The sequence below is a fragment of the Coptis chinensis genome, chromosome 8 (assembly GCF_015680905.1).
Source record: "Coptis chinensis isolate HL-2020 chromosome 8, ASM1568090v1, whole genome shotgun sequence".
In the NCBI taxonomy this organism is placed as follows: Eukaryota; Viridiplantae; Streptophyta; class Magnoliopsida; order Ranunculales; family Ranunculaceae; genus Coptis; species Coptis chinensis.
The window spans coordinates 3928390-3995193 of NC_141463.1; the positions used below are offsets into that span (position 1 = coordinate 3928390).

At 38.5% G+C, this 66804-nt stretch overlaps 8 protein-coding genes across 11 annotated transcripts in view; 2 read left to right on the forward strand and 6 right to left on the reverse strand.

Moving 5' to 3' along the window:
* LOC147479398 (LEAF RUST 10 DISEASE-RESISTANCE LOCUS RECEPTOR-LIKE PROTEIN KINASE-like 2.1) overlaps positions 1 to 8940 on the reverse strand; it is a 9403-nt gene extending 463 nt beyond the window's left edge. Inside the window, exons 1-3 of the mRNA XM_086576789.1 lie at positions 8172 to 8940; positions 7878 to 7907; positions 6459 to 7683 (exon numbers count right to left, since the gene is read on the reverse strand). Of these exons, the coding sequence (XP_086432915.1) occupies positions 6551 to 7683; positions 7878 to 7907; positions 8172 to 8898 (1890 nt within the window). The 5' untranslated portion in view covers positions 8899 to 8940 and the 3' untranslated portion in view covers positions 6459 to 6550. The remainder of the gene's footprint in view (positions 1 to 6458; positions 7684 to 7877; positions 7908 to 8171) is intronic.
* Positions 8941 to 23032: 14092 nt separating this feature from the next.
* EDA7 (embryo sac development arrest 7) lies at positions 23033 to 33183 on the forward strand. The gene is made up of 16 exons (XM_086576776.1): positions 23033 to 23367; positions 23449 to 23547; positions 23654 to 23747; positions 24329 to 24427; positions 25815 to 25905; positions 26856 to 26914; positions 27016 to 27136; positions 27361 to 27429; positions 27966 to 28018; positions 28118 to 28226; positions 29129 to 29299; positions 29427 to 29585; positions 30137 to 30229; positions 30941 to 31129; positions 31914 to 32128; positions 32622 to 33183. The coding sequence occupies exons 1-16, from the start codon at positions 23238 to 23240 to the stop codon at positions 32995 to 32997; spliced, it is 2127 nt and encodes a 708-aa protein (XP_086432902.1). The 5' UTR covers positions 23033 to 23237; the 3' UTR covers positions 32998 to 33183.
* A 284-nt stretch (positions 33184 to 33467) lies between these two features.
* Positions 33468 to 36343, reverse strand: LOC147479400 (LEAF RUST 10 DISEASE-RESISTANCE LOCUS RECEPTOR-LIKE PROTEIN KINASE-like 2.4). Its single transcript, XM_086576785.1, has 3 exons — positions 35416 to 36343; positions 34810 to 34836; positions 33468 to 34715 (listed from the first exon to the last, which is right to left on the reverse strand). The coding sequence occupies exons 1-3, from the start codon at positions 36230 to 36232 to the stop codon at positions 33625 to 33627; spliced, it is 1935 nt and encodes a 644-aa protein (XP_086432911.1). The 5' UTR covers positions 36233 to 36343; the 3' UTR covers positions 33468 to 33624.
* A 4731-nt stretch (positions 36344 to 41074) lies between these two features.
* LOC147479401 (LEAF RUST 10 DISEASE-RESISTANCE LOCUS RECEPTOR-LIKE PROTEIN KINASE-like 2.4) lies at positions 41075 to 44147 on the reverse strand. Its single transcript, XM_086576784.1, has 3 exons — positions 43002 to 44147; positions 42868 to 42894; positions 41075 to 42348 (listed from the first exon to the last, which is right to left on the reverse strand). Exons 1-3 carry the CDS (start codon positions 43783 to 43785, stop codon positions 41207 to 41209), a joined length of 1953 nt encoding a protein of 650 aa, XP_086432910.1. The 5' UTR covers positions 43786 to 44147; the 3' UTR covers positions 41075 to 41206.
* Positions 44148 to 46985: 2838 nt separating this feature from the next.
* LOC147479402 (LEAF RUST 10 DISEASE-RESISTANCE LOCUS RECEPTOR-LIKE PROTEIN KINASE-like 2.4) lies at positions 46986 to 50478 on the reverse strand. 2 transcript variants are annotated; one of them, XM_086576778.1, is made up of 3 exons: positions 49197 to 50478; positions 48830 to 48853; positions 46986 to 48188 (listed from the first exon to the last, which is right to left on the reverse strand). In XM_086576778.1, the coding sequence occupies exons 1-3, from the start codon at positions 50017 to 50019 to the stop codon at positions 47077 to 47079; spliced, it is 1959 nt and encodes a 652-aa protein (XP_086432904.1). In that variant the 5' UTR covers positions 50020 to 50478; the 3' UTR covers positions 46986 to 47076. The 2 variants fall into 2 exon arrangements, with proteins under 2 accessions (XP_086432904.1, XP_086432903.1); XM_086576777.1 differs by having other exon boundaries at positions 46986 to 48200; positions 49197 to 50476.
* Positions 50479 to 51280: 802 nt separating this feature from the next.
* On the reverse strand, positions 51281 to 56600 carry CRS1 (maize chloroplast splicing factor-like protein). Of its 2 annotated transcripts, none has more exons than XM_086576772.1 (8): positions 55749 to 56600; positions 54894 to 55398; positions 54582 to 54712; positions 53433 to 53783; positions 53157 to 53313; positions 52598 to 52890; positions 52428 to 52487; positions 51281 to 52091 (listed from the first exon to the last, which is right to left on the reverse strand). In XM_086576772.1, exons 1-8 carry the CDS (start codon positions 56583 to 56585, stop codon positions 52035 to 52037), a joined length of 2391 nt encoding a protein of 796 aa, XP_086432898.1. In that variant the 5' UTR covers positions 56586 to 56600; the 3' UTR covers positions 51281 to 52034. The 2 variants fall into 2 exon arrangements, with proteins under 2 accessions (XP_086432898.1, XP_086432899.1); XM_086576773.1 differs by having other exon boundaries at positions 51281 to 52325.
* A 1291-nt stretch (positions 56601 to 57891) lies between these two features.
* LOC147479404 (uncharacterized) lies at positions 57892 to 60242 on the forward strand. Of its 2 annotated transcripts, XM_086580444.1 has the most exons (3): positions 57892 to 58130; positions 59237 to 59699; positions 59779 to 60242. In XM_086580444.1, the coding sequence occupies exons 2-3, from the start codon at positions 59250 to 59252 to the stop codon at positions 60118 to 60120; spliced, it is 792 nt and encodes a 263-aa protein (XP_086436570.1). In that variant the 5' UTR covers positions 57892 to 58130; positions 59237 to 59249; the 3' UTR covers positions 60121 to 60242. The 2 variants fall into 2 exon arrangements, with proteins under 2 accessions (XP_086436570.1, XP_086436569.1); XM_086580443.1 differs by lacking the exon at positions 57892 to 58130 and having other exon boundaries at positions 58859 to 59699.
* A 6344-nt stretch (positions 60243 to 66586) lies between these two features.
* The window catches only part of LOC147479405 (protein SAR DEFICIENT 1-like), a 3970-nt gene continuing 3752 nt past the window's right edge, over positions 66587 to 66804 (reverse strand). Inside the window, 1 exon segment of the mRNA XM_086580033.1 lies at positions 66587 to 66804. This exon segment is cut by the window's right edge and continues 182 nt beyond it. The gene's annotated coding sequence lies outside the window, so the exon portion shown is untranslated.

Genomic DNA, 66804 nt, shown 5'->3' on the forward strand with positions numbered 1-66804 from the left:
AGACATGAGGAATTTGTTTTGCCAAAAGGAAAAAAAGATGGTTGCGATAGGGTGTAAAAACATGGTGGTGGATCCAAAAGAGAACACGACGCTGGTAGGGAAATTGTTTGGGGGCAAGCATATACCTTTGTCAATCTTTGCGGAAGAGGTCCACAGGAACTGGCAAACGAAAGGAGAGACAAGCATAGAAATGATCGCAAAAGGGTTATACAAGCTGGTTTTTGACAATGTGAATGAATATAATCATGTCAGACAGAATGGGCCTTGGTTGATACAAGGGTTCATTCTGTCCATCAAACAAGGAAAATATGTAGATCTTTTGGAAGATGATCGGAAGTTTGATAAAGTGGATTTCTGGATCCAAATTTATGGCCTTCCAAGAGATCGGATAAATGAGGAGAACATAACTATTATAGGGACGAATCTAGGCAAGGTAAAGGGAGTAGATCTTTGCTGCTCATCAGAGTTCAAACACCCAGTGGCCAGAGTCAGAGTGAGGATGGATATCAAAGAACGATTACTGAAAGGAATAGAGTTATGCACAGAGTTGGGGGAAGTTCTTCCAGTGACCTTCAAATATGAAAAACTGGATATCTTCTGCTACTTTTGTGGGTGCATTGGACATGATCTGCATTATTGTGCCTTAAGAGAAAAACTCTGTGTAGAAATGAGGGGTCTGGGAGGATCCCCTAGAGACATAAAAAATAACTTTTCCTTCTTGTTAAGGGCCAATGTGTTCTTCAATGGATTGGCTTCAACCTCTCCGGCTATTATTACCATCTCAGGGACCCCTAAAAAGCCTAGATTAGATCAGATACCTGCTAAGGACAAAAGCTCGCTGGGAAGAAGATTCTGGCATGGGGCGGGGACCCTTACTACACCATCAAGAACATCTAAGGTGGAGGAAGGGGAAGTGAATAAGACAAAGGAGGCGGAGGAGCAACGGTCTGATCTGACAAAAACCAGAAAAGATGGGTCAGTGGAAAGAAACACAGTGTCAGTAGCCGTTGGGACTGCGAACATGGAAAACCAGCAAGGGGTCGAAAGGACCCAAATGGTGGTGAGCCAGATCCAAGCCCAAGAGAGAGGACTGATGGAAGCCCAAGGAAACAGGTTTGACTCGGACCAGGAAATGGGCCATAAGGAACAGGCTTTAATAATTTGGGGGCTGGCTACTATGGAAATGGATCTGGATACCCTGAAGGGACATAAGGGGGATGAATCGGGTCAAGCCCAAGAGGCCAAAAGTAAATCTCTGGAAAGCACCAACAGAGAGCTAGAGCATCTAGCTGTGAAAGAGGTTTCGGGAATAGGAAGCAGATCTGGGGAGAAGCAGGCCACGCCGTATTTTCCCTCATCTGTCTCCACAGCTATCATAACTTGTCTAGAGAAGCCCAACCACGAGGAGATCTCCCAAAAAAATATTACAGATGGACATGAAGCACCTTTTTTCAGATTTGCTGGGTTATCAACACGTGGGAGGGGGTTCAAGACAGTGGTGTCTCGTGGAAGGCGTCAAGGGTCAGTAAAGAGAAGAGCTGCCCTAGTAAATAGGATAGGAGAAGGAAAAAAACGAAAAACTATCTCAAGATCTGAAAGAAAGGAAGGAAAAATGGATGAAGCTGAATGGGAAGAATATTGTCTAAGGAAGGCAGAAAGAGAATCAAAAAGAGCAAAAAGAGAGGCTGATGAGCTAAGGGCTAGAGGGCTTGGACACTTGCTGATCCCAGAAGAAGCACCTATAATCAGCATATCCAGTGATTCTATGGTTTCAACTGAACCATCGAATTCGAATAGATCTTTGGATTCTACCATCCCTTCTAACTTCTCGGGACACTCGTTTCCAGAAGACCAGATCCCCTCAGATGCGTTCACAGAATGGAGGGAAGGGGAGCAATCCTTAGAAGGTGGGAGGCCAGAGGAAGTGTCTATAGGAAATGTGCCTGGGGATCTAGTTCAAGGTAGTTTGGAAGGTGATGGATATGAATCAGAGGGGAGCATATCTCAGGTGCTGGTCTCACAACCAAAACCCATTGCGGTTGATGATTCCTCAGTGGTGAACAAGGGAGCTTTAAAAATCAAGCAACAGTACAAAGGGGAATGTTCAAGAAAGATAAGAGAGAATGAGGGGAGTGGTAGAACTGGAAAGGGAAACAGTGGAGGCGAATGAGTCCGAAACATTGGAAGCAAAGAATGAGTCCGAAGCGGTGGGGGGTCTGGTGTCTCCCCGGGGTTCGCGGGCTGTCCCCTGGCAGCCCTAGACAACTATGATACAAGCCTGGAATTGCTGGGGAATAAGTTCCTCCACGGCAATTCAGAACCTAAAGGACTTAATAGGGAAGTTTGATCCGGATATTATATGTCTGTCTGAAACAAAGGTTGGTGAAGATAGGATGCAAGGTATTAGTAGAAGGCTTAAATATAGGAGCTGCTTTTGTGTTCCAGCTGTGGGTCGGAGTGGAGGACTTGCTGTTCTCTGGAAAGAAGAGGTGGACCTGGAAATCTTGGGGGCTACTAGGAATCAAATCACAGGTAAACTGAATAATTATTTCTGTACTGAATCGTGGTTTTTTTCTTTTGTGTATGGCGAACCTGTTGCTTGTAATAGACACCGTGTTTGGGCTGAGCTCAGGGACATGGCCCCCCTGATTCCTGGCCCTTGGTGTCTGTTTGGGGATTTCAATGCCATTACTTCGCTTAATGAAAAAATAGGGGGTAGGAGTATTTTTGATAGAAGTATGGTAGAATTCAATGGGTTGATTAATGACCTTGGGCTTATTGACCTGGGGTTTAAAGGCCCTATGTATACTTGGAGTAATAACAGAGCACCCCATGACCATATCTTAGAGAGACTAGATAGAGCTCTGGCTAATGATGCCTGGGTGGTCCTGTTTCCTGACATGCATGTGGAAAATGTAGTTAATGCTAGTTCAGATCACTTGTCTATTATGATAAATCTAAAAGCTAAGGATGAGAACAGGACTAAGCATGAGAAACCTTTTCGATTTTACAATATGTGGTTGTCAAACAATACCTGTATGCCTGTGATAGAGACAGCTTGGAAGGCTATATCTCATGAGTTGCCTGATATTAATGTGGTGCTCAAACATAAAATGACCCAGCACCATCTATCTATATGGAATAAGAAGGTGTTTGGCAACATATTCATGAATCTGAATAAGGTTAATAAAGAGCTGGAAGAGGTCCTTAAGAAACCTTTTTCTCTGGCCAACTATGAGAAAGCAAAGGGCTTAAAGGCTGAGTTGCTTGAGTGGTTGGTGAAGGAGGAAAGCTTCTGGAAACAGAAGTCCACTGTTCACTGGCTGAAGGATGGGGGAAAAAACACTAGATTTTTCCATTTATCCACCATCTTCAGAAGACGGAAGAACAGTATTGAGAAGCTGCAAAAGGAAGGGGGTGATTGGTGTAAGGGGAGGGTTGAACTGGGAGTGCACATTAACTCTTATTTCAATGCTCTCTTCAAATCTGATCAACCTCTGGAAAATGATAGCATCCTCAACCTGTTTACTCCCTGTATTACAGCTAGAGAAAATGAGATTCTTACTGCTACCCCTTCTTCTGAGGATATTTGGAGAGTGGTTCAAAAGATGGGAAGCCTGAAGGCTCCTGGGCCTGATGGCTTCCAAGGGTGTTTCTACCAAAACACTTGGGAGATAGTGGGTAGTAGTATTGTGGCTTTTGTGAAGGATTTTTTTAATAAAGGGGTGCTAAACCCTTCTTTTAATGAAACCTATATTGCTCTTATTCCAAAGACTAATAATCCTGAGATTGTAGCACAGTTTAGGCCTATCAGTCTTTGCAACTTTAGTTATAAAGTCATCTCTAAGATCCTAGCAAATAGGCTTAAGCAGCACTTGAATAAGATTGTTTCACCCTTCCAAGGGGCTTTTGTCAAAGGCAGAAACATAGGAGATAATACGGGGCTCGCATGTGAGCTTTTCCACCATATGAAAAACATGAAAGATAAACATCATGGCTGGGTAGCCTTGAAGATGGATATGGCTAAAGCTTATGATAGAGTAGAATGGACCATGGTTGATAATATCTTTGACAGATTAGGGTTTAGTCAGAGATGGAGAGATCTGATTAAGCAGTGCATTTCCACTGTTTCCTTTCAAATTTTGCTGAATGGGAGCCCTCTCAATAAGATCATCCCTGAAAGAGGCCTCAAACAGGGTGATCCTCTTTCACCATATCTTTTCATCATCATGTCTGAGGCCCTGTCTAGGATGATCGCAAAAGCTGAGGCAGAGGAAAAAGTCCATGGGATTAAGATCCGGAGGGCCTCTCCTCCCATCTCTCACCTCCTATATGTGGATGACCTGATTTTGTTCACCAGAGGAAATCTTGAGGATGGGGGGCATCTTAAAGAGATCCTCCAAGACTACTATCATGCTTCTGGCCAGATGATTAACTTTGACAAATCGAGCATCTTTTTTAGTCGAAACATCAAGTTTCGTAACAAAATAAAGTTAAAAAGATTCTGGAAAATGAGGGTTTTTTATCCAAAGGACAAATATTTGGGAATTCCAATCATGTTATCAAAAAAGAAGGCTGAGGATTTTGAATTCTTAGTCGACAAAATCCATAAAAAAATAAAAGGTTGGAAGGCAAAGGTGCTTTCACAGGCTGGAAAGGCTACCATGATCCAATATGTGGTCCAAGCCACTCCGCTTTATGCCATGTCTACCTACATGCTCCCCATGTCTACTTGTAACAAAATAGACAAAGCATGTCGAGATTTCTTTTGGCATGGGGCTGAGAACTCAAGAAGTGTCCACACCATTGGGTGGGACAAGTTATGCAAAATTAAATCAGAAGGGGGATTGGGGTTTAGAAAGATGAGAGATATCAATGTAGCCATGCTAGCTAAGCTCTCTTGGAAAGCTGCTAAAGAAACTGAATCTGTTTGGACAAGAACTCTTGCTAGCATATATAGCAAAACATGGATAGGGAATGTTTGGAAGCCACCTGGACATGCCTCCTTCTTTTGGAAAGGTATACACAGCACTTTCAATCTTATCAGTGGAGGGCTTGCCTGGGGGATACATAGTGGTAACACCACTTCAGTCCTAGATGACCCCTGGGTGCTATGTAATGGGAAACCTCAGACTCTGAGAGAGTTAGGGGTGGAGGATCCCAGACTTGAAGGCCTCCATGTGGCTGACCTATTTCTAGAGAATAGGACTGGATGGGATGAAGCCAAGCTACAAGGCTTCTTCCCCCCATTCCTAGAAACTAGAATTAAAGAGATTATGATAAGACCTATGGGCCTTGGAAAGGATAGGCTGATCTGGAGTGGAGAGAAAACTGGGAGATTTACTGTAAAATCTGCCTACAGGTTTCTAACAAGGAAAGAAGAAGAAGGACAGAGCTCCAACTTCAATGCAAAAACAGTCAAGAGCATTTGGAAGGCTAAAATACCAGCCAATATCCAAATGTTCATATGGAAAGCATATATGAATGCCTTACCTATGGGAGAAAGGCTAAATTCCTGGAAAGTGGGGGATTATTCATTCCTTGGTGTTATCGAGAATCCGGAAACAGAGATAGTCAATTGCTTTTTTGAATGTGGCGGACCGTAACTTTGTGGTTCACCTCAAGCTTGGGGCTAAGAATGGAGACCCAGGGAAGGAACAATACTAAAGAATGGATTTCCAAATTCATAAGTTGGAGCAGGAACAAGAGCCAACAGATAGCTCAGGCAGGAGTTCAGGCGTGTTATATCCTTTACAACATTTGGAAAGCAAGGAATGAGGCCAAGTTTGAACAAAGGCTACCTAACAGAGAAAGAATTCTCAGAAGAAGTGAGATGGAGGCAAACAATTGTTACAAGGGCCTTGCTACAGACAACAAACAGAATGAGCACTCTATCCCTTCTGAAATTAATACTGAACATAATAGCTATGATTTTGATTCTCTGTTCCCTGTGATCCCAAATGAGTGTATTAATATGAGGTATGATGCTGCATTTCAGGTTATAACAGGAGAGGCAGCTGTTGGAACAATAGCTTGGGACTCGGAAGGAAAAGTGGTAGAGGGCAGGCACGGAAGGTTTGAGCCAGTGTCAGAGAGGAAGCCGAGATGGTTCTTTGCAGAGGTAGCATTAATTTTTGGCAAAGCATCATGGATGGAAAGCAGTGAATGTTGAAGGGGATTGTTCAGAGGTGGTAAAGGCACTTAATGGCCTAACTTGTTCTTGGCAGTCTGAGAGTCTGCGAGACTATGTAATTAAGTTAAGCTCCGAATTTGATTTCTGTAAGTTTAAATGGGTGAACAGAAGAGCTAATGGAGAGGCACATGGACTAGCACAATGGGCCATCCATCAGCTGCAAATGGAGCAGCTACCCTTTTGTGTTCAGGAGGACAAGATTATCCCTGTTTTGATTTAATGGTTATTAATAATATAGATGGTATTAAAAAAAAAAAAAAAAGACTAAACAGAACAAAGAAGGCCCTATTTTCTATACATTAATTAATTAATTAGTTTGATATTGTTATAAAAATCAAGATATAAATGAAGATATTGTTAGACTTTGTTATCCATAATGCTGGAAGGAAGTGTTATGGAAGAACTAAATGAAACTCTTTCTGGAGACGAGAAGCATGGCTTTGGTGGAATCGGCAAAACTTCAAGGCTTCCTTCCAGCATTTCCAACGCTCGACTCATAGAAGGACGGTCTGATGGGTGTGTTTGTATGCACCACAAACCTACTAAAACCATTTTCTTCCTTATTTTCTTTTCCACTTCAGAAACACCTCCATGAATTGGTAAATCCTTATCAAATTCAACACACTTATATAGCCAATTTGGAAAGTATATATCACTAGAATGACCGACTTCGACATCCACATTCTTTGTTCCCCCAGTAATTTCCAGAATCATCATCCCATAGCTGTAGACATCAGACTTATGCGAGACACCTCCAAAGTTTCTACTGAACACTTCTGGAGCAATATATCCAGCGGTCCCTCTTGTACCTAACATTGATACAATGCTCTCTTTTCTTGGACATAATTTAGCCATTCCAAAATCAGAGATTTTTGGAGTAAAGTCTTGATCTAGAAGTATGTTATGTGGTTTTATGTCGAAGTGCAAAATGCGTGTGTGACAACCACGGTGCAAGTACTCCAGTCCCCTGGCAATGCCAACTGCAATTTGATATAGTGTTTCCCATCCAAGGTGAGAGTTCACTTCTGGTTTTTTCTCATCAAAGATGAACTTTTCTAAAGATCCATTGGGCATGAATTCGTAAAGAAGAGCTCTTTTCGACCCTTCAAAACAGTAACCAAGAAGACTTACAATGTTAACGTGAGATGTCCTACTAATGCTTTCAACCTCATTAATGAATTCTTCTCCATTGCCCTTAGTTTCACATAAAACTTTGACTGCCACCAATCTTCCATCTTTTAGCATTCCTTTGAACACACTGCCATAACCTCCTTGTCCTAATTTTTTTTTGAAAGAACGAGTCATTATCCTTACTTCTTTGTACTGGTATTGTTTTGGGGACAGCGAACCACGATTCTTGAAAAATGCTTCAATATGTTTGGTTGTTGCGGTTTTCTTCTTCCAAGGGAGTATTGAATTCTTTGCTTTCGTTCTCAAGTAGACCAAAATTAATGTCACCACTATGATCCCAGCTGCTGGCAGGACGACACCTAACAAAGAAATGATGTAGCCATATGAATACGGCTATGAGGAAATTGAGCTGAACTCTAAATTTTGATTAGAAAAAAGCCTGGGAAACTCTTAAAAAATTAAGAAATTCAAAGTATTTAGATTGGAAAAAATTAAAGAAGTTTATCGGGAAAAAAAGAAATTGGAAAAAAGAATATGTTGATAGATATAATACCTAGTACAATTTTCGCCCTCACTCTCCTTTCTGCAACATACAAGTTTGTGTTAGAACTAGAAATCGGAAAGAAATCAACACTTCGTTGCAAAAAATAAAAAATTGGTATGGTCTGGTTAGGGATCGAGCGACAAAACTTAGAACTAGAAGATGTAAATAAAACTACGCTTCTTTGTGAAATATGAAAAACAATCGCTAGCCAAGGTCAGGAACTAGACCCTATCAAATTCAATATAACAGGATATAAACTGAGAACAAAGATGATAAGTAAACATATTTAAATACTTTATATACCATGTTTTGGCAAATTGCCACATAAGAAAGTTCCATTGGAGCTGCTCAGACACAGACCTCCGTTAACATGGCAGTCAATACAAACAGGGGAAGTATCCCAGCTTATACTGAAGTTGGCATTCCATAGTAATGTTAGATTGTCAATACGCAAACCCGAAGCACTAACTGGAATTCTTGTACGGGGCAGATGAACAACTGAACAAATATTATATAGAGTTTCAGGAAGGGGTGGTAGAACTTTTTCAGTGTCAGGATAGAAGTAGAGATCGTAATCTCTGCAACCAGTATAATTAGAGAACTTGTCGAAGAAATTAAATGGAGAAATAGGAGAGTTTTCACGCTTGCATTTGAACAATGGAGAAGTGTCTGTAACATTGATAGAAAGGAGAGGAGAGGTTTGTACAGTAAAATTTCTAAGTGAATCACAGCGGCCAGACTCCAACTGAGTTTGAACATCCTGATCATAGATAGTAATGGACCGACCGTTGTAATTGATGGAATTGACAGGGTACCATTTTCCTTGCTCATGGAACTGAACTTTCGGTTGAGGTCCAGTGCAGTTCATGACAGACAACCCGCATTCCGGGTTTGTAGTATTGGACAATGGAAAACCAATATCCCCAAGGTTTCCACACGAAAAACCTAGACAAGGTGGATGAGCTGAATGAGGGACAAGGTGAGAGAGAAGGAAGAAGAAGTGGAGAAGAACATAACGTGCAAGACTCATCGTGATTTTGCATAAGGACACATCACAACGTATACGAAATGAGAACTCTTGGATTATTTTATGTACTACTTCAAAGTTCAATCACCAAAAAGTCTTTAGCACTGTTGGAGATGTTGTTTCCACGAATTGAGCAAAAAGACCGGTCTCGTCACTGATTATCAAAGACTAGTATTTTATTGGGTCGCATTTATCACGGTGATTTTGGACATACCCATAAAAATACTCCCCGACCCATAACTACTCCCAATATTTCCAATAGGGGTAAAGAAAGAGAAAAAACAAAAAAACCGAAAGACTCATTCTAAAAGAGAACAACAAATAAAAAAAATTGAAAATAATACTCTGGACCTTGAAGAATCTTTGTATTACTACAGCACGCTACACAATAAGAGAACTTCTAATAAAGGTAAAAGAATGCCCAAAAAACAAATTGTTTTTTTCCTCTTCTATAAGTTGCTTCAAATTTGATTTTTTTTTTCTTATTGCAATTACTTCTTCTTCATCATTGTAGAAGGGTTAAAGGAGTTTAGTAGAAATATATCAAATTGAAAATTTCTCAAGCGGAAAATGAGAAAGACAGACAAGGAGTCATGAATGAGGAAAAAATACATTAATGGCTGATAAGTGAGAGGAGGAGGAAGACTAAATTCTACAATTTTATCTCTTTCTAATTCCTTTCGTAAAGGAGAAAAAAAATAACAGAAAAAAAGGAAAATAAGTGAGAAGGGTTTGTGTTTGGTGGAAGGATAAACACTTGTTTTATTTTGTCTTTGATATACTTAATAAAAGAAAGGGTAATTTAGGAACCTAAATGTGTCTTAAATAATTTTATTTATTTATTTCAAAATTGGGGGTACGGGAGTATTTTTATGGGTATGTCCAAGATCACCCTTTATCATTGGGTGCAATTTCCTACCTTTTCATTTCTCTCGTTTAGGTTGATCCATCATCCCTATTGTATGTACCACTGTACTTGTACCCCTACGAACGACCATCATGGGGTACCACTATAAGAGCCGCCCACTAATGAGACGGGCTTGCTTTACCCGCCATCTTGTGGCGATCCGCTTGTCTACTAATGTGGTATTCGGGCATGCCCTCTATTGGAGCAATGACACTGCCCACTAATATGACACCCAAGTTATATATAGCAGGTCTGGAGATATGTCAAGGGATTTTGTCCATATGAAGCTTTTGGAAAGATTTTATACAAAGAGGGAAATATCTCGTCAAATAAGAAAGGGGTATTTTTAGCAATGAGATTCCTATAAATACCCAACAATCATTTCAAACAAAGAACTACGTGCATTTTTGAGACTTGATTCCAGAGAACAATTTGGATACGTAGGCAGCCATTGGTGGTACAGTCTCTTTCACTCTCTATCAACCTCTCCAACGAGATCATTGGTGTGTTTGTGTGAGTCATTACCCAAACATAATTGGCGCCGTCCGTGGTCCTTATTGACGGGCCCTCTTCCACGTTCCTTCTTCCAAGCACCATTAATGGCAAAAACTACAAGGTCTCAGGCGAACAAGAATGCAAGAACACAACAACAACAACAAGACAAAAATCCGGAAATACTAATCAATCAGGAGGTGATAGAACAACCGGCTGCAACAGATCTGCAAGATCAGCCTTTTCAACTCCCAAAGGTACCGACAACCCAGATCTAGGCGTCCGACATCTCGGGCTCCAAAGAACTCACCTTCAAGATCTAGACGCGTTACAAATGCAAACGAAGTAGATCCGGATAACATGAAGATAGGAGATGAAGACATGCGTTAGAATCTTTGCGTCGAGGTTCGAAGAAGAGAGAAGGAGCATAGCAACTACTTGCGTAAGCAACTAGACAAAGGGAAGCAAGTACAAAGGGATGACGCCGATCTTTGCGATCTTCCACACCGCAAAGAGCTCCCGGATCCGGTGAAAATCGGAGTGTATCCAACCGACTACAATTTAATTACGGTGACATCCCCGCCCATTGAAACCGCCCCCGAGCATCGTCACCCAAGGTCAAGCAGACATTCATCCCATTCAAGAAGACGATCCAGATCTCGAAATACCAACAACACTAGGCGTATAAGTGGTCATAACATGACAAGATCATTGAATGTTGATCATAGCGTATCAGAAAGGTGGACAACATCCACCATAAGACGAAATGCTGGACGCCAAGATCAGGACCTCAGAGACGAATTGCAGCATGACCTTAGACATGGCTTGAATGCAGCAAACCGATACAGACAGGTTAACGACGGTCAGCCCAGAATATGGCCACACCAAAGAAATGGGTCCCGGTTAGACCGACATTTAGCCCGCTTTATCTAAGACAGTCTCGCGAGCCCAAGGAACCGCCAAATATAGAAGCAAGCAACAACTGGGGGCGACAACACCGTGAGATGCAACGTAGTGAAGTTACTCCTCAAGTCGTAAGTCTAGAAGCCACAGGTGCACCATTCACGGAACAACAAATCAAAGACATCATCAAGAAAACAATGACTAATATGGGTGTCACTGAAGCACGATGGAAAGACCTTGCAAGAAATGAAGATGTCGCCGGAGATTTTCTCTAAAAATACAAAAATGCAGAGCATCGAAAGGATTCAAACAACCAGACCTTCCTACGTTCAACGGAAGGCGAGGAGACCCAAACGATCATGTTATGGAGTTTAAAAGGTGGTAATTCTATGGCGCAAAGATGACCCCTCATTGTGCAAACTTTTTCCGCCTACGTAAAAGGAGAAGCTCTACGTTAGCTTTCCAGCTTGCCAGCTCAATCTATCGCGTCATTTCAGGAATTAGCAAACCAGTTCACAGATCGGTTTAAGCATAATTGGACACGTCCTAAGGATGTCAACATCTTGCTCAACACCAAGCAGCAAAAGGATGAAGCATTGGCAAAGTTCGTAATTTGTTTCCGCCAAGTGCAAGCAGAGGTCACCGATGTCCCTGACGTAATGATTATTCATGCATTCAAGGAAGGAGTCCATTTCGATAAAAACGGAATTTACAACTCCCTTGTACGGGACCCCCCACAATCAAAATCCGATTTGTTTGCACGAACAAGGCAGTTCATTAACGTGGAGGAAGATGTTAGATCAAAAGCCTCAAGAGACAAAGACTTCCGGAGTAAAGACTCAAACGAAGGTAAAGGCAAACAGAAGCAAAACATATCGGATGGACCACAACAGAAGTCAGAATACAACAAGGTTAACACAGTTCGTGAGGAAATGAAGCTCACGCCATTAAATGCCAAGTACAATGTGATATATGAAAAGATCAAGGGACGAACTTACTTTTTCCACCACTACCCTTGCCCGAAAAAACACTAAGTCTACACGTGACAAAAATCTTTGGTGTCACTTCCACAATGATTTCGCCATGAAACAGAGAGTGCAGATCCCTCAAGGGAAAAATACGAGACTAGTCGACAAAGGGACAATTAGATGAGTTTGTGCTTTCAAAACGGTGAAACAAAATGTAGCAATGACTAGCCACAATGTCATACTAGCCGGTCATGCCAAAATCAATGATGTTTCACTTAACAAGGCAAAAGTGTGAACAACGAGCAAAGTTTGGTTTCTTACGGGAATTTTATCACGTCAATAACATTGATTTTGTTGAAGGAATTTGTTCAGAAACAACAGAGCTTGGTCCCCTATGTTTTAGTGATAGAGATCTAATTGGCGTCCATCATCCTCATTATGATCTTCGTCGTCATCTCGACTTTTCGTTGGATTATGGCGAGTTCAGCGCATCATGATAGATACTGGAAGCTCTGTCAGCGTCATTTTTGCAGGTTGCTACAAGAACATGCAGCTGTCAGAAAATTTAATTACTACAGAAAGTACTCCAATCATTGGGTTTGACGGAACCGCAACAACTCCAGTAGGAAGAGTCTCTCTACCAGTCACGCTCATGGACAAGTCTATTGACATTGAATTCCTCCTGATGAATTGCAAGTCCCCGTACAATGCAATCCTAGGAAGAGATTGGCTCCACAGCATGGGCGCAGTAGTCTCTACCTTTCACCAGGTAGTAAAATTCCCATCTCTCGACAAAATTTGTAAGGTCTTGGCGGTGACAAGATGGCTTCCCACGTGTCGCGCGAGAAAGTCTTGGATGAATATCGTCAGTCGGATATGCGGGGAAATACAATTCTCAGTAATTCGCAAGCAGTGTCTAAATCAGAGTCAGCCACGCATAGTATTTATACTGCTAGTTCACAAAATGAAGGACCACCGACTATCGACCGCCTCTTAGAAGTTCAAATTGGGAATTTAGGCGGACAAACAACTTTCATTTCGGCGGAACTAACGGAAAATGAACAAAAAGAAATGGTAGCACTCCTCAGAAAAAACAAAAAGATCTTTGCTTGGTCAGTCGAGCAGATGCTAGGGATCAGCCCAGAAGTTGCATGCCACACACTTGACATGGATCCTACCATCAAGCCAGTTCGGCAGAAGCCTAGGCGCATGGCCCCGGATAGAAAACTCAAAGTCAGAGAGGAAATTGATCGGTTACTCTCAACTCAGTTCATACGACCAGTTTCATATCCGCGGTGGTTGTCTAACGTGGTTGCAGTGCCTAAGAAAGATGGTAAAATGAGAGTGTGCATTGATTTCACGAACCTTAACAAAGCTTGCCCGATTCATCCCTACCCTCTTCCACAAATATCGGAATTGGTAGATGCCACGTCTGGCTACCCACGCTTATCATTTATGGATGCGTATTCGGGATACCACCAGATCCCGCTAGCTGTTAAAGACCAAGAAGCAACTGCATTCATCACTGACCAAGGGATTTTTTGTTACCAAGTTATGCCTTTTGGTTTAAAAAACGCAGGGGCTACGTACCAAAGGATGATCAACACCATATTCGGAGATATGTTGGGCAAGACAATGGAGGCTTACATTGATGACATGGTTGTAAAATCCAAGCACAGTGGCGATCACATCTCTGACTTACAATCAGTTTTTGACAGAATTGACAAATTCAACATGCTGCTAAATCCTTTGAAATGTGCTTTCGGACTGATATCAGGAAAATTTCTAGGGTATTTGATGACTCGTCGAGGCATCGAAGCTAACCCATAACAGATCTGATCCATTCAATCCATGCCCTCTCCAAAAACAAAAAAGGAGATTCAACAGCTCACGCTTAGCAGCACTAAATCGTTTCATCTCTAAATACTTGGACCGGTGTCATCCTTTCTTTCAGACGTTAAAAGACTCAGCAAAGTGGAATGATGATTGTGAAAATGCCTTTCAATCAATTAAGAACTACCTTGTCGCACCACCAATCTTGGCGACCCAATTCTGAGGGCAACCTGTTGGAGCTTACTTGGTCATTCTACGATATCTTCGCGATAAGTGCGATCCTGTTCATCGATGGAGAAGACGGTCGTCCAATCTTCTTCATTAGTAAAACACTAACGGGGGCGGAAAGCAGATATTCGAGAATTGAAAAAATTGCTTTAGCCTTGGTTCATGCTGCCAGACGCCTCAAGCCATATTTCCAAGGAAGACTGATCAAAGTATACACGGAATATCCTCTACGCAAAGTTTTCCGAAGTGCCCAGGAATCAAGTAGACTCGCGGAATGGGACATCTACTTAAGTGCTTATAGCATCCATTTTGAACCTCGCATTTCAGAAAAGGGTCATGCACTTGCATCCCTAATGGCAGATTTCCCTATCGACGATTTTGTCCCCGAAGTCGACCAAAGGCGGTGAAGATCTATAGCTTAAACGGCTATAGTTGGGGCGAGGAAGCCCCGCCAAAGCATACAGACCCTTCATCCGATTTATGGATTGTTTACACAGATGGCTCACACAACAAATCCGGCTCTGGATTAGGATGTGTTTTTATCAAGCCAGATAAATCAACCATGGAGCACTCAGTTCGTTTTGGGTTCAAGGCCTCCAATAATGTAGCAGAATATGAAGCTGTCATGTATGCGAATGCGCATGACTTTGGACTTAGGAGTTCGAAAATTACAAATTTTCACCGACTCACGGTTGGTGGCGGGGCAATTCTCCTCTTTTGAAGCCCGAGGCGATAAAATGGCAAAGATACCTAGACTTAATTCACAGACTTGCTCACCGGTTTGAAACCATCCAGATTATACAAAGGCCTAGGAATGATGTTCGACATGCGGCGCCTTAGCATATCTATCCGCGGGCGTAGACATTGATGGACCAAGACAAGTTAACGTTGATTTCCAAAGAAAAACCGAGCATTGACTTGTCCTTAGAACAACTCGCAGACATCTACATCAACGCGATGTTGCTTTTTCTATATGGATAGGGAACATCTACCATCGGACATTAATGTTGTCAATACGAGGAAAAGGAAGTATGATATTCCCCTACAAGACAAGCCCTAGTGAAGGCGTTTCGAGAAAAGATAGAAATAAGACTCTTCAAGAAAATGATGCGGACTCGATACTATACACGAAAGTAACGATCAAGGTGACAACGAAATTGCGGAAGAGCCGACAACTTCACTTTACCCAAATGTCGGGCGGACATCGACGACATGACACCGATCATTGCATTTCTACGAATGGCATAGTCCTTTCAGAACCCAAGATCGCAGATAACGTCAAAAGAGACTCATGGAAGTTTATACTCGTATCTTCATCCACAGGAACTCTGCAATTGTACAGGAAAGGTAATTCATTGTCTCCTATGCTGAGGTGTCTCACAACACAGGAAGGAACAGCCGTGCTACAAGAAATCCATGCAGGGATATGCGGAAATCATTCGGGTGGTCGAAGTTTGGCTCATAAGGCAATGACACAAGGATATTGGTGGCCTCATATGCAATTGGATGCGAAAAACATTTCCCAGACATGTATTCCTTGTCAGAAACACTATCATTTGGGTACTCTTCCAACCACTGAGCTACACCCGATTTTCTCACCATGGCCATTTGCAAAATGGGGTTTAGACATCATTGGGCCCCTACCTAGAGCTCCAGGGAATGTTCGCTTTCTCCTCATAGCTACAGATTACTTTACCAAGTGGGCAGAAGTACAACCTTTGGTGCACATACAAGCTTCGGACGTCAAACGGTTCCAATTATGTTTGGGTAATGACTCACACAAACACACCAATGATCTCGTTGGAGAGGTTGATAGAGAGTGAAAGAGACTGTACCACCAATGGCTGCCTACGTATCCAAATTGTTCTCTGGAATCAAGTCTAAAAAATGCACGTAGTTCTTTGTTTGAAATGATTGTTGGGTATTTATAGGAATCTCATTGCTAAAAATACCCCTTTCTTATTTGACGAGATATTTCCCTCTTTGTATAAAATCTTTCCAAAAGCTTCATATGGACAAAATCCCTTGACATATCTCCAAACCTGCTATATATAACTTGGGTGTCATATTAGTGGGCAGTGTCATTGTTCCAATAGAGGGCATGCCCGAATACCACATTAGTAGACAAGCGGGACTGCCACAGTAGCGGGTAAGCAAGCCCGTCTCATTAGTGGGCGGCTCTTATAGTGGTACCCCATGATGGTCGTTCGTAGGGGTACAAGTACAGTGGTACATACACCTATCACCTAGGCCTTTGTCCCCGAGTCAGATGGAATCTCTGTAACTGTTATAAACTTTGTGCCACCTGTCTACTTTAACAGCCCATAACTTCCGTTAGTTTCCCTTCTTATTTCATATCTATTTTTTTTCTTTTTAATATCTAACTAAAAAAACCCCATTTCATGTATTTCCTTTTTTTCTCCTTTTAATATCTAACTAAAAAAACCTCAGGTATCATAAGTTCATAATTTAAATAATAATAATAAAAAAAAAAAAAAAACCTGACCCATCTCAGTAGGGGCGGATCCAAAGGGCGGGGGTGGGCTGCATTCAGTGTTCACGATTCCGAACATAATATCGGAATTCCGCCCAATATTTTGGTTTTTCAAAAAATCAGAAAAAACAACATAAGGTCAAAATATTGATGATTCGGAAATTATTCGAAATTCTAAATATGACATGGGTCAAAATATTATGAATTTCGGTTTTTGGATTTGTCAGAATTCCGATAATTTCGAAATCCCGAACTATAACTGTAGCATACCCAACTTTTCAAACCAGATGATCAAATGGCTAGTATGGTTTGTCTTGACTTAAAAATGACATGAATCCTTAAAAAAATTATATGAATGGGGCTGTGGGGTGGATGTTAACTGGATTTAGAGGAAAAAGAAAAAAGGTTAAGTCACTAAGATGGAGGGGCGGATCTAGGATTGTCATTCAAGGGGGCTGCTACAACTAACATACGCCATAAATGTTGTTTTTTTTGTTTTTTTTGTTTTTTTGTGAATTATACACTATTATAACTAGTATTTTTCTTTTTTGACGGAAAAGTTAGGTGTGCTGCAACTCAACTAGGGGTATATCCAAAAATCTAAATCCGTTTTGTATTCGTATTCGTATTAAAAAAATAAGATATTATCCGAAAAATTCAGATATTGGATTCGGATTAGGATAAATTTTTCTATCCGAAGAAGTTTCAGATACAGATGCAGATTCAGGTGATATCCGTCGGATAATATCCAATCCGATTTCTTATAACATAAATGCAATATTTCATTCTTATATACCGGCACACTTACTTAACTACTTAAGTATTATTATAAAATCTGGTCCATTATCCCAATAACAATAACTATTAATGTCAGTGTTTTAGAAAGAGAAAGTGTGAAATTCTAGGTTCATTCAATACGCCAGTAGACCACTCCGTCCCCTTCTTCCTCAAGTTCTGAACTTCTGGAAGGCAACACCACTACCGCACGACACCACCACGGCTCACAAGAGCATCTCTTTTCTCCACCTCTTTTCTCTATCTCCCCGTGCGAATCAAATACACCCACTTTTTCTTCCTCTATCAAATTATCAACCTATTAGTAACAAGAACAAAAACAAGCAAGTCTAGATCTAGTTTAACGATGAATCCTTCCAAGTGTTTTTTAAAATAAAACTATGATATCACCACCACCAACATATTCAATAATAATTTAGTAATTGTTATTGAATATGATAATTGTTACTACTTGCTGAAAGTGGAGGTGGTAATTGCTTTTATGTTGTTAATAATTTAGTTTTCTTATTTGAATAAATAGACAGATCTAACTTTGGAGTTTTATTAATTTTAATCTTATTTTGAGTTTTTGTGATATTTTTATCGGATCGGATATTATCCGATTCGGACATCGGATTTGGATCGGATTCGGATTCGGATATGAGTGCATAAGTTCGGATTTGGATACAGCCATATTCGAATCCGAACCTATCCGTCTGCACCTCTAGCTGCAGCCATAGTTCGGGATTTCAGAATTATCGGAATTCCGCCTAATCTAAAAAATGAAATTCATAATATTCCGACACATGTCATATTCAGAATTTCGACTAATTTCGAAATCATCAATATTTGACCCGGTTGGTTTTTTACGTTTTTTGAAAAACCGAAATATTGGGCATTGAAATATTGGACAAGATTTCAATATTCTGTTTCGAATCATGAACACTGGTTACAGCCCACCTCCCCCTGATAATTTGGCCTCATGCCCTCAACCCGCCCCGATCCGCCCCTAAAAATTACATGTTCAAGCCCTCAAAAGTTGGCCCTCACAGATTTGAGGGGCGGGCCGGCCCAACCCTCATGCTTATAAGGGGCGGGCTAGGGCCTAGGTTCTGAAGCATAAGCCCGACCCTCATTAAGCCCGAACTTGGCCCTCATACGTTTTTTTGTTATTTTACATTATATTTATGTATTATAATCTAATTATCTAAGTTGTATATATAAAAAATTATTAAATTGGTTTTCAATAGAGAATAAATTAGAATATAACATAACATATGCGTTTTTTGTAATTGATTTAATGATATGTATATAGGTCATATATAAAAGCAAATCCAACCTAACTTAAGTATGAAAAATGTAGATGTTTTAAGAATATCATCTCTTCTACCATCTCTATCTATTATTATTATTTTCTAAAGGCATAACAATTAGTTTTGTATACTTAGTTAAAATTGATATATATAATCAAACTATGATAAAAATAAATAAAAAATCACAAAAAAAAAAATAGTCAAGTATAATTAGATCGGGCCCGACCCGGCCCTCATTTGGCCCTAAAAAATGAGGGTCGAGGGGCAAGTTAAGGGCTTGAGTTTTCATGCTTGACCCTACTCGACCCGGCCCCAGCCCGCCCCTCAATCACGAAGGCTTTTATGGTTTGAGGGGCGGGATAGCCCGGCCCAGCCCTTTTATCACCTCTACCTCTGTCCCCTTGGATCCGCCCCTGCTGAGATGGGCCGTTTATTTATTTATTTATTTAAGTTATGAACTAAGGGAAACTAACGGAAGGTATGGGGCTGTTAAAGTAGACAGATGGCACAAAATATATAACAGTTACAGAGATTCCATCTCTGTACTCGGTTATAAAGGAACCAGACTCTTTGTCCCCTCTCGATAGAATTCATGGGTCCTCCCCAGTGTAGTAAAGGCGTTAAAGTGCACCTAAGGCGCAACACCCTCTTGTGCCTTAGGGCTAAGGCGCTGAGAAAGGGGTAGCCTTTGATTGAAGTGAGGCGCGTAGTAATAAAAAAATAGATATATCAAATAAAAAATAAAATAAATATTAAATATGACATGAATTATCACTGATTTGCTTAGCCAAACTTTAAAATTAATTTTATGTGATTGTAAACATAAAACCATTGTAGTCATTTAAAAGAAAAATCTTAAGCAATAAGTAAATAGCAAAATAAAACTCGTATCTCTCAATACAATCTAGCTCAACTTCAATAAACTAAAATAATGAACCGATCGAATTGAGCCAAATGAGTTCTTCATAAAATAGAACACGTGATTCAATTTTAGAATCCCGTAAAACTTCATTTAAAATTTAATCCATCTTTGTGTCTTCTCTCAATCCATACAACTTAACAAAAACTAGTCAAAATTAAGTTTAAAGTGTACTCTACAATGAAACTTATTAAATTTGTACAATTTCTTATATCATACTACAACAATTGGATCGAGTGTAAATGTGTCACGTATAGCAAAAATTGTAAAAAAAAAACAAAAAAACTGTAAAAGTTGATAAAAAGGCCTCTTGCCTCATACCTCAACAAAAGCATAAAAAAAAAAACACAAAAGCGACGCCTTTTATATTACCTCTCGCGCCTTAGTCAAGGCGAGACACTAAAAGTGCGCCTTGCGCTTTAAGTGCGCCTAGGCAGCGCCTTGACTACACTGGTCCTCCCCTACCTTGGCTTACTACTTATTCACAGAAGTCGGCAGGACAAAAAGATATGGTAATTTTCAATGTTAGCTACCATTATTTTCTGGTCACTCAATTTATAAGAGCAAGTCCAATGGGGTGTTGTATGGGCTCTTAAATGCTATATAGCACCCAAACACAAAATGACTATTCCAATAGGACTGCTAGAAGGGTCCTAAATTTAACAGGTGTGAAAACCCCAGTTAAATTTATGGCATTGTCTAGCAGCTGTTAAAATAAGTTCAGGAGACGGACGACACAATTTATGTCGTCAGTGTATTAAGTTGTAACTAGCGGCAAAAATTGTCAAATTTTTTAAATTTGGCTTGAATGGTTTGAGATGGAATGGGTTGAGATGTTAAATTTGGCTTGCTAAAAATGTCAAAATTTTCATCTGACACCCTTTTAGTATGCCAAATTTGGTTGTCCCTATTGGACGACTTGCTCTAAAAGCCAGAGAAATACAAAGTACAACTAGTTTTACGAAAAAATTATTTAAGAAATTAAATTAAAATAAAATTGGAAATATTATTCACCCTGGCCTTTTATGTATAGTTCGCAGTGTGTGAACAAAGAAACCATTATGTGGACTACTAGAAAAAGTTGTGGGGAGAAAGGGAGATTTGATAGGTAGAGTATAAAAAGGGGTTAAAGAAAAACGCATTGTTAAGATGTTAACAAACGTCCAATGTGGTGGAGACTTGAGTGGTTTTTGTCCAAATATCTTAGTTTACTTATATCTTTGCCACATCAGCAATGGTTGTCTTACATGACTTACCACGTTGATAAACACGTAAATGCCACATATTTATTGTCAAATTTATATTATTAGTCAGTCCAATTAATTATATACTTTTAGTTAATATAAGTGCATTTTTGATGAATTTGCAGAAAATAGGCGTAATGCAATAAAAAAAGATATAAATGTTACAATATAAACATTTAGATTGGAACTCGAGTAAATGCAGTTGTGCAAGTGCAGCAATATCAGGGTTTTTGAATGCTCATAGGGATTAGCCCTCGTAGTATCTCTAATGGCTGCCGCTCTCGATCTCTCTCAATAGTGAGAGTAGAGAAACCCTCTCCTGCGGGAAAAAGCAGTATCTCTCCTTATCAAATCTCCTTCTCTTCTCACTTTCCCTGGTAGGTTCTCTCTCTTCCCACCCCAGCATCAATGAAGAAGAAAAAGAAAAAAAAAATCGCTCCTTTAAGTGTTCTTGCAACACATAGGATGATCGACATCACAGGTCGTGCACTTCATTGGATCTGGCTATGGGGGTTTTGGTTTTCTCCTTCGGAGAAGCCTTCTTTCCCAATTTTGTAGATTGTTTCTTCTTTGAAGACCTTAAATAAGTTAGATCTAGGTTTCTGGTTATATTTTTCAAGTGTTTATTGCTTCAAGCTGGTTCCTTTGGATCTAGTAGCTCACTATCGATGGCAAAAGCCATGGGTTCGACCCTCTCAATCTTTTTCTGGTTTGGCTCTATATCTTACTTGGTCGAGACCAAGGCTCTCTCCCATTATCTATTCCCTCTCCGGATTCTTTGGTTTGGGTAGTGATATGGTCGGGCCACGACCCTTTGTAGGGCTCTTGGTGGGGCATTCTTTTATGAGATTGCTAATCTGCTGCTTGTGTCGTGGAGTGTAATACTGCGCGATTTGAAGGCTCTTGAGTCTTTGCTTTGGGAGATCCAACATGGTTTTTGGTTGAGTACGGTTGTAGCTGATTTGGAGAAAGTGGTGGTGGGGTTTCCAATGTGGAGTTCTTTCTTAGGTGTTGGAAATTTCGGTTCAGGTGGAGTTCGGTTCAAGATTTTATGGATGTTCATTATTTGTTGTGGTTTTTTTGTATTGTTTTCATCTATTTTTTCTTGTGTTGTTGTATATAATCCATCTTTTGATTAATATAATCATTTTGATTAATATAATCAGTTTGTTCATCAAAAAAAAGAAGTGGCTGAGAAAGTTGAAGTTGGACCATTGGTGGTGTATGGCTATGGGGCATATCATACTTGCCTTGGAGTTTGTGTTGTTATTGGTAGGGGTTGCAATGGGTTGTGTCTGGTTCATGTTTTATGTCGGGTTGAAATCAGGTCACACATACCCAAACCCAATCCATTTGATAAACAGGTCAAGATTGTCCAACCCGAATTCAACTCGTAAAATTAACAGGTTGCCCGTTGCCCGACCTGTGACCCGGTAAGCTAACAGATCAAATTTGGGTCCGGTTTGCAGATAACCTGTAAGTAAATTTTTACTTTTGCTAACATAGAGGAGCATGTGATCCCAACAAGTATAATAAAATCAATCACCATAGGTAACAAATTGTGTATTAGTTTACAAATAACAACCATAGATATATAACTAATAAAATAAGACTTTGTTGATATGTCTCAAAAACCTGATAAGTCTGAATTTAGGGTCCAATGTACGTAATTGCGATCTAAAAAGTTAAAGAAAGATAACTTGAGTTCTTTAACAGGACATACATGTGACATATTGATGACACAACCCATTCAACTCAATAACTAATTGGGTGGTTATGGACTTATTGGTGGCTTGAAATTTATAAGAAGTCGGTAAAGTATTTTGGATCATGTGGGTCAAAGTCAAATAAAAGAGGTGTTCGTATTTTGGACCATTTAATACAAACCCATATCCACACTTTAAAATGCCCGCACCCCACCATATCATTGGCACCTTGTACTTTGCTATTAACTTAGCTACTTGGACCACTGGATTACCTGCATCCGACCATCACTGTAAAATTACGTGGGTCGGTCGGTTAAATCTATATAGCCCAAATAACTAACCCGAATTACCCAAGCCCAATATCCACTTTTAGGTAAAAGGTTTGTAAAACCCCAAAAACCCTTCCTTCACTTCACTTCAACCCATGTTGTCCCTCAAATCTTACATACTTCTCCAAAAGTTTCAATTTTGACAGCACCCCATTTCTCAATTCCCTCTAACTCACATTATTTTAAACCCAATTTTTTTTTTTAGTCTTCAAATTGGATAAGTTTTAAAGTTATGGCATCACAAGGAGGTAATCTTAAATCTACCTCCATAAATGGAGTTAAGTTATATTCTGTAACGGGACAACGTTCTACAGCTACATGGCTTGCACCAAAGAAACTAAGAGCTCTTCGTAAAGACCCAGGTCAACTTTTTCTTCACTGGTCTAATTTTTTTTTTTTTGTTTGACTAAATATATTGACTGTTGCTTATTGTTTGTAATCAGATTACCAGAAAAGAGTGGAACTAATTCAGGATTTGAGGTTTGAGACTGCAACAACTAAGATTAAGGCAACTCCTGATGGGGAGTTTCTTATTGCATCAGGTGTTTCTTTTTGTTATGATATTGAATTTTATTCGGTTTCGTTGAGTTGTTTTGGGTGAAATAGATTGTAGAGTAGTTATGATTGTATTTGGGAATTTGGCTGTAGGTGTATATCCTCCTCAAGTTAAAGTATACGAACTGAGGGAATTGTCGTTGAAGTTCGAAAGGCATTTGATTTCGGAAATAATTGATTTTCAGGTACTTGTTGTTGTATCACTTGTCATTTAATAGTCGTTGATTGAGAGACTCCCGAGTGCTTGTAGTTTTACAACAATATCAGTCATTCGTTTGTCAAGTCACAGTCAAAGCCTGCGTCTCCTGTCTTGCAGTATAAATAGAACTGCTAAGGAACTACCCCTTTCTCTAAGTAGGTAGGGTAGAATATTCTGCCTTAAAATCGATAAAGAGCTTCTAGTTTTGAGGGCTATTACCGTGCTTGTCCTTAAAAGATGCCTCCATAGCTTCTTCAAATTTGATTTCTTAATTGGTGTTTATGGCGACAGTATACTATCTCTATATTGGGTTTTTTTATTTTGAGCTCCTCTGTATTGGCGATTTTTGAGCTCTTTATTTAATGATATCCATGGCACAACTGGCATTCGTAACTGCAGTAAATGTGATTATGGCTGACTGACACTACACATATGGCGGGGTATAGTCTTTTTGAGCTTTTTTTTATCTATGTGTGTCCTTTAACCTTTCTTCACCTCACTACTTATCATCAGCATGAAGCTCATGATTTCTAGAGATAGTTTTCACACCATTTTTATCCCCAAATAGGTTTGTCTGATGATTATTCCAAGCTTGCATTTATGTGTGCGGATCGAACTGTCTGTCTACATGCAAAATATGGAAGTCACTATAGCCTACGGATTCCAAGGTTTGTTTTACATTCTCAGAGACCATATTGAGGAACATTTCTACATCTGCAGTGCTTGACTTTTACTTCCGTCTCACATTCTCTCGTTCTTGCACTTAGTAATATTTGTTTTGACTTTGTATGATTGTATTTTCTGTAAATGGTCTTGCTTTCTAGCTATTTTTTTCTTCAGCAGTTTATCACTTTAACAGTGAACCATTATGTATAGATTTATAGGATTATGTTTGTTCCTATACATATGCCTTTTGGCATACATTGTTTATACAATCATGTGTTCATATTCATGTATCCATTTGTATTCAATAGCTACCAAATTGTCTATGCAAAGATGCCCTTGGAATATTAGAAAACATGGGCAATGTAGACTGAAAGTTTCCAAATGTACAGTGTTTTGTCACTAGCAGTGGCTTCTGTCTCACCATTGAATCGATAGAGCACTGTATGATTTCTGATAGAGTGCCCAGTCTTAAACAGATTTGACTTGTAGTTAATATTAGACTTATTACACAAGAGCTTCTAGCTCAATTGGTTGTGTACCCCTATCCTCATGGGAGAGGTTGCAAGTTCGAATCCCACCAAGTATTGGTTGGGATTTCTTTCTTGTGTAATTATGTGATGGTATTTTGGACCAGGTGAGCCTTTGGGCTAGAGACAGGGTGCTGCTACAATGGGTGGACCGAGGAGCGAAAGCAAATCTTCATGGACAAGATGGAGGAGGTTGGGTCTACTCAAAATGGCGCATCGGCGAGAGCCTTCGGGCTAGGTTCCCTTCGGCCAATGTAAGCCTATGGGCTAGGGTCCTTTGATGTAACCGGTGTGGGTCTGCCTTACCATCTAAATATTTAAAAAAAAAATTAGACTTATTATAAAAAAATGGAATTTTTGTTTGAAAACATTAGAATTATCATAAAAAATGGAACTAAAATATCATTACAAGTGGATATCTAGGTATCCCTTTTGGGTAATTATAAATTCTACTAAAGTCTAAAACTCTAAATCTATATATCCAAAGGATTATATTAGCTCTCAGTCTCTCACACATATGCATTTTAATGCACATCTTCATACAAAATCATATAAATATGTATTCATCTGTATCTTTGTGTTATTTAACATGAATAAATTCAATTACATTGAGCAATCTATGACATTTAATCCTTTATAGGTTGATAATAATCCTTAGTCCCTGAGTGAACTTGCTTACACTTGTTTCTGCTTCCTTTTTTGAACTTTATATTTACTGCTTGCCAGATGCTTGACTAAAACTATCATGAAAAATGTTTGACTAACTATAAACCTATTGCTATTGCCAATTTTATCTTCTCTGATACTTTCATGCTTTAACTTGGGTTAAATCTAACTTTGGCGTCTCCTCTATGTTTAATAGGATCGGTAGGGATATGGCATATGATTCCTGGTCTTGTGACTTGCTCTGTGCTGCTTCTTCTCCAGATTTGTACAGGATCAATTTGGAACAGGTTTCTAATCATTACACTTTTCTGCAATGAACTAAAAGAATAGTGGTTAACTAGCTCAGTGCATCTGTATTTTTCTCTATTGTAATGATTAATTGGGAAAAAAATTCCTTATTGTGGACGTGAGCTTGAAAAAGCTTGATAATGTGTGGTGGATTAGCCACTTTTTATGGGTGAACCATAAATCCTTATGGCTGAACCCAAACAGGTGATCGCTTGAATAAAGTTCACTCTTATTCTGCATTGTAAAAGGATGTGGAAGAAGATGTTGATCATTCATGTACTTGTGTTTTGTCTAGTCTTGGCCAACATTTAGGAGATCTTTTTTTTCATTTAGTAGTCTAGGTCCCTTCTTATACCTTGTTGGAACTTTTGCAACACCCTCACCATATATCTTCTCTCTTCCAAGGCTATTTGGTTAGTGGGATGCATCCAAAAGGCTTCTATTGGGCTTTATGAAAACAAAGAAATAGGCAGAATTTTGATCACCAAAAGAGAGACGTGCATTTGATAATCCTTGACGTCAATGATAGTGTAACTAGCTTTTGAGTTTTACAAATTTTCTTAGTGCCTATCTTAGGAAGCATAGAGCTTTTACTTTTTTGTTTTATTTATTTTTTACATAAATCGAATTTCCTCCCAAACAAACAAAAGATTCCTATAGGCCATTGGGTATGAGAAATCACTTTTATGAATATTTTCATAAGCAAAGGTTGTTTGAACGTGATATTTCATCGATGATTAGAGAAGCGGTATTGAAGGTTACATGGGATGTTTACACTATCAATTTCGTTTCTAAGGAAATTATATTCATTTCTATATTCATCAACATTGATCTTAAACATTACATAATCAGATAATCTATATAATCTATGTATAACTTCAGCTTTAATTTTAGAAGTTGTGATGGGCATGAGGTTTGTAAATGCTTACACCATCATTCTGATTTACAGGGTCGATTTCTCAACTCACTCTCCACTCAGTCACCAGCAATAAATAAAGTTTCTCGAAGGTACATAAATGTTAAATTACAGAGCAGTTCCTAACCTATGTTGTACTAAATGTTGCATCACAAGTTTGTGTAAGATGAAAGTTATTGGGTTTTCAATACAGCAATCTTCACGGGCTAGTTGCTTGTGGCGGTGAGGATGGTGCTGTTGAGTGCTTTGACATGAGAATGAAGTCATCAGTTGGCAGGATAGATGCTGTTGCACCTGCTGGTGACATTGATCAGGTACTGTCTCAACTTCCCTTTGAAGCTGTTAATGTTTGGGATCAGAGGGGTATGAGCTTATGCAGTAGGAAATGGAACTCAACTGCTCTCTGGCTTAGAAATAAAGAAATAACATATGTAGTTGTGTTTCTTAGATGACCCAAACATGTTGTTGCCTGTTGACTTTCTTGTTGTTTTACTATAATGTTCTTGGGGAGTTTTCTAATTGCATCTGCTGGATTCAGGAGGTTACTGCGTTAGAATTTGATGAAGATGGTGGTTTCCTCATGGCTGTTGGAGGTAGTGCAGGAAAGGTATAAGCAAGTATTATTAGCAGTACACCAGTATGAAGTTCAATTTACTTATATTTTATTTTTCTGTTTTTTCAAAGAATTATTTATACAGAAGGAGAAAATTCACTAAATCAGTACATATCAATTAAGCACGTGCTTGTTCATTAATTCAAAATCATGTGATTTCATGCTACTGGCAATTAGATAGTGAAAATTGGTTTGCTCTAATGCAACAAAAACAAACTCAAATGGAGACGATGTTATTTTCGATTCCATCCTTATAGTCCAGGTGGCAGACTGGTTTAGTGTAGTCTCCACCAAGGAATAGCTTATAGCTGATTTGCGCCTGCAAATTCTGTATTTTTTAGTTATTATATATTTGTGCCTGCAACTTCTGCATTTTTACATGCTATATATTTGAGCGGCCTCCTTTATCTTTCTATTCTATTTTTCTGTTGGGAGTCTCACTTTTTCACTCTTCGCATTTCTCCTTTCCGTTTGGTCAGTTGTTGATGCTATCACTTGATTTAGCTTCATTATTTCCCTTGATATTTCAGGTGTTGATCTACGACTTGCGCTCTTCTCATCCTATACAAGTGAAGGATCACATGTGAGTGCCTTTCGGTATATGAACATTTGATTCTGCATCTTCATTTTGTCTCAATTCTGACTTGTTGCAAAAATTATTTATCTGTTTTCTTCCCCGTAGGTATGGGAGCCCAATATTGGATATTAAGTGGCACCAGACTCTTAATTCTGAACGACCAAAGATGATCACTACTGATAAACATACTGTTCGAATTTGGGATCCCGAGACAGTAAGGAACTATTTGATAATTTTGGAGCTGTATCAAATTTATTGGGATAAATATCAGTTGTGACACAGTATATTTAGATTTTTGTATGTCCTTTATGACACAACATATTGTTATTATCCTACATTTGCTATTTAGTATAATTAAATGCCAAGTTAACAAATTTCAAGAAAGTCATCTGCCGAGAGGAACATAATTCGGAGATACGCGATACACTAGATGCCACATAGGTGTATTAGTTTTGCAGCATGATATGTAAAAGTCTTGCTCAATATTATCTTTCGGAAGTTACTTTTGATGCCTCCAAATCTTGCTAATAACAGCATATATGCTATTGTATCTATTCATTATACAACATCATCAATAGGCTGAAGATGTGGTATCCTCCTCAAGGTCCTTGGTTTGGGTCTAATTATGAGATAGTGATAGAGTACATTATTACTGTTGCACATTTAACTTTGGTTAGTAAGGTGAAGTTTTAAAACATTATTGTGGTATTTCATCTCTTTCTTGTTTATTGTCCGGAGTAGAAATGCAATGCTATATATGTTCAAACATGTTTTACCCAACGTCCATTTTCAAGATTTTAGTGTGTAACTATAACCTTCGATCATCTGTCTGACTGTCTGCATGTGTCATTTATCTATGGCGTTCCAGATTTTTTATTCATTATTGGTCTTTTCTTCTCTATATTAGAAATTAAAGTTTTCTTGTAGCCGATAGTGCCCACTGCTTGAAACTTCAGAGACTAGAAGAGTTTGGCACTTTTCTTCAATTGAATATGTTTCTAGAGATCTAATTAGGATCATTGGACTGCCTACCATTTTATGATATTAAGCATTCTTCTTCCAGAACAATTTTGTTGGATACATTGTTACCAACTTGAATTTTTCTATGGCTTTTAGGGAGATGGTATGACCAGCATTGAGCCAACAGCTGGAACTATCAATGATATATGTGCATTCCGTGGGAGTGGAGTGATGTTGTTGGCGCTGGACTGCAGCCAGATACCATCTTACTTCCTTCCTGCTTTAGGACCTGCCCCCAAGTGGTGCTCATACCTGGAAAACTTAACGGTACTAAGATCATGCATTCTTAATTGGGATATTCATAATTCTATGACGTATGATTCTTACTTCAAGTAGGTTCACTGTTCATGATCTGAAGACCATTTCTTATCTCTAACATGTTATGTGTTAACAGGAAGAACTGGAAGAGGGTGCAGAAACAACTATATATGATGATTTCAAATTTTTGACAAAAGAAGACCTTGACAAGTTGAACTTAACGAACTTGATTGGCACTAATGTCTTAAGAGCTTACATGCATGGTTACTTTATTGACTACCGGTTGTATAAGAAGGTAATGCTGATAATGCTTTGTTCGTTCTTTATAGTATACAAAGAGGGAGTAAGTTTATAGAAATCCTATTATCTACATGTATGTAAACCATAAACTACATGATTAGTAAAGTAAGTAATCTTTCTTTGCTTCATAGTTGAAATCCTTGGACATGTCTCTTGAGAAAGATAAATTAAGTTCTCTTTACTGTTAATACTGAAAACTGTGATATACAACCATTACTCTGCAGACAGTGTTCTCACAAATCATTATTAATATTAGAGACATTGAAAAACGGAAATAAATCCCTTCTCCCACTGCTGCATGCCTGCATGTTGCTTTACTTTGTTTCTTATGTCAATTAGTTTTTTCTGATGCATACGAGTTAGGAATCTAACTGCAAAATATGCGAAAGTGTAGGTGCATCTAACTATGACATTCCTTTAGTCCTGTGTGCTATATATTTTTATTTTTTAAAGTAATAGAAAATGGAAATTATCATCTTATCCCTCTCTATGTAACAAGTGATTCGTAGTTGGAGTTGATAACATTTTTCTCATTCAATTTCGCAGGCAAAATCTTTGGCAGATCCATTTGCATACGATGCTTATATAGAGAAGAAAAAACAAGAGAAGATGGAAAAAGAACGTGCCTCTCGAATTACGGTCAGATTTATCTTTTCACTTTTTTTAGTTTTTAGATAGTGACATTAGCTCTTATCTCTTCAACTGAGGTTCAATCAAGGTTAAGTCAGGAAGTTCTATTAGGGCTTATCCTGCGTTTCTGGATGTATTTTCATCTGATGAGGCTGTATAATGGACTAGTGATATTTTTTTTTCATGAATTCCTTCCTGAGAAGAAGATAAAAGCTACAATTCACAGTCTACAAGATTAGAAACCTTCTGATAATCTTGTCAATTATGGGGTTTTTTTTACTAAAATCACAATATACTCTCCATACCAAATGTCTTAATCATAACGTTGTACCTAATTTAACAATAAAAAGATTAAGGAAATGCTATTTTTCTGTCACCTGTTTTTTCTTTTAATCGTAAGATTAGCTACCATTTTTGAATTGTGTGTGTTAGTCTAGTTAAGAAACCTAACATGTTAGGGGCTTGCACAAGTCGCTGAGATCATCTACTAAGAATCTAACAACTCCCAGACTACAAACTAGTATCACCTAGACAAAATAGCTTTCCTCATTGAACATTACAACATCATTGCTAACAATTTCATAAACTGGATTTTTCATCCCTAGAATTCTAGAAGGGGCACGATTTCTACTGCTAACGTCGTCAGGAGAGAAAGGGTTCCATTTTCACATGGTATAGACTATAGAGTATAGACAGCTCACTTGTTTCCTGGTTTTGCAGATCCAGAAGAAGTTACCTAAAGTGAACCGTGGTATTGCTTCTCGTCTTCTTGACAGCGAAGAAGCTCAAGAAGGTGAAGTGAAAGATGTTGATGGCGCTGATAAGCATACAAAATCATCTAAGAAAAAGAAAGGACTAAACACTGACGTGCTGAAAGATGAACGTTTTAAGGCGATGTTTGAAAACAAGGTACAAGGTGTTTGTTTGCTGGTGATGTCACTAGGTGTATCATTTATATTAAGTTTCAACTTGGTCATGATTTCTATTTTATCTAGTACCACCTATATGCCTATTGAATCTTTGAAATCATTACCTTATTTGGAGTACCTAAAAGCATCTTATGAGTTCTGAGAAATTATTACTTTTTGTCTGCGAGTTTCTGAAATCTGTGCATGGTTGCTGACATTATTGAAGTTGGGAAATTCTTGTACCTTGTGTTCGTACACGGGGGTACATATCTATGAACAGCATTTTGTCTGTGTTGATGAATTAAATTAAGGGAAGAACCTATGTCATTCACAATGTGGTTGAGAACTAGCAAAGTCACCTATATTTTCTTAACTTTTATGCAAAGTCACTCTGAGGAACCCTGATGAATGATGAATGATGAATGGGGAGAGGAGACTGAAGAGTGTATGGAGCAATGAATAGGATAATAGTATAATTGTAGGGGTTATGTCAATTATATATAAGCTATGTTACATGGACACGCCATATTTTGAAAAAAAATGTGTCGGATACGTATCCACGTGTCCGTCGGACACATATCGGACACATTTTGTATGTGATTTACCTCAATATTTGATATTTCACCGTGTCAAACACTTTGTATCCGTGTCGGACATGGACACACCTATCCGTGTCAATATAACTTAGTATAATACAGTTAAAACACTTAAACTGCACATCTTTGTGCCGATGGGAAATGACATTGTGCTTATATTCCCCTTTTTTCTTACTTATTCTTGAGCAGGACTTCGAAGTTGACGAGTTCTCAAAGGAGTATCAAGCTTTACATCCGATGCCCTCAAAGAAGCAGACATCCTTGATTGAGGAACATTTTGAGCCAGTGATGGAAGAGGATGAAGAGCACAGTGATTCTGATGCTTCAACAGCGCCCCAGTCCCCAGAATATGAGCTCGACAAGGATGAAACTAAATTCAAAAGAAAATCATCACAGGCTCCAAGGTGAGGAGTTGATATCTTGATAAACTACTAATATAGGGAGCCTCTGCACTGTGATTAGAAAAATTAGACTATTCTCTTTAACGTTATGATGACTCGAAGTTTGACATATCCTCGAAAAGACCCAGTAAGGCTTTATTCGTGTCCAAAACTGTAGCAGTCCACTTATTTGAATGATTAATCAAGAAGTCAATCTTGCTTAATATGCATGACTCTTTTCATAGAGCATTGCGAGCAAATTTGTGGAGATTCCCCTTTTGTATCACCCACGGGACACCACATCCACATTGTAATTGGTATGTTTGAACCTTTCAAACTTGAATAAAAAAGATAAAAAAGGTCAGAGGAGGAAACTTACTTTGTCAAACCAACCAATCACTATGCAGTGCCCTTGTGGAGTGGAAAAGTTGTACGTCCACAAATTTGAATTTATTTTCATTTCACACTGAAAAATGCATGCTTGTCTCCCACTAATGATTTTCCGTAAAATCCGCAGGATGTACGAAGTGAAGGATGGACGACATGCAGAAGCGTTCTGGAACCGTACGACACTTGCTGAGGAGGACACTCTTCCTTTAGGCGAGAGGGTGGCTACTCTTCAAGATGGACAGAGGTCGGGAATACCTGCTGAAGTGAAGGTGGGACCAGGAGGATCACGTGAGATCACTTTTGTATCAAGAAGCTCTGCAACGTACAAAGAAGGCAGGGAGGAGGAGCGGGAAGCAAAGAGACGGGGAATCCAGTCCTTGGGCCTGAAACCAGATAGATCCAGTTTCGGGAACAGAGGGCGTGGTGGCAGGGGTAGAGGAGGTGGTCGAGGAGGTAGTCGAGGTGGTGGTCGTGGGAGAAGCAGAGGTAGAGGTAGGAGATGAACGCAACTTAAATTTGTTGTCAAGATGTACAAAGTTTTTGTTAAATCAACTGGACGAAGCTGTGATAAAATTTTGCCGATAGTTCAAAGTCACTGTAATGCTAGTTTTTGTTATGGTCTTACTACATCAAAATCCAGTTCTGTATTACTGATACTATAAATGCACATGTATTTGTTTTCCCTTTCCCATGTCATGCTACTAATTGCTTTCAGGATCGGAATCAACTGCCCCCAGGGATAATTAACGTTTTTATTCTAGTCTAGGTTGATTCATGGCATAATTGCTTAAAAAATCTTGATCTAAGGTTCTAACTGAGGAAAACAAAACAAAAAGAACATGCAGTTGGGTTAATCAAATGGGTATACACAGATTTATAACAAATGCGTGAACAGTTAGCTGGTCGATTGACAATTGTGATAATATCCAAAATGAATATCATGAAAAGAAAGTGGCAGGAATGCCAATAACAATTTGTGGCAGAATCTGAGCTATATATTAGCAAGGAGAAACATGGTGTTCTGTTCTAATGCAGCTGATAACGGGAGACAAATGAACATTACATCAGGGTTAGTCATAGTTTAAAAAGAAAAAATCATAATAAAAAAAATCCATTCAAATATTCAGATACTATCCAGACGCGGATGTGGTTGAAGAATGGTCATGTCCTCTTGTTGGAGAAGACAAGAAAGGTTTTGGTGGAACTTGTAATGCTTGTAGGCTTCCTTCCAGCATCTCTATCACTCTACTAATGGGAGGCCGATCCGAAGGATCAATCTGTATGCACCACAGACCTACTAAAATCATCTTCCGTGCAATTTCTTCCTCGTCTATGGTTGTGACTCCATGCAGTCCTAGATCCTCATTCAGATCCACACGCTTGTAGATCCAAAGAGGAAAGTATATTTCACTTAGATTGGTGACTCTTGGGTCAACGTTCTTTCTTCCTCCAACCATTTCGAGCACCATCATTCCATAACTATATACATCGGCCTTGTGTGATACTCCTCCAAAATTTCTAGATACCAATTCTGGTGCAATGTATCCTATAGTACCTCTTGCACCTGTCATGGATACAATACTTTCTTTGCCAACACATAGCTTAGAAAGTCCGAAGTCGGATATCTTTGGAGTGAAATCTTGCTCTAATAGAATATTATGAGGTTTTATGTCAAAATGTAATATCCGCGTGTAACAACCCTTGTGTAGATACTCTAGCCCTCTAGATATGCCAATTGCAATCTTGTAAAGCGTATCCCATGCGAGGCGAGAATGTGTTTCTAACTGGCTTTCAGCATGTATGAACTTTTCAAGAGACCCATTGGGTACAAATTCATAGAGAAGTGCTCTCTTTTGACCCTCAGCACAGAAGCCTAGCAAAGCGACTACGTTAACATGGGAAGTCCTGCTAATACTCGCTACTTCGTTAATAAATTCATCGCCATTACCTTTTGTCTCACTCAATACCTTCACAGCCACCATACGACCATCAGGAAGCTTTCCTTTAAAAACACTTCCAAATGCTCCTTGGCCTAGTTTCTCTTGAAAGGAGTCCGTCATTTTTCTAACTTCTGAGTATTTGTATCTTTTGGGAGCAAGGGCTCCATGAGTTTTCAAAAATGCCTCCAGGTTTGCAGAATTCTTTGTTTTCTTTCTTCTGAAACTACAGAAGATAGCTAGTCCCACTGCTGCAACTAGAAGAGTTCCAACTACTGATGCAACTGTCCATTAAGAAAGGTATACTTATTAGAACCATTTGAAGTAAGTATATTTCTAGTGTGCATAAAAGTAAAGGATCAAAGACAAGAAAGTTACCTATACCAATTTTCTTCCCAGTACTTCCTGCGTCATAGAGAAACACTTTTGTTAGTGTTAGCTCTTAGCTGGTTAATGGATAATAAGTTGGATGTAACTAAATGCATTGCCTATAATATAACTGAAATATACGACTAAAATGAGCAAGAAGATTGGTGCAATTCAAACTTCATAAAACCATAGCATTTAACAATTAGCCTGCCTGCAACAAAGTCCTGTTGCCGTATGACTGATGGAACCTCCCTCCCCGGCTATAACAATTAGCCTACAACTATACCAATTATAACGAATAAATAAGCTTTTGTTGGACCCTCGGTTATTTTAGAAGTATGAAATAGTCCAGGTGGTTCATTTTGTCAGTAACAGGAAAACAATGTTACTTCGCGCTTGCAATTCTCCAGGGCAGCAAATTAGTTCATACTCTATATTTTCAAAAAAATTACTCTTCTAAATAGGATTCTAATTGAGCTACTATACAAACTATCTGTTTAATACTGATCCTTATGTTTGAAAAAATCATGCATCTCTTCTCATAGCATATTGTCTTATTGTTTCCCAGTCTGATTTAGGAACTATTGAAAAAATGGTAACAGAAAGCATACTCACCTCCATTAGGAGTCGGAGAAGTCACTGGTCCAGCACCTCCTTCTGGTGCACGTGCAATAGGACAACGCGCTTGATCGCCTAGACGGTAGCAAATTGACTTTCGACTTTCCCAGTCATAACCACATTCACCACTAGAGTTCCTACATGGCTTGCAACTCAAATCCTCTGAATCATACACCACATCAAACCCCTCTCTAAAAACTGCCCAAAGAGCTGTCTGACCATTCATTAGTCTCTCATAAGCACTTCGAAGAACCGGAACTTCGATCCTAACGTTACATGCTGTAAGATTTTGTTTCCTATCACTTGGGATCGTTTCATTTAGAAAATACGCGTCACTAGTTCGGTTACTATCCTGACAAGTGAATAAGTTTGGGGATGTTGTCGCGCTAACTGGGCAATCGTAGAACAAACTTAAATTCCTAGTACTTGGTATTGAATAGTTGAACTGAGTGATGTTCAAAGTTGCATTCTGATATGGTGTAGGACAAACATCATTCCAGAAATCCATGCTAGCGACTCGAAGAGTTTGATTTTCTTGAAATATTTTCAATATGCGGTGTGTTTTCGACATGATTTGTATCTCAGTGAAGTTATTTTGATTACACTTGAGTTCCAAGTCTGGTTTGCCACAATAACTTGGTCTGTTATTTCCCCAAAAGGGGTACTCAACACTATTAAGATTTCCACACTGGAATTGAGATGAACACTTGAGGAGAGTTTCATTACCACAAGAAGATTGTGAAGTAGTATTAGTGACCAAGGTGAAGAAAATGAAGACAAGAAAGAGAGAGAGAAATGAGGAGTAGAAATGCATAGGGATATACTGGAAACAGGGGATGGTGATGATTGAGTGAAGGAAAATGTTTGTGATGTGAAGGAGTGGAAATTAGCAGATTTGAAATGTCAAAGTGTTGAAAGTTGTCTTCGCAGAAACGCGAAAGAAGGTGCAAGCTAGTCAGAGTTCCAAATTTATTTTTTCATGTGGGTCGACCACATAGACTTTTTGTGCCGTGTGGTAGCCACTTCAATTATATTTGAAAAGTTGATTTGATGATTTGAGAATATCCTTAGGATGAGGGTTCCGAGACCGTTGGATGTGTAGACCTGGGCTACCAACGGTCACAGATCTCGTCCCTATGAGGATATTTCAGGGGTAGACGAACAAAACAAAATCTCACATTACTACATTAGGCTAGTAATGGTACCTCCCCAACCATGTATAACCTCTTGGAACAACCTTTAAAGGTCTTATTCCTTAGCTAGCACTCGAAGTGAGGATAGCCAAGTGGTCAAGTGGTCAGGTGGAACTGTGGAAGGTAACTTGACTTTGTCATAGCGCGTTGTGAATTTCATTTCTCTAATGGTACAGCTTCTGAAATGAAGCCTTATTTAGCCGTGGATGTAATGTACCCTATTATTTGTGCATAGTGATAGTAAGCAGAGTTTATAGTGATAGTGATAGTGATAGTGATAGTTAGTAATATTTGTGCAGAATTTGAAGTCAGACTCATAGGACCTTTAAAGTTTTACACTATAAACTCGAACGTCATAGCTAAGGCACTCATCTTGCGTCCTAGGGCGCTGATTTACTTTAACTTAATAATTATTATTTGTAAAAATTTTAAATCTTGAACTAAATAAACTCGAAAGTCAAATATATGTTTGCTAATGATCGGCTCGAATAATTGAATATCATTTGGACAATTTCGTTATCTATTTTGAGCACAACTTAATTGTTTATAAAAACAAAAGATATGAAAATACCAAGTTAAATTAAATTACATGTAATTATTATAGAAGCGAAAATAAATACATTTATCTATTTATTATTTTTTTGGCTAATTAGTTAGAAAAATGAGATGAGGTTATAATAAATCATTTATCTATTTAATTATTTCGGCTAATAATAAATCATTTATCTATTTATTATTTATTAAGAAAAATGATTGTTTTAACTTTTAAATATGAGATGAGGTTATTATACATGTCGACTATTGGTGGACATTGAAGAAAATTTTGATTTTTCAATTCAAAGTTGGAGAGACAAATGTGAGGGCAAAAAGGGAACCATACTTTAACATCTCTAATTTCAGCATTCAGCGAGACCTTAGGCGCGGAATGCTGAAGACACTTTTAGCTAGTGATCATTGAAACAACTTAAAAAAACAAACAACTTTTACACCTCTTAATGCTTAAAACTTATGATTCAGAAGCTCTGAATGCTGAAAAGTCAAAAAACAAACAACACCTAAGTCTGCACTTCTCGGTAGATCTTAGCATCTCAGAGCAAGTCCAATGGGAGACTATATGGACGGCTAAAGGCAAATATAGCACCCCACACACAAAAATGTCATTCCAATGGGGCTGCTAAAAGGGTCTTAAATTTGGAAGGAGTCAAAATTTTAAAGTTAAAACTATGCCATAATAAATTTCGGAGACGGACGACATATATCATTGTTATTTAACGGATGGGCGAAACTATGTCATCTGTATCTTGTTTTAATTAAATGGACGGACGACAAAAACTCTGCCGTCTGTACCTATCAGACGCAAAAACTGACAAATCTCATTCTTCTTTTCATATATAAACTCACTCCACTTTATTCCATTCCAATCAATTTCGTTCATACAATAGAGACAACAATCCACACATATGTTTCAACTAAACAAAATTCATTCATTAAACAAATATATGATTAAATTCATTCAACTAAACAAAATCCATAGAAGTAAATCAAAACATACATAAAAACAAATTCTAAACTAATTTCCACTCGAATCCTTGCCAAGTTGCCTCTTCTTTGATTTACTCGCTCACCGTGATTCTCGCAATGTCAGTTCTAGCACCTGCGCTTCTAACTCCGCGACTCTATCGTGTGTTTTTTTCTTCTCTTCGCTCGGCCACCAAATAATGATAGTATTCGTCAGTTGTAGTCATAATTGAATTGCGCATCCCATGGATCATTAGCTGTGACTCGGCATATTGTGCTCTAAGTGTAGCCTACAAAAAAATCAATAACTTTAAAAAAAAATCATCACTATAAACCAAATATAATTCAAATTTCAAAATATAAACCAAATACTAACCTCATCTAGAGTGTCAAAATCTGGGACAAGATTCGGAAGATAACTTTGATCAACATGAGGTATAAGTATGGCGACATGCATTCTCTGATATGTAACTATGTCATAGCTTTATATGTTATCCGGATTGGAAGGAGTTGGAACAAAAGACTCGTAAGAACCTTGAGATGAAGAGTAAGGCTCAGCAAGGTGTGGGATACACAAATCACTTCTAATAGTTTTATGTCCTACAAAGTCCATGTTAGCAAGCAATATAAACCCCTTGAGACACGATCCCAGTAACTATCGTAATCACCATTCACATCTAAATATAGAGAAGTTTGTGGCCACAAGTCTTCATCCATTTTAAGATAGGACCTCCACTGACTAGCTCTTTCCAATGGGCACATATTCTCCGGAGGAGGGTGTAGGATGAAAGGTGTCCCAACAATTTGATGTCAATACCTATCGCCCAGGTACCACACGATGATACCTCCAAACTCAAAGACGATTCGACGCATTGTAAGATTATATGAACGACGTACACGGTGAATCGTTTCACGTAACCAAACATCATCCATGGTATCTCCCTCCACATCATCAACATTTAATTCCATATATCGAGTATGAAACCATGGTGTCTACTGTATCGCCAATGCCGACCTAGTCTCGAGTTGGTTACGATCTAAGTGAATGTTGTGGTATCTTTGACCAGTTTGGTGATCTTTAAAGTCATTCATCCATGCTCTAATCCGTGGGACAATATTACGGTCCATGTTCGGTCTCAGAAGAAGAGTCATGGTAGGGCCGTACGTACTCATGCCACCAATACTATCATAAAAACAAATATCAAAATCAAATTTGTACGTAATTTAAAAATTATAATATTATCATAAAGTTATAATACTAAAATTTTAAAACTTACTTGTAAAAGAGGGGTGAAACCACCACATTGACCATCCGCAACATTAGCTGTGACTCGGCACGCTTGATCCAACGCGTAAATCAAAACTCCAAACATAGCACCACCCCAATCATACTGATGCATGTAATCTAACCAAACCAAACACTCTATACTGATACATAAGGCTAAACCGAGAGCGTCGCACCTTTAACTAAAAACAAAAGCATGACTTCGAAAATCCCAGAGGGCGTGCGTCCCCTGTTAGAAGGCTAAACCAAGGGTGTGCGCCCCTCTCCCCCTATATCCCTATCACTTTATCAACTCAACTAATGGCCTACACCTAACTATAAATTAGTATCTCATAAAAGGCCATTATACAGTTTATACAAGATAGTGTTTCAAACGCTTACAATCGATTTTTGCTTGTAATGAACCTGATGGAAAGTAAGGGGAGCAGGGACTAGGCCTTAACTCATCTTATACGGATTGTATTTTTCGGTGTTGTTTCAAAATGTCATCAGATGCACGTCCAAACATTAAGAAAACAAGCAATGTTACTCTTCATGAAGAAAATTGAATCTGCATTTCTGCACCTCTATAGAACTTCCATATTTATTGAGTTAGTTACAGTAACAGATACAAAAATACAATTATGACATGAATGTGGTGGAAGAACTCAAGTGGTCTTGCTGGAGATGCTAAAAAAAGTTGTGTCAGAATTTGCCCTGCTTCTAGACCTCCATCCAATATCACAGTTGGAGGCCGATGCGAAGGTTCTGCTTCTACATAGATGATTCGAACTTATTTTATTATAATGTACTATATGATTCCCCTAAATCTTTCTCAAAATTTCTAACCAGATCCAATGCGATGTTTGTAAACTTCTCCAGGTTCATGGTACGGAGACACAAATCTGATTTGATGGGCTCATCCACGGCATTTCTAAACTCTTTCATACAGAGTTGCTCAAGTGCCAGAGCAAGGCATACCGCTAAATCAACGCCGTCCATATCTGCCTTGGAGGTTTTCAACATTTCGTCCTTGGGTGTCCATACTCTAGGCATTTCAAAAGTCCAAGGTACTTTTTCTTGTTTGCTTACCAAAATGCGAAAAGGAAAATAGGGCAATAAATTTGCCATCAGAATGTGTGTTGATCCAATCCAGAAGCTCAATTTCTCCAGTCTTTGTCATGCATGTGAGAGGTTGGACGAATTGAATTTATCTTTTTTTCAATGCAACATCCCAAAGCAGCCAAACTACAATTAGGCTCGAGGGCTATATCACCATCTCGCATTAGGAACCATGTGGTGTGTGAATCAAGATTCAAGACCAGAACAAAAACTTGATTGCATAAACCTATAAAGGACAAAAAGGAAAGGGGGCATGCTATTTTTCGAGTGCATTCCTCTGGAATTTCTGAGGAGACTAGTACGGAGGTGTCCATTGGTGAATCTGGCTTCCGATCAGCCCCCATCATTCAGTGGGACTAGAATGGCAAACTAGATAATATTTTCAGTTATCATCAACTGTCTCTGAATATTCTGAAGTGGAGTTCGTTCTGGTCATTGGCTAATTATTATAAAGAAACCTCATGGTGGATTCGCTACCAAAGCACAAACCCTTAGTATTTTCAAGAAGATATTAGCTGAGGTTACGTTGTTGGAAGCGAACTAGTAGCAATGCAGAAAATATGTACAATTAGATGTATAAATCAAAACAAAGGGAGCCATATTTTCAGGCTACAATTTACCACATGCAAAATAAATACAATTAGATGAGTTATTCTTGAAAAATGTAACATTACCATATATATGACAATAATCATGTGGTAGATGAGCTAACAGGGGATCTTGGAGGAGAGCAGAGGTAAGGTTTTGGTGGAACTGACAATAACTCGAGACTACCTTCCAACATTTCCACCACCTTTGTCATAGCAGGGCGATCGACTGGATTTGTTTGTATGCACCATAACGCTACTAGTATCATCTTCCTTGTGATTTCTCCTTCTTCTTTAGACAAATTCCCCTGTACAAGATTTTCATCTAGTTCGAGACGCTTATAGATCCATTGTGGGAAATATGTTTCAGTACTAGAACCATTGTCTCCCACAACATTGTTGTTCTTTCTTCCCCCGACAGTGTCTAGAACCATCATTCCAAAGCTGTAGACATCGGACTTGTGTGAAACTCCTCCAAAGTTTCTACTGAACACCTCTGGAGCAACATATCCAGCAGTTCCTCTTGCACCTGACATTGGTATAATGCTTTCTTCTCCTGGGCATAATTTAGCCAGCCCAAAATCGGATATCTTTGGAATAAAATTTTCGTCTAAAAGTATGTTATGTGGCTTTATGTCAAAATGCAGAATGCGCGTGTTACAACCCCGATGCAAGTACTCCAATCCTCTCGCAACCCCAATTGTAATTTTGTTGAGTGTTTCCCATCCCAGATGAGACTGTGCTTCTAATGAATTTTGATCATACATAAATTTTTCCAAAGATCCATTGGCCATGAACTCATATATAAGAGCTCTCTTCGATCCATCAAAACAAAAGCCCAGTAAACTCACAACATTTACGTGAGAAGTCCTACTAATACTTGCAACCTCATTGATGAATTCTTCCCCATCACCTCTATCCTTGTTCAATAGCTTCACAGCTACCAGACGGCCATCAAGTAGCTTTCCTTTGTAAACGCCACCATAGCCACCTTGGCCTATTTTAACTTCGAACGATCTTGTTATTTTCTTAATTTCCGAATAACTGTATCTCTTTGGGGCCAAAGATCCGTAGCTCTTCAGAAAACTCTCCACCAGCCTTTGAGCCTTCTTATTTCTCTTCCAAAATATTAAGGACTTAAGTAACCGATATATCCTTCTCCAACAACAAATGAGTATGATCCTCCCACAACAAATGAGTATGATCAGCAGGACGAAGCCCACAAGTAGTATGATGAGTCGCTTTTCTATAAATACAAATAAAATCACATGAACTATACAGCACAGATATAATGAGAAAAAGTCTTATCATAATAATCTGAAGGTACTTCCAGGCGTTCATTGGAATAACTAAGGAGAGTGGGAAATAGGGAAGGTGAAATGCCACTAGAGATCAGAGCTCTGGAGGGCAAGATAGTCAATCTTGGGAGTTTCTGCTCTTGTAAGTGAACTATATGTGTAGGAGCTCATCTAGGAGAGCTCCTGCTGTGCGCATGACGAAGAACCGGTTGGATGCAGCTAGCAAGTACTTCCAAGCGTGGCCTTCGTCAGGTGAGCTCTGGTCCTGTGCTATTCTATGTGTCGGCCCTGCTGCCTGGGCGTACAGGCTACATTGTCGAGTTGAGATTAACGCCCAGGCTGAATTTTTTGGCATTTCGTGACTGTCCTCACATTTTCCTAGTCAATAACTACTCTTTGTCCAGTGAAGATAATAGCTGGGCCAATTAATATTTATCTACAGAAGGATTAGTTGATAGATATAATACCTATTGCAGACTTTGATGGAAAATTACCTGCAGAATGAACATGTTATAGCGTATTAATTAGGAACAATATATGCCATTATTTCTGAATAATCTGAAACATGTTACACAACAATGAAGATCACAATGATACTTACTCAATATACAGCTTCCTAATGTTCCTATGTATATACCATTGTAGCAAAAGCAATTTTCTTGCTTCGTTTTTGAATCGTATCCGCATTGCCCACCCGTACTCTCGCATTCGTTACATGTTGAGACATCTGCTGCATAGCCCACGTCGAAACCATTTTTGACAACTTCCTCCAGAGTTGATTGAGACCGTGTAAAGTTATCAACAACCTTTCGAAGAACAGGCAGCACAATGCTAATATTACATTTCCAAAGATCTGGAGGTGGTGGAGTCATAGGCAGATTATGAACCCAAAAGTAACTTGGACTAGTTGATGTTTGATTTCTAGAACAAGAAAATGTGTTGTTAATTACTTGTGGAATTAAAGGGCAATCGTAGAACAGAGTTACGTTTTGAGTGGAAGGAATAGAATAATTTAAGAGATTGGAAGGCATAGAAACGTTGACAAATTTTGATGGACAGTTACCACTCCAAGAACTCATCATGGCCATCCTTAAAGTTTGATTCTTAGTATTGATGCTCAAAACTCGGTAACTTTGTTGCTTTACTCCCATTTGAACTGAGTCATGTTGGCAGTCGAGTCTGAAATCAGGTTGGCCGCAATACTCAGCTCGGCCATTTCCCCAGAAAGGATATGTAATGTTTTTTATGTTCCCACACTCGAAAGCACGAGAGCAATTAGTGAATTCAGGGATAGCCGCGCCTATGGAGACTGGTGGATCAGTGAACACCATGATGGTTAATAGTAAGATTGAAAAGAAGGGCAAGGGGGCGAAGTAAGAATGCATTTGGCCTAACAAATGGATGGAAATAAGAGTTTTAGTATGAAGCAGTTAACCAAGCAACAAAGTAAGCAATGAACATGCGAACCAAGGTGCAGGAAGAGAGATGGAGACAGCCTGTGTAGACTTTCTTAATTAGTACCTTCCAGTACAACAGTTGACTTCAGAAAACCTATTAAACTGAAGTCTACCTTACAAGTTACAACTTGAGGAACAAAAAAAGGAAAACCTGGAGATACGTGAACAATAAAAAGAGGGGATTTATCGATAAAAAGTCACCGGTCAAGCGTTCAAAACTTCAAATCCAACCTTCCAAGGTCCAAACTCTCACGATGCAAGAAGAACTTAGTTATTATTTGAGGAAGTCTGAAAATTTTTCCCTAAAGATTTCAACTAGCCATGACAAACTGCTTGTTTTGAATTTAGGGTCCTATTACTGCCGACCCCAATTTGTGTTGGGCAAACTCCAAAAAAAAAAACAATTATTATAAGTGTGTCATTGGTTTCAAAAAACAATTATTACAAGTATGTCATTGGTTCCCAAAAAATTGAATTCGAAACCATGGTCACCACCAATGGCATACTTGTAATAATTGTTTTTTTTTAGATTTCAACACAACACACCGATTAACTGCTCTCACCGACTAGCTTTCGCTCCTCACTTGGCCCAAAGGCCCATCACATAATTACACTCAACCAACACTTGGTGGGATTCGAACTTACAACCTCTCCTATGAGGAGAGGGGTACCAATGTTCACGATTCCGAACGAAACGTCGGAATTCTGGTGGATATTTCGGTTTTTCAAAAAAAAAAAAAAATTACTCCTAATGTATCATTTGGTGGCATTTTCGGTAAATAACTTATTATTCGACAGCAAATAACGAAAACTATCCGAATACATCTCAAATTCGACAATACCGAACAGTTCACTCAAAAACTTTTCTCTCTCCCAAAAAACTATTCACCGGAATAATCAGAGCACGGATCGGAGCATGGATGATGTGGATATTTTCTACTTTCCAATTTCTATATCTAAAAGGTAAGAATTTATTTTGTTCCATTTAAATTTTGAAAAATCTAAATACTTTGAAAAATATACAAAGAATTATCCACCATTCTTTATAAAGCTTTTATCTTTCACATTATTTCCCACTGTTTTGTGATTCACTTTATTTTTAATTTGTTCAGTAATTCATAATTCTACTTTTGATTCTGCTTTTTGTAATGAATCTAGATATAGATGTTAAGTAATTTTTTTGCGCTCTGCTAAGCTGTCGAGAAAGATATATCGTTATTGTAAACACTTGGAAATTGTATGATCCATGAATTTCTAAAATTAATTGATTAATATTCTAAATTAACAAACACAGATGGCTATATATGATTAATAGTGCCATTATGCTATTGCCTACTCTTGAGAATTCATTCTGACTCTGATCTACCTATGCTTTAAAATGAATCAATGATTAGAGCAGTTGTTAATCTTTGGATTTAAATGTTATGGTGTATACCATGGATCATTTATTGATTGATTGAATAGCATGGAAGCTACTGTAATCTGTGAGGTGTTAAAGCTGCATGAAACCATATGCATAATTTATTAAGGAAAGAGTTGGCCATGAGAAAGGGAAAGCTTAAGATCCCCGAAAGCAAGAAAAATTAAGCATTTTTTAATGGACATTGGATGAAAGAGTCTAACACTCCGTGCCTCCAAGGTTTTGCAACTTGTGATACATATATTAAAGTGGTGGTTGCTTAGAATGTAAGATTAAATGGGATATAATGTTACTTGTGAGTATTACTCAGTGACTAATAATATTTTTTTTGTGATTCTCTGCTCTCTAAGTAAGGACTAGCAATTCAGTAAGTTTTATATACCTACAGAATTCAAGATTAATATGCCCAAATTCTTTTGGTTAGCACTCACGAAGTTTCTTTGGTACTCCTCTAGCATGGAATGGATGGAAAGACGAGAGAAGAGTCCGATACCACAGAAGCGGCTGATTGCCGAGATCGGTAGCTTTCTCTCATTCGTTCTTTTCTAGAGACGGATTGCGCTTGGGAGCTAGCTCTCGGTCACCCAGTGGTTCCTCAAACCCAATCCTTGGACCTTGCACTCATTGCAATCGATTTGGTCATCTTTTCGAAGTTGTTGGTGGATCAACTTGTCCTAGGCAGATTCGTCAGCTAGGTATAGTGTAGGCAGTGCCTCCTTCCCAGTGAAAGGAAGGCCTTTCTCATAGCGAGTAACTTGTGCTTTTTAGTTCGGCAGAAACGGGATCCATTGAGTTGAAATGTCAGATGCTTCGCGCTTCGGCTTCAAAGAGAGGGTAGTTAAGATCAGAGGAAAGCGGGAATCCTTTTGACCAAAATCAGGATGAGTAGCCCAAGACTACTTAACCAATCTTGAAGTGGGCAGGCTCATGGACCAACTCCTGGCCTTGTGATCGACTCGATTCGATTCGTTTTTGTTTCATTCGTTTCTGTTTCATTGAAAAATATACTTGTAAACTAATTTTCAAAAAATTTGGAAGTTGCTTGGGAAAAAAATGGACCTAAGACATGAAAAAAAAATTGACTTGACTACTTGGTAATTTGTATTTTTAATTTGTATTTGTTGGTTAAAATTTAACCAACAAATTGATTAGCAATTTAATTAAAATTCCATTGAATATTTATTTGTTTAAAATTAATTGCTCATGTATTTTTATTTCATTTTCATTTTTATTTAATGTTTAAATGAACATAAATGATAAAATATGAATAAAAAACATTTTAATTCCGGCAATGTATAATTTTTCGGTGAATATGAGAACCTTGCAAATTTCGATACATCACTTGGAATTCCGACCGGAATTCCGGTTTTTCGATTTGTCGGAATTCCGACAATTTCAGAATCGTGAACTATGAGGGGTACACAACCAATTGAGCTAGAAGCTCTTGTTCTTTGTAATTAATGCCTAATACTTGATTCCACCTATCCCTACGCGTGTGTAAGTGTGTCTTAGCTGGTTCCTGGAAACAGGGGACAACCATATGGTGATGCCAAAATGAACTCCCGCGGGTGGGTGCGTAATAGGACACAAGGTTCCTAACACTGAGGCTCCAATTTGTATTCTATAAGGTTAGAGTATTTGTCCTTGGTGAAAAAGGTGGATATCTTTTATGAATGTTTGCAATTACATGCAAGTTCAAACCCAAACCTGTCTTCAACAATGTCGTTTATATATACTGTCTTTGAAATAATTTAGTACATGCACACAATGATTAATTAATTTGAAAACTAGTCCTCTGATTATAACGTTGTTGTAGATGAACGAACAGGGGATCTTGGAGGAGAGCAAAGGTATGGTTTTGGTGGAATTGACAAAAATTCTGTTCTTCCTTCCAACATTTCCACTACCCTACTCATTGCAGGACGATCTATTGGATTTGTTTGTATGCACCACAACGCTACCAATACCATCTTCCTTGTGATTTCTCCTTCTTCTTTAGACATGTTTCCATGTATATCCTCATCTAGCTCGAGACTCTTATAGATCCAATGTGGAAAATACATTTCACTAGAATGATTGACTCCCTCGTTTAAGTTCTTTCGCCTCCCAACAATTTCTAAAACCATCATTCCATAGCTGTAGACATCAGACTTATGTGAGACTCCTCCAAAATTTCTACTGAACACTTCTGGTGCAATATAACCAGCAGTCCCTCTTGTACCCAACATCGATATAATGCTCTCTTTCCTTGGACATAATTTAGCCAAACCAAAATCCGAGATTTTTGGACAGAATTCTTCGTCCAGAAGTATGTTATGTGGCTTTATGTCGAAGTGCAGAATGCGTGTGTTACAACCACGATGCAAGTATTCTAGTCCTCTCGCAACACCTGCTGCAATGTTGTAGAGTACATCCCAACCAAGGTGCGACTGTGCTTCCAATGAGTTTGGATCGTAGATGAACTTCTCTAAAGATCCATTCGCCATGAACTCATAAATAAGGGCAGTTTTCGATCCATCAAAACAATATCCAAATAAGCTCACAACATTTACATGAGACGTCCTAGTAATACTTGCAATTTCATTGATGAATTCTTCTCCATTCCCTTTAGTCTTATTTAGTACCTTCACAGCTACTACACAACCATCAAGTAGTTTTCCTTTGTAAACGACACCGAAGCCACCTTGGCCTATTTTGTGTTTGAATGAACTTGTTATTCTCTTAACGGCAGAATAGCTATATCTCTTTGGAGTCTGGGATCCAAAACTTTTTAAGTAGTTTTCCACCATCATTTGAGCTTTCTTTTTTCTCTTCCAAAACAGTATGGGGTTAGTTGATGACAGATCCATCTTCCACCAAAAAATGAGCATGAGTACACCAAAGAAACACCCTCCAAATACAGTTCCCGATACTGTGAGCACAACTAGAAGTTAAAAGAAGTACAAATGTCAGTGATGCATTACAAAATTCACACAGTACTTAAATAGATTAGAAAATGCTCAGATCGAGCAGGCCAATTAAGCTAGGGTTTAATGTAGGTATTTAAGCAAGGTACTTTACTTTCAAGGTAAATCGACCAAAATGGTATGACATGATATTCAAAGGCGCTAGTGACTAAGAACTTCATGAGCAATTCACATCTAAGAAATTTACAGAAGAATCCTAGTTTCTAAAGAGAGTTGAGTACAACTATAGCTTTATTTGATGTGCAGCAATTACAGTGGTTTAACCATTTGATGCACAAGGCAAGAAAGTGACTTTGTTCCTCAAACTTAGATCCATATAATGTTATTAGCTCATGCTCCACCACATCAGTTATAAACATAGGTCGTGAAACTTAAGGGTTTTGGTATTGATGAAGAGACAAACAGAGGGCATCATTTTCTTCAAAAATGCCAAAAACACACACACACATACACTCAATTGAATCGTTGTTCCCTAATACTTTGCCTAATTGCTTATTTTCTGAAGATTTTATAAAGTTCCTGACCTTTCTGAGCATCATCAGTGTAAAAATTGTGGGTTCAGAAGGAATGGGGTGAAGAATCGTACCTATGACAATCTTCTTTCTAGCACCTGCAATATATATGTGAAAATGGATTAGGTGCTGATTATGAAAAATAACATGTAATATGACAATGAAGATGACAGTGACACGTACGCCGTCCAGGTCGCTTGTTAGTAATCGCGTACTGATTTGAGTCATCGTCAAACTTCAGCAAATATTCGAAGTTCTAATAACAAGCATTACCGTGTTCGTGCCATTGTTTTTGTTAATTATAATCTAAGTAGTCCTACAATAAGCACGATTAGTCTTCATTGGTAATGAAGACGAATGACCAACTGATAAAAAAAACAAAATAATCATGCTAAATGTAAAAGACGTAATGGAGAACTGCATTCAGAAAAGGGTACTTACCTCTGCTATCAGATCGACTGTTATCAAGTCGACTGTTAGAACAATTTCCTTGGTACTGACCATCAGAGCAAAAGCAAGTAGGTTGCATCCCCCTATTATATCCACATTGCCCACGTGTATTCTCACACTGGATACATTCCGAATTGTTTCCGACAACAACATACGTCACATCAAAACCATCCATCATTGATTGTAATAATTCTGTATATGTAGTAACAATTGCTTGAAGAATGGGTACTTTGACAACAGTACCACAACTCCAAACATCGCCAGGTAGTCGAATATTTTGAGAATCAACCCAGTAGTAACTCCAAGTATTTATAGTAGCGTTTGTTAAACAAGAAATCGTGTAACTGATCAGTAGTGGGATTGGTGAAGGACAATCATAGAACAAAGTTATGTTTTGATTGAAAGGAGCGAAGTAGCTGAAGAGATTGTTAGGGAGAGAGAGATTGTTAGGGAGAGAAATATTGGCTAATCGTGCAGGACAGTTATTGTTGACAGGATTCATTGTCCTCATCCTAAGAGTTTGGTTATTCTCAAAGATATTCAAGACGCGATAGCTTTGTCTTTGAATTACTATCTGAATCGTATCATCTTCTTCACACTTGAGTTCAAAATCCGGGTGACCACAATACTGAGCCCGGCTTTTTCCCCAGAAAGGATATCCAATGTGTTTAACATCCCCGCACTCAAAAACCCCGCGAGAACAGTTTAAGAATCTATAATCATCCTCGCCAAAAGAGATTGGAAGACTGATGAACAAGTTGATGATTAGCAATAAGTGAGAGATGAAGGACAAAGGAGAGAAGTAAGAATACATTTTGCCTGACTAAATGGATGGAAAGAAAGGATTTTGGATATAGAGGACCATACTACAGTAAACATAATAATAGTCTGCATTGAACAAGCAAAGCAGGGAGATAGTCTGTGTAAAAGAGTTGAATTTGACTTGTATGGTGTTCACATATTACTATGAATTTATGATTAATCAGTGTGGAAAATATAACCATTTTCGCCTTGTCCGGCTGCACCTCAGTATTTCCTAGATGGAAATACTTAAGCGATTGAATGATCGAATCATCATCTTGGCACTTGAGTTTGAAATTCGAGTGGGGGCATAACATAGTTGGGAAATTTCTCCAAAAAGCATATCAAAGGTTACTAATGACCACTTGGAGTCATCTGCACTACATTTGGCCCGACTTCATAAATAGAAAGATAGGAGTTTTGATATGACAGACTTAATTAACACAACAAGATAAACATCAAACAAACAAGTAGGATGGGAGATGGAGACACTATGTAGACTTTTTGCGTACTTTCTGATCCAACAGCTGAACTTGACTTGTATAGAATTCACTTGATAATTGGGGGATTCTAGTATGTAGGATTCTTCAATAGTTCAAGACTAATTATGTTACTAACGCTTAAGAACCACAGCTTCATAGATGATGATCAATGGTGCAGCTCAGTACATATTTCTTTCCTATCTACTCACACAACAACAAAGTATAAAGAAACACATAATTTAATTGTAAAAAAATTATTTTGTAACACCTCCTTATTTGAGTTTCAGTGTGGTAACTAGAAAGGATAAGTTAGGCGACAGTTCTCAGATGTGATCAAGACAGGAACACATACACACGAACAAGAAAAGAAATAAGACAGGGAATCACCAAAGACGGGAAAAAAACATGTTTGCAGTAAATCCACTCAAAGGTAAGAATTTTTTTCTTTTTTTGAAAAGTTAAGCTGGCTTAAGGCAGACCCCACCCGTATATTAAAACCAAAGTTTGAAGCTTACATTCCTCCCTACGAGTATATTCATTAGAGGGAGGTACAACATGACACACGAGTACATTGCCCGAAGGCACAATTCCTACAAGCTATTGTACTTACAAGAAAGTACAACTCAAAACATGATGTGTTTCTTTGCCACTTCCTTCCATGAAAGTAGTCATAGAGATGCTCTCATTCTGCTTTTACTATCTTAGGATGATCGTTCCTAATATGAAATTATGCCTTTTCATAGGTGCAAAAGAAACACCCGCAACAACACCACACGTAGGTAAGTCCCAAAGTGTCATCCCAAAACTCTTAGGTACATTCTTCAAAGGTAAGAGTACAAAGGCAATATAACTACAATATATTTCACCCTCTTTATAATTGGGGTACAATGAAAACATGATAATTTACAAAACCTATCCACATACAATAGTCAGATTTTGTTCGGCAATGCGGCAACAGAGCGTCCAATGGAAAAGTAGCTATCTGCCCATCCACATAGTATGGCCTAGAATGGACTGAACAATAACTATATACTATTAGATCAATCATTCTTGAAAAACAATCCCGTAATCAATAACTCAAGTACTATGATGATAATATTGTGGTAGATGAACCAACCAAGGATATTGGAGGAGAGCCAAGGAAAGGTTTTGGTGTAATTGACAAAACTCAAGTTCTCCTTCCAACATTTCCAACACCTTGGTCGATCCATTGGATTTGTTTGTATGCACCACAATGCAACCAATATCATTTTTCTTGTGATTTCTCTTTCTTCTTTAGAAAAAATTCCCTATACAAGTTCCTCATTCTGTTCAAGACGCTTGTAGATATATTGTGGAAAATATGTTTCACTTGTATGATCGGCATGCACATTAGTGTTCTTTCTTCCCCCGGCAGTTTCTAGCACCACGTTAGTGCTCTTTGTGTTAGGAGTGATGCACATACCTCTTCCAGTCTTCTAGTTAAATAAGTCTTCGGTCATCTTCTGCGAAGTGAGATATTAACATGTGGCAGATGCTGGTGAAATGCGTCTTGTTCACATGACTTTCAAGAGTTTGCAAATTCTCCGGAAGCTACTTCCATGACTGTTGTCGGCATACTCCTCTGCAATTAGTACAACAATAAAAAGGGAAAAAGAAAAAAGAAATCATTACTGCAGTTCGGAGAAAATACACTCATTTCTAAAATTCATCCCAAGACAGACTGGGAGCAATATAACCAGCTGTCTTCCCCTATTTGTTTTCAGGCACTTCAGTATACATATCTGTCGTACATTTATCCATTCGAGGTTCATATCAAGCTTGCAGGTGGGCAATTGACCATGAACCTCGAAAAAACCTGATAAAAAAGGGGAGATGACCTAAGAGATCTGGGTTGCCCCACCTTAAATATTATATATCTTAAATAGCAAAAGGAAAAAGGAAAGATAGAGTTACATACTAGTCTGGATTTTAAATTTGCGATTTTCCATTGTCTCTGGTATGCAAAGAACTTCAATGACTGCAACCAAGAGTAAGAAGTTCAGATTGCTACTGATTCGAAAAAAAAAAATGATTGGCAATCAATTTAGTTGGAAACATGAAGGAAGAAGGAAGAGCATGTATGATTACTCCTATTCTCTGCATTTGAAGGGAGCGTTGTAATGCAGCTCGTTTTGTTAGGAGATTCTCTGGCAGTAGCTTCAATGGCCGCCGGTAATTTTTCCCACGGTAAACGATTATTGCATAACCACTTCGCAACTTCTCAACCGCAATCAATATTCCACCACTTTCTATCTCTAACAGTGCTGCAGTATTAATGATCTGTGAAAACGATCTTTGCATTGTAATCACCTTGACTACTTCTCTATGCTTCCAGTGCTGATGCATGCTTCCTATTACACCATCAAACACCCCGCGCCTTCCTGAACAGTTAGGATTCATCATGTGTTTAAAAAAAAAACATGGAAACCCAACAACTTTTGGTGTGCCTCTCGAATTACATCATAGACACTGTAGATATTTGATGAAAGACTAGGCTTAATTTTGACAAGAATTTAACTAGTTGGATCTTTTTCTGTAACCTGCTATATATAGGCAGCTCAAGAAAAATATACACATTCATTTATCTTTCCAAAGAGCACCAGATGTACTTAAGCATGTCAAAAATCAAGCTAAAATGGTTCCTTACCAAGCACCAAAGTTTTATCCATTTTTAGGCTCATCTTTCGGAGACAATTTCTTTCCTCTTCAGTAATCAATTCCTGGTCAGCATCCTGCTCTGAAATTCTCCATGCAGAATTAAGCTTAAATAGTTCTCTTGCTGATCTCTCTATCTTCCGCTTAAGCTAATATTACAGAATTTAAAAGAAAAAAGAAGGTGGATATTAGCATTTAGCAGCATAGTCACCATTTTTGCACAAAAGATGGAACTCATGTTCAAGTATAACAATGAAAGGATTCTTACAAGTACAAGTTTATGTTCTTGCTTTCTCATCTCCTTCTCCAATTTCTCTTTTTCGGCCTCCGTTTGGATATCAATTTTATCTTTGTCATTGTTCCGGTGCCCATATTTAATTTGAAAATTATGAAATTCTGACAAGGTTCCAACAGAGCTCATGGTTGAAACAATTTCATTAGTAACAGAGAGAGATTCAATTGCTTTCAACCGTGCACCTTCTTCCTGAACTTGGCATCTAGTAAGCTCTGCTTCTCTGTCAACAACCAGATTTTTTGTTGCTTGAGGAAGAAAGTCCTTCCCTCGATATATTATAATAAAAAACTTGTTCCGTAAAATTAACACTCCTCCCGTGAGATTCTGCATTAACAAGTTCTCCATGTCAAGTACATACTAGCTTCTTGGACAGCCAATAGTTAGATGCACTCATCAAATTACTATTGAAGCATTGATTGTTAGAGAATAGCAATATAATCTGGGACATCCAAAATATAAGAATACCATTTTGCTGTTCAGAAACATATATGATATATGAATATATCTTAATTTTAAAGAAATTCATCGTGCATAACCCGTAGGTAAATTGTTGCTCTGTATTTGACATCAAGTGGATGTTTTAAAGACTCTTGTTTCTACTCTTTTATTATTCTTTTTTCTTTTTCAAAAGTGTTATCTGTTGATAACATGATATAAGATTACCTTAGAGAGTCTTTGAAGTGAGCCAATTTTACATGGGGGTTGATAAGAACATAATAAGTTGCCCAAGGGGTGTCAACCTAGTTGAAAGCATCCTATGTTTATAACTTTATATAGATGTTATCCTTCTCCCTTCTTAGTATGCTTTCTTTGTGAATAACTTGGTAAAATCCATATTAATCAAGTTAAAGTGGTTATATAGGTTATTCTCTACATCTCCATACTCCAAGTGGGAAAAATCACCATAATTTGGATATCAGATCACGTATTTTATTATTGATTAATGTAAATCTTATGAACAAGTCACAACTAATTTAGCATGCCCAAATAACATTTCCATATGGCACCATAATAGTGTGGAGCAATCAGAACAAGCACAAAATATTCTAAATGTCTAGCCTCTAGCAGACCCAGAGTCCCAAAAGCATATTGAAAATCTAAAATCTCACATATGAAACTTGCCTTGAGCTCCCATGCCATTTGCTCACTGTTAGTATTTGGAATTCCCCACTTTACTGCAATCTTCACTATAAGACTTTTCTCCCACAACTTCATGATCGCTGCAGCCAATCCTTGTAGCTTCTTATTTCTTCCTTTTTTGACATTACAACAAACATAACAGTGAGATATTTGAATGAAATAACACACACACACAAACACAAACACAAACAAAGACATGTAAAGTTCACATATTCCAAAACAATTCTATAATCCATTTGCTTAAAATCTATAATCACAGCAATAACAATCAGATAATCATATGCATATTATTACCAAGCGCGAAATGAGTTGGTAAAGGACGAGCAAGCTTCCTCAAGTATGTCAGCTCGTCATCTGTGAGTTTCGGCCTAACATGGGGAGGGCAGCGTCTAAATGGTGTTCTGAAGCCGGAAACCACTTCTGGAAGCATGTCTGCATCTACCGGTAGAGGCTTTGGCCACCACCAATCAACATAGCGAGGCCCTAATTCATCCAATAATCTGTCAGCTTCCCTTTCAAACAATGTCCCACTGACTGATGGGAGATCTAAGCTTCTTTGCATGGAAGTAAGAAAGGAATCCTCTTCACCACTTATCCGTATTGTGTCAGCTCTATGGGAACTGGTTATGTCATCTTCAGATATCAGAAGACTGGATTCCATGGAAAACATTTCTGGACTCTCTTCTACACAAGCATGTTCAGAATGCAAGTCCTGAAGAGGTTTTGACTCGTAGTCACAACCTCTATAAACAACGTGACTATCTTTCTTACTCCAAACAACCAGTCCCCTAGTCTTAATCTGCTCCAAACAGAACAAGTATATCAGCTATCAAATACCAGGTAATAGAGTAGTCATTATTCAGCACTTGATAGAATGATAGTTAATTTAACACCTTTCTATGCAATGTGGAGTCTTCCAGTGCGAATAGGATTGAAGTATTGAGTATTCACATTATCACTTACGAATAAAGTAGTGCAAATAAGTTCATCGATATAATGGAGTTTTCAGCTACCAGTGTTTGTGCAATGTGAAAAATCCACTAAAGAACTACATAGAATTAATTGCATGGCAATGTGAAATGAACTTAAATTTTTAGCTCAAATTCAATATGGGGAAACACAAATAAGCAAAAACCAAATAAAGCAAACCTCAAGGATTTCTCGTGCTCTATCCATATTCCGGCACAGTGGCAAATCAAATTTAACCATGGCAAGTTCATTTCTTTTCCAAGTCATCTTAATTTCATCTACCACAGCCTGAGTCACACCTGCTTTCTTAACCTTCACCCATTGTGTCATTTTCACAGCATCACTCCTCAACCTCACAAGAACCGATTCAGAAAGGCTCAGTTCCGCCGCAGTCTTAACTTTTTCCTTCTTCATTCTCCGAAAAACAAACCTCTCCACCTTCGCCCACGGCATTTTACCTCTATACTTCACATTTCCATCTTTACAAACCACCTCTTCAAGTGGAACCTGAAACTCAAACTCCTCTTGGGCTTCTTCCTTAAAACTGTGAAATCTCTCAAGTTTCGTAACACTTTGTACTATTTTCTTCATTACTTGCTTCCCTCTTCTTCCACTAACTTTATCTGTAAGTGAACGATCACTTCTCTCAACATCATTGTCTTTCTTTATACTCCTTTTGTTACTAGCTTCTCTAAGGTCTAATACATTATCAGCAGGGAGTAAAAGTGGACCTTTCATCCAAGGGGCAGTTGGCATTTTAACATCTTCATTTTTCTTCAAAAGTGATTGTTCTGATAAAAATGAAAACTTGGGGTTTATGAATTGAGTTGAAGGAGTGTTGGGTTTTTGGAAAGATAAGATTTTGAAATTTTTGAGGGGTTGTATGGTTTTTGAAGGGTGTTGAAGGAAGAGATTGAAAAGTAAAGTGGAGTTGACATTTGCAAGTTTGAGGATGGTTCTGCAAATTACATTGTCAGTTATTATAGTTGGTTTTATCTCATGACGAAATTTGTACATTTTATGCAAATGTCAATCATTGAAATTTTGGCATATAACGATTTACTGACACTGCAAAGTCGAAATCATTGGCATATCAAATTTAACACCATGCTGATTGCTGAAAGGTAGGGCTGGAAATGGAGCGGGTTCGGGTCGGATCAGACTATATCCATGCCCAGATCTATTTTTTCAATACAAAACCAGATCCGGATCCATGACCCGAATGGATCCAAAATGGCATACCATATCCGAACCATTTCTATAAATGGGATTCGGATCCGACCGACCCGAAACCAATGCGAACCACAAGTTCTCAATCACCCACGGTCTACAAACAAGAGAGACCTATTATTATTTGGAAGATATATTAACAAAATTTTATATTTTGGATTCGGATCTAGGAGGATCCGAACCATTTAAATAAAGCCATATTTGAATCCGAATTAAAATGGATAATCCATATCCCGACCCATTTTCTTATTTAGGACTCATTATTTAAGGTCAAACCCGTTGAAATGGGTTTGATCGGGTCCGATTCGGGTCAAAACCCGCACCATTTCGACCCTACCGAAAGGGGTGGAATTCTAATAATCGAGCCGAAGTTTCACCGAAGCTCGGCTCAACTCGTTTATTTAAACGAGCTTTAATATAGGCTCAAGTTTGGCTCATATATTATATGAACGAAGTTGGAAGCCGATTTTAAATGAGCCGAGCCCGAGCCAAGCCCGAGTAGCTCTTACTTTTTTGCTTTGTGATGATGGTATTTGAGTTTATTGAGCCGAAGCTTCACCCTGCTCGTTTATTAAGCGAGCTATAATATGGGCTCAAGCTTGGCTCATTTAGTTAAATGAATGAGCTTGAGCCAAGCTTAAACGAGCCAAGCCCGAGCTACTCGGCTCAAATTCCACCCCTATTGCTGATCTCTCCGATTTCGACAGAATCGAGATATTTCGGCACTTTATCGAGTGAGCAGAGCGAACGTTTTTGGGCATAAGAGCATCTTTAGAAGAGCTACCAAAAAAACACCAAAATTTTGAACCAAAAAAACACCAAGCAACTTTAGGAGCAGCATCAAAATTTCACCAAGCAACTACGCGGTTTTGCCAAAACCGCACCACTAAAGCCCAACTGACAGGCCTAAGCCCACGCGGTGTTCAAAACACCGCGTGCTACTTCTATATAAACAGCTCCATAGTCGCGTGGTTTAGTCACTTTCACCTCTTCTCACAATTATAAAACCCTCTCCTTAATTAAAAAAAAAAAAAAAAAAAAACCCTACCTAAACTCTTAAAATTTGATATGGATCCTTTTGAATCTTTTGACGGTGATGATTGGCAGTACACAGACAACATTGGCGATGAGAGAGAAGAACCTGAGGAAGTAGAATACGGTGGGGGAGAAGAACCCGAGGATGTCGCGCCGATTGATAGACATCCCTATGTACTGGAGTATCAGATGAACGACTTCAATTGGCAATTTGCACCTGGAGAAGCACTTGATATGGAAGTTGTGTCTTCTACACATGATACAAAACACGAGTCGAGTGTAGTGGCTAATACTCAGGTAATTAATTAGTTTTGATTAAATATTTTGAATATTAATTAGTTGAGTTGGACCAATTAATTATTTATCTTATACGCATTATTTTTTTCATAATATCAGCATGTTATTGACTACCGAGTTAGATCGGCTTTACATGGTGTTAGAGAGTGGTGGAAGGTTATTAAGAGTTTGGATGAGTTTGTACATATTAGAGATAGTATTTTGTATACACATTTGGGTCTTTTGGTTGATGTGGATTATGAAAAGGTTGATTGGGCAGTGGTCATAGCTTTAGTAGAAAAATGGTGGAGTAGAACTCATACATTTTATTTCCCTTGTGCGGAGTTAGGGTTCACACCACTAGACTTCACTATGATTTCTGGGTTGAGTATCGGTATAAGCCAACCGATACATTTTCATACAAATTATGAGAATATGGATAATATGCTTATGAGTTTTCCTCGTTTGGGTGCGGATGCTTATGATTCTTCTGGTATTAAGCTATCTCATATTAAGACTGCATATATGGACCCCCTCTTAGATTCTGATACACGAGCAGAGTTAGCTTTGACTGTTCTACCTAGTAGTGAGGGTGCTGATGTATATGTTAGGGCTTTTTTTATGTTTTTTATTGAGCATGTTTTGTTTCCCAATTGTCATTCTACAGTACGACTGAGATATTATATTTATGTATCTGATTTACATGCTATGAGAGATTATGACCTGGGTAGCTCAGTATATGCCACATTGATAGCGGCGTTAGATAAAGCTTCACAGATATTCGGAAGTAGAAGTCCTCAGATTGCAGGATTCACATGACTTTTAGAGATTTGGTTTTATGAGTACTTTCGAACTCTTTGTCCTAACATAGACATGATTGCTGATACTCGCCCTAGATTTGGTAGTTGGTCAGGGGCTCACTTGACTCGTAACAGGGGGCAGATTAGAAATAATGTATGTATGGTTCGTGCTCGGATTAATATTATATCATTGTCATCTATTGAGTGGAGACCTTGGCGTTTGACTACTGCCTTTGACGATCCAGTTGTGCAGCATGCTTGTGTGTTGTCACGTCACAGAATTGTGTTTACCGCACGTGACTGTATGGTTTGGTACTGTGGTGACAGATGTTGGAGGCAAATGACTGGACGTTATGGAGTTCCATGTGCTCCCATGCCAGATGTTAGTGATGCAAAGTCATGGGGTATAATTCAAGTTCATGAAGTTCATGCCAGTGGTGGTCCTTGGCCAGATGCGTCTTCTTTTGTTGTTGAGCAGACTGTTGATCAGTATTATAGATGGTGGAACCGTGTCTCCATGGGTTCGTTGTTGCCCCCTGTTGGTCGGGCTAGCAACTTCGAGTTTGTGGGCCTGGAAGGGATGAGGCGTGAGCTACATATTCCTCATCCACCACAGCCTGTTTACAACCCACAACCTCTGAATGCATATCATCCAGCTCATGTGTCTGCCAGTAATCCTCAGATGTTTCCCGTGTGTGAACCTGATGGGGAGGCTACTTACATTTCCATTCCTGAGGTGCCTCGTGCTCGTTGCCATGAGTTAGAGCCACAGATTGATCAGTATACCATGGTGAGTTTAGTTATTTTATTTTTCTTATTAATTATATATATATAATATGTACTCACAATGTATTTTCTTGGATTTTCAGGTTGAGATTCGGGAAAGATATGAGAACCAGATTTGTATGTTTGATGGGATGAGGACTGCCGTGTATCATTATAGCCAAGAAAGGGAAGAGGCATATTCTCAGACATATCAGCAATCCCAACGTGCGTATGACGAGACTCGAAAAGCATACGAGGATATTCAGCAGGTGTACACGCAACAACATCAGGGATATGAGGAACTTCAGGTTGAGGTAGTTAACCTTCATGCAGACAGAGAAGATCTTGATTCTCAGGTTAGGAACTTAGAGGAGCAGCTTAGGAATATCCAAATAGAGAGTGGAGAGGGATCGAGTGGTAAGGGGCGTAGGAAGAGAGCTAAATAAATTTGATATAATATGATAGGTTTTGAATCATTTTTTATATTATATGATTATATCATAATCATAGATTTTGGACTGCATAATCATAATCATAATCATAGGTTTTTAATTTCTTTAATTTTTTCGATTTTGAATCACAATTCTTAATTTCTTCAATTGCACAATTATTAATTTCTTAACTTCTATGCAAAACTCATAATTTTTCAAGTTCTATGCACCACAATTCTAATTTTCATAAAAAGCGCACGCGGTTTTGCCAACACTGCGCCCATAGAAGCCCAAGCCCACGCGGTTTTGCCAAAACCGCGCCATTGAAGCCCATTTAGCAACCCAAGCCCACGCGGTGTTGGGAAAACCGCGCGGTTTTGGAAAAACCGCGTGAGTGATTTAATATATCATCAAACCTGGAACCAAATATTGGCTGATTTGGTGTTTGGTTTGGTGTTTTCAGAGCATCTTTAGCAGTGATATCAACCTAGCATCAAATACCAAATTCTTACCAATATTTGGTGTTTTTTCAACTTCAGGAGAACTACATGTTGATGAAAACACCAAAAAAAACCAAACCAAACACCAAATCGACCAATATTTGGTTCCAGGTTTGGTGTTGTATCAAATCACTCACGCCGTTTTGACAACAACACGTGGGCTTGGGGCTGCTAAATGGTTTTTATGGCGGCGTTTTGGCAAAACCGCGTGGGCTTGAAGCTTCAATGGGCGGTTTTGCTAAAACCCGCGTCGCTTTTTCGAAAATTAGAACCGTGGTGCATAGAACTTGAAAAATTATGAGTTGTGCATAGAAGTTAAGAAATTAACAATTGTGCAATTGAAGAAATTAAGGATTGTAATTCAAAATCGAAAAAATTAAAGAAATTAAAACCTATGATTATGATTATGCAAAATCCAAAATCTATGATTATGATATAATCATATAATATCCAAAATAATCCAAAACCTATCATATTACATCAAATTTATTTAGCTCTCTTCTTACGCCCTTTACCACTCGATCCCTCTCCTCTCTCTATTTGGACCGAAGTCGCTCCTCTAAGTTCCTAATCGGGGAGACCGATGATCTTCTCATGCGCGACGAAGTTAACTACTTCAACTGAAGTTCCTCATATCCCCGATGTTCTTTGCATGTACACTTGTCAGATATCCTCATACGCTTCGAAGTCTCGTCATCATATTTGGATTGCCGATATGTCCGAGAAGAATATGCCTCCTCTTTCTTGGCTATAATGATACAGGCAGTCCTCATCCCATCAAACATAAGAACGGTTCTCATATCTTTCTCGAACCTCACCGAAAATCCAAGAAAATACAAATGTGAGTACATATTATATATATAATGAAGAAGATAAATAAAACAATTAAACTCACCATGGTATCTCGATCAATCTGGCTCTCTAACTCGAGAAACGAGCATGAGGCACCTCGGAATGGAAATATAAGTAGGCTCCCCATCGTCCACACACAAACAAACAAATGAGGATTACCGCGCATTACTGTGAGTCGGCCGATATGCATTCGAGGTTGTGGGTTGTAAACAGCCGTGGCAGATGAGGAATACGAGCTCACGCCTCATCCCTTCCAGCCCACAAACTCGGTTGCTAGCCCGACCAACGGGAGGCAACAACGGACCCATGGAGACACCGGTTCCACCATCTATAATACTAATCAACAGTCTGCTCAACAACAAAAGAAGACGCATATGGCCAAGGACCACCACTGGCATGAACTTCATGAACTTGAATTCTACCCCACGACTTTGCATCACTAACATCCGGCATGGGAGCACATGGAACTCCATAACGCCCAAATCATCCGCCTCCAACATCCGTCGCCGCCACAAGCATTCAAACCCGATCACGCGTCGTAAAAAATAACTCGTGGCGTGACAACACACAAGCATGTTATGCAATTTGGATCGCCAAAGCGAGAGACAAACGCCAAGGTCTCCACTCAATAGATGACAATAATCTAATATCAATCTGAAAGCACGAGCCATACAGATATTATTCATAAATGCGCCTCATTACGAGTCAAGTGAGGCTCTGACCAACTAGCAAATCTAAGGCGAGTATCAACAATCATGTCTATGTTAGGACAAAGATATTGAAAGTCCTGTGAATCCTGCAATCTGAGGACTTCTACTTCCGAATGTCTTTGAAGCTTTATCTAACGTCGATATCAATGTGGCATATACTGAGCTACCCAAGTCATAATCTCTCATAGTATGCAAATCGATACATAAGCATAATATCGATTAAATCAGTAGAATGACCATTGGGAAACAAAACATGCCCAATAAAACATCAAAAAGCCCTAACATACCGTCGACCCACCCACTACCCGGTAGAGCGGTCCAAAGCTAACTCCGCTCGTGTATCAGGATGCAAGAGGGTTCCATATATGCAATCTTAATATGAGATAGCTTAATCCCAGAAGAATCATAAGCATCCGCACCCAAACGAGGAAAACTCATAAGCATACTATCCATATTCTCATAATTTGTATGAAAAGGTATCGGTTGGCCTATATCGATACTCAACCCAGAAATCATAGTGAAGTCTAGTGGTGTGAACCCTAACTCCGCACAAGGAAAATGAAATGTATGAGTTCTACTCCACCATCTTTCTACTAAAGCTATGACCACTTCCCAATCAGCCTTCTCATAATCCGTATCAATCAAAATACCCAAAGGTGTATACAAAATACTATCTCTAATATGTACAAACTCATCCAAACTCCTAATAACCTTCCACCACTCTCTAACACCAAATAAAGCCGATCTAACTCGGTAGTCAACAACATGCTGATATTATAAAAAAAAATAATGCGTATAAGATAAATAATTAATTGGTCCAACTCAACTAATTAATATTCAAAATATTTAATCAAAACTAATTAATTACGTGAGTATTAGCCATCGCGACTCGACACGCGTGTTTTGTATCACGTGTAGAAGACACAACTTCCATATCAAGTGCTTCTCCGGTGCAAATTGCCAATCAAAGTCGTTCATCCGATACTCCAAAGATATAGGGATGTCTATCAGCAAGCACGACATCCTCGGGTTCTTCTTCCCATCTTCTCCCCCCCCAGATTCTACTTCATCATCGCCAATGTCGCCGTGCGGTAATCGCCAATCATCACCGTCGAAAAGGTTCAAAAGGATCCATATCAAATTTTAAGAGTTTAGGTAGGTTTTTGTTTTTTTTTTAACTAAACAGAGGATTTTATAATTGTGAGAAGAGGTGAAAGTGACTGAACCGCGCGGCTTTGGAGCTGTATATATAGAAGTAGCACGCGGCTTTGAGAACACCGCGCGGTTTTGCCAAAACCGCGTGGGCTTGGGCCTGTCAGTTGGGCTTTAGTGGCGCGGTTTTGCCAAAACCGCGTGGGCTATATGGCGCGGTTTTGGCAAAACCGCGTAGTTGCTTGGTGTTTTTTTGATGTTGCTCCTAAAGTTGCTTGATGTTTTTTTGGTTTGGTGTTTGGTTTGGTTCAAAATTTTGGTGTGTTTTTGGTTGCTCTGCTAAAGATGCTCTCATCAACATATAGCTCTCCTGAAGTTGAAAAAACACCAAATTGTTGAAAATTTGGTGTTTAGTGCTAGGTTGATATCACTCCTAAAGATGCTCTAAGGAGGTGGGGGTCCAAACTCAAAACTCTCTTCCCCGCTCTCTTTTCTAATGAGTGCAAATACTAGAATAATTGCATAGCAGTGGAGAGTGAGCCAAGCTCCTGTGTATTAGCGTATGCTATGGTTATTCGACAAAATTAACAGTTGGCTGGAAAAGAGAGAGATACCTCGGCAGCAAGATATTGGAGGAAAAAAAACAATCAGGAAGAATCAATCCTGGTTCACTCAAAATCAGCTCAACAAACATTTTCATTAACACTAACTAAAATAAAACAAAAAATCTGATATGCTCAACTTCCAACTTCTTCAAGTTTGTGGTTCCATAAAAACAATTAGCATATTATATTCTTAAATTAGGGGTTAATAAAGTTATTCTTCTAACTTGGCATGTTTATACTCAATGAACGACAGTGTAACTAAGAAAAATAACTGTGGAATGGGGAAATGGAAAAACTCGCCTCACTACCGCAATCTGAAATCCCATAAAGAGAATCAATAAAAGTCAAATGAAGAATCAATCCACAAAGCATCAAATGCATACAGAACAACTCCTAAATCCCAATAAAATAAACCAAAGAAGAAACTTTTTTCTCCAATTTGAAATTCATCCACCGCAACCGCATTCTTCTATTTTGTTTATTCAAGTGAAGTTCTAGCCCGAATTCTACTTAAAACTTGTTGAAATATAAAGGGGTTGTTTGGATTTCGATTTAAATGTGTTTTGAAGATGGGTATTTTGAATGGTATATGAAAAACCTAAAATATTGAATTGAGTAGAACGGTGAGTGAGAGATAAGAGTGGGTTTGAGCAGAGAGAGATGAGAGAGAAGAATGAAGCGCAGCAGAGACAAGCGAGAGGGATGGAGGGGAGTGAGAGAGAAATTTTGAGCGAGTTTGTGCGAGAATAAGGACAGACGGACATAAACCAACCAAACACATTTTTAGGCCACATACCTCCCCCCTCGACCCAGAACGTTCGCTCCGCTCACTTGATTATGTTAGAACTCAAGTGAAGCTTATAGATAAACTATCCATAAGCCATAGTTACAACTCTAGTTTTGAATGCTCAGTTATGCAGTTTTTGGATGTTAGGTAGCCTTAAAGGAAAAGGTGGACCAAAGACAAAGACATGCACATGGATTCCTCCTGAACTTGATGTAATCAAGGTGAATACTGATGGTGCTGCATTGGGAACCCATGACCCACTGGGATTGGTGTTTTTTATTGAGGGAGCATGGGAGAATTCAAAATGACAATGTCAAAAAGTATTGAGATTACAACAAGCTTTTGGGGCAGAGTATATGGCTATCCTTGAAGGGGGTAGAAATTGCTATATCTAAAGGATGGCTCAAGTTTTGGATAGAAACAGATTCAGGGTTTTTACAAGTGATAATGTGCCCTAACAACTCCAAGCAAATTAGATGAATTGTACTGCTGCCATTCATCAACTGAAGATAACTACTATCTTCAGAGAATATACTAAGGGCATCTCCAATGGAGAGTGTAAAACGTATAATGTGTGAAATTTACTCTATTTTGAAAAATCTTCAATGGAGGGGTAAAGAGCTATTAGTTGTTAAAATTTGGTGGAAATTCCCCTCTCATGCTATTAGCTAATGAGCTTTAAATCGTTGGTGGTTTTTAAGTGACGCTTAATACGTGGGAAGTTAAAATATTTCAGCACGGGCCATAACTCGTTTGTTTTCAGATTTTGGAAATACGGACGATAGTTGAATGACCGGCGTCATTTCCTTATTTAAATTTTGCTTTTGCAAACTTGCAACGGTTAACGTCTGTTGTTTTACTCTTATTTCCACACCACCATTGGAAGAGCCCTGAGGTGTATCTTTATTACTTTAAAAATAAGAGTGTAAAATCCTAGTGGCGCTTACATGGAACCTATGTGGAGGTGGAGATTTACACTCTCCATTGGAGATGCCCTAATATCACTGTTGACATCTTGGCTAATACTAGCACAACTCTTGCAGTTAATGAAAGAATACCGGAGTCAATACACAGATGGGAAGGGCGTTTCCAAACATTAATTCTATAGATTTCAATGAGATGTACATTACTCCATAATTATAAATAGTAGTAATCTACGCTTGACCTTAGAGAGTGAAGTATGTTGCCTCTCTAAATACCCTTTGTAACTTTTCTATTTTTAATAAAAATTAACAAAAAATAAAAATAACTCCTCTCTCTCTCTCTTGCTCACTCCCCACCTACTACTATGCAGTTATTCAAGTAGTTTTAAACTTTTAATGGCGATGCAATTTTCAACGAGTTGAAGCACACCCAACTGACCTATGAGCCCAAATTATTGATCTAGATTAATGAGTTTTATTAATCTAAAGTTAGCATTGAGACAGGGCCAGCTCAACCCGATAGCAAATAGGCAGCTGCTTAGGACCAGCAGTCCAAAGACCCCCAACTCAACCCAGGTAGTTTGGATTTCATTTTTATTTTTATTTTTTTAATAGTTAAAAACTTATATAATAAAATTTGAAAAAAAAACATTAATTGAATTGAACACAAGAAGCAATTACATTCTCAAGCAAACCTGTCGTTTCTCTCACTATTTCAACAATTTTTTTTTAATTTCTCCTGCAAAAAGTGAGTGTAACCAATGGTAGAAAACTACTTTTCGAAACGCACTTTCACTTCTTCTTAGCCCGAAATGATTGAAATCAGGTTTGGGTTGTATAATTGTGGCTTGTGAGAGCACGAATAATAGTTAGATTTATTTTTTTTTTTTTTTTTTTAAGAAATGAGTAACTCAATTGTGTGTAGCGGGATTCGAACTCCAGACCTTTGATATCATCACCCAAAGGTTTTACCAATTAAACTAGAAGACACTTACAGATATTTACAAATTTGAGTTCACACGGAGCACAAGTATACAAATGCATACATAAGCACAAAGAGAATTGGGGTAACATGTGTATTTGTACACCAGACAATTTTATGTCAAAGTACCATCCAATTCATGTAGCATGAAAGCAAACAAATGAAAATGTTGAACCATAATCTGCTGA

Excerpts from the sequence above, each read along its gene's own strand:
- EDA7 (XM_086576776.1), top strand. The coding sequence starts at position 23,238 with ATGGCATCACAAGGAGGTAATCTTAAATCTACCTCCATAAATGGAGTT. Across the intron at positions 23,748-24,328 it reads GAAATAATTGATTTTCAGGT|TTTGTCTGATGATTATTCCA; the intron begins ACTTGTTGTTGT and ends TCCCCAAATAGG. Across the intron at positions 32,129-32,621 it reads AAATCATCACAGGCTCCAAG|GATGTACGAAGTGAAGGATG; the intron begins GTGAGGAGTTGA and ends TAAAATCCGCAG.
- LOC147479400 (XM_086576785.1), bottom strand. The coding sequence starts at position 36,232 with ATGCATTTCTACTCCTCATTTCTCTCTCTCTTTCTTGTCTTCATTTTC. Across the intron at positions 34,837-35,415 it reads TTCTCCGACTCCTAATGGAG|GAAGTACTGGGAAGAAAATT; the intron begins GTGAGTATGCTT and ends TCTATGACGCAG. Across the intron at positions 34,716-34,809 it reads TGGGAAGAAAATTGGTATAG|TTGCATCAGTAGTTGGAACT; the intron begins GTAACTTTCTTG and ends CTTAATGGACAG.
- LOC147479401 (XM_086576784.1), bottom strand. The coding sequence starts at position 43,785 with ATGCATTCTTACTTCGCCCCCTTGCCCTTCTTTTCAATCTTACTATTA. Across the intron at positions 42,895-43,001 it reads ATTAGGAAGCTGTATATTGA|GTAATTTTCCATCAAAGTCT; the intron begins GTAAGTATCATT and ends TTCATTCTGCAG. Across the intron at positions 42,349-42,867 it reads TCCATCAAAGTCTGCAATAG|AAAAGCGACTCATCATACTA; the intron begins GTATTATATCTA and ends TTGTATTTATAG.
- LOC147479402 (XM_086576777.1), bottom strand. The coding sequence starts at position 50,019 with ATGTATTCTTACTTCTCTCCTTTGTCCTTCATCTCTCACTTATTGCTA. Across the intron at positions 48,854-49,196 it reads CAGTCGATCTGATAGCAGAG|GTGCTAGAAAGAAGATTGTC; the intron begins GTAAGTACCCTT and ends TATATATTGCAG. Across the intron at positions 48,201-48,829 it reads TAGAAAGAAGATTGTCATAG|TTGTGCTCACAGTATCGGGA; the intron begins GTACGATTCTTC and ends TTTAACTTCTAG.
- CRS1 (XM_086576772.1), bottom strand. The coding sequence starts at position 56,585 with ATGTACAAATTTCGTCATGAGATAAAACCAACTATAATAACTGACAAT. Across the intron at positions 54,713-54,893 it reads ACCAACTCATTTCGCGCTTG|GAAGAAATAAGAAGCTACAA; the intron begins GTAATAATATGC and ends ATGTCAAAAAAG. Across the intron at positions 52,488-52,597 it reads TTCAAATGCAGAGAATAGGA|TCATTGAAGTTCTTTGCATA; the intron begins GTAATCATACAT and ends TCTTGGTTGCAG.
- LOC147479404 (XM_086580443.1), top strand. The coding sequence starts at position 58,983 with ATGATTGCTGATACTCGCCCTAGATTTGGTAGTTGGTCAGGGGCTCAC. Across the intron at positions 59,700-59,778 it reads AGATTGATCAGTATACCATG|GTTGAGATTCGGGAAAGATA; the intron begins GTGAGTTTAGTT and ends TTGGATTTTCAG.